Source organism: Sinocyclocheilus anshuiensis, unplaced genomic scaffold, assembly GCF_001515605.1.
Source record: "Sinocyclocheilus anshuiensis isolate Anshui unplaced genomic scaffold, SAMN03320099.WGS_v1.1 scaffold656, whole genome shotgun sequence".
NCBI lineage: Eukaryota > Metazoa > Chordata > Actinopteri > Cypriniformes > Cyprinidae > Sinocyclocheilus > Sinocyclocheilus anshuiensis.
This window is the reverse complement of record NW_015555829.1, coordinates 1040747-1111850: the sequence shown is the minus strand read 5'-3', so window position 1 is coordinate 1111850 and position 71104 is coordinate 1040747. Positions and strand designations below refer to the sequence as shown.

The 71104-nt window shown below is 35.7% G+C and overlaps 2 protein-coding genes across 3 annotated transcripts in view; one reads left to right on the top strand and one right to left on the bottom strand.

Annotated features, from left to right (window-relative positions):
* Positions 1–6213, top strand: part of gtdc1 (glycosyltransferase-like domain containing 1) — a 48715-nt gene extending 42502 nt beyond the window's left edge. Inside the window, exons 9-13 of one of the 2 annotated variants that reach the window (XR_001632591.1) lie at positions 2264–2334; positions 2640–2731; positions 3347–3983; positions 4533–4614; positions 6182–6213. Coding sequence is in view for 1 of the 2 variants with exons in the window: in XM_016469671.1 (XP_016325157.1) it covers positions 2264–2334; positions 2640–2731; positions 3347–3448 (265 nt within the window). In the remaining variant the exon portion in view is untranslated. Of the gene's footprint in view, positions 1–2263; positions 2335–2639; positions 2732–3346; positions 4069–4532; positions 4615–6181 lie in introns of those variants that run through there. The other variant, XM_016469671.1, reaches the window with a different exon arrangement.
* Positions 6214–12662: 6449 nt separating this feature from the next.
* On the bottom strand, positions 12663–45763 carry LOC107675340 (rho GTPase-activating protein 15-like). The gene is made up of 14 exons (XM_016469633.1): positions 45718–45763; positions 42289–42425; positions 41516–41575; positions 41117–41178; positions 40925–41012; positions 39987–40076; positions 32003–32101; positions 31586–31724; positions 29831–29953; positions 28416–28514; positions 28234–28311; positions 27767–27901; positions 19946–20051; positions 12663–13025 (listed from the first exon to the last, which is right to left on the bottom strand). Exons 2-14 carry the CDS (start codon positions 42421–42423, stop codon positions 12842–12844), a joined length of 1398 nt encoding a protein of 465 aa, XP_016325119.1. The 5' UTR covers positions 42424–42425; positions 45718–45763; the 3' UTR covers positions 12663–12841.
* Between the last annotated feature and the right edge of the window lie 25341 nt (positions 45764–71104).

Sequence of the window (71104 nt, the reverse complement as noted above, 5' to 3'; positions counted from 1 at the left end):
GAGTGTCAATGGTCCATTTGAGAGATAGGTGGCGGTAATGCACTTATAAGTCTGCGATCTGCCGTAAAGCAAGAAGAAGACGCCTCACACACCTGCTGTTAAGAACGCACTCAGGAGGACGCGCCGCCACTCAGGACAGTTCGGACATTGCGTGAATCAGAGGTAAAAAAAACGATATAAATACTGTTCAGTTTCTTGCACAGACCGATCGTTTTGTGTCTTTACACATCAATGTATCGTCATGAGCCGCAGGGTTTAATTTGGTTTTGTTTGTGTATGTTGTTTTTTACTCTCAAAGCCATAATACATTTGAAATCTCAAAGACATAATACATTTGAAAAGTAGAAAAAAAAATGAAGACGTGATAAAAAGTTTCCGAGACTTAATATGTCCTTCATATAACAAAAAAGAAAACAAGTTGAAATTTTAATAACATTTTAATAAAAATGACCCCCGAGACATAAAACTGCCCGAAGTTGAAGAAACATCCACTTTCTAAATCAATTTTGCTACAAAGGACTGATAACATGAGAAAGAGGCCGTAAGACCCCAAAACTCGAATCACCTGCTCAAATGCTTTCGCCGATCTGTCCTTGCTTCTCATTGGTCAGCTCCGCGCCACGCAAAGGGACTATTCTCCACCGTGTTCTGTCCTCGTTATTGTGGAAATTAGCCTAATCTGATTAATTGTCAGCAGACGCCCATCCGTGCCCTCCAGAAAAACAGTAAGGCAGCCAAGCAGAATGATCACCTAATTATATTTGAGATGAAAAGCCTGATAAGCATTTGCACGCTCACACATTAACTGCATTGACACGGAACTGACCTTAATCAGTTTCATATGACGGGCTGTCACAGACTCCAGCCGAGCGACTTTGATTTACTGTGTTCACAGTGAATTTGATCAGGGAAGGGGATGTTGACGTTGCAGAGTAGGTAATTCTACACTAAACCTTCACTGTCTGGTGTTTGCTCAAGGACGGTGACTGTTGTGCTTTTATTTTGCTTTTTCCTTTGTAGAGAAATTATAGCAAGGCGATTTGTTCTTTTTGTGTTTTTCCATCAAATGGTTTATAATTTGTTGGATTAAAGAAATGTGAATAAAAGTGCATGTTTTATTGCTTTGGTGTGAATAGAAAATGCATTGGACTGTTTTAGCATGTATCTGCTGGCTGGTGATGACTAGATTAATCAGAATACAGGGGTGTCAAGATCCGTTTTTAAAAGTTGAACTACTTTTAACTTAACACGCCATCTCAAATATAAAGATTTATTTTTTAAATAAAGCCATTTATCGCATGTTCATATAGACAACATTTAAACAAAGCTGCAGACAGATGCAAGAAAGCATGTGAACTGCCCCTTAATAGGTTAGGATTCAGCAAGTCAGACATGTTGCCCACCTTAAACCAAAACTCCCTGATCCATGATTCCTGCGCTAAAAAAAAAACGAAAGAGAATTATGTATTCTTTGTTTTCCTATGCCACAGTTCTGAAGGTTTAACGTTAGCATTCTGTGAGCGACCATTAAATATGTAAGAATACAAACCACTTTGAAACACAGCTTTGCGATTCTGAGACGTTTCAAAAATCCACAGGATTGTTCGAGGAGATTTGTCCCATTGCTCAATCAGAATTTTTAAATTTCAGCAGTGAATGGCAGAGGGCTAATCGGATATTAAAATATGCATGGTTTTAGCATGGGAAATGAGATGAGGATCTGATGGTGAAGGGAGAGATGGATAGACTCATTAAATATTAATACTCATTCTACAAAATATTTAAACAGCCGGTCATTTCCACTGCCAGCAATAGGGGTTCAAATTAGTTGAATCAGTTGGGAGCAAAGTTTGCCCTAGATTGAACTATTTGATGAACTGAAAGCATGAGTAAAACTATGCCATAGTTATGAGGTATGATTACAAGAGTTCATTAGGTATTTTAATTAGTAAAATGATTTGAAAGGCTTTGATCTGCTATGTATAAAGGTTCATATTGATCAAGGTGTAGTCCAAGGTGCCGCTTCATCTGGTGGGTGGTAAGTAAAGAGGAAAAATAACCTTCCCTCAGAGTTATGATGGCTTTCTTGAGTACTGGCAACTGTTTTTGTTTGTTGTCAGCTTCATTGCACCGAACTTCTATGGTGCCGTTTCAGAAATTGCTAATTGGGGAAATGCAGCCATTTCATCTCCATACATTTGGTCAATAGAGTTCTGATGCACTATGAAACTGAATCTTATATAACATAAATCTTCTCTTTCAGGTTAGAAGCGGTCCATTGTGGCTGTTACCCCCTCTGTCCGAGGGCTTTGGTATATCCTGAAATATTCCCTGGTAAAAAAAAAAAATTAATTCTTTCATTTTCATCAATTTCATATGCAAAAGAAGATTATTTTCACAGGCAAAGCTGCTATGTTCAACTTCTGTATTTAATGACTTATTCATCTTAAAGCACAATTGAAGAATTTGCCATAAACCATTCTGGCATTTTTATATAAATAAATAAATATAACCACAATTCAATAATGTACAGCATCACGCAGCATGGTGTCAGCTGAATTTTTAATGCTGAAAGTGCCTGCGATCTCTTCTGCTCTTTGATGTTTCTGACTTATCAAATATGTATTTTCCTCTTGTAGCAACATATCTGTATTCAACACCTGAACAGCTGTGTAAAAGACTACAAGACTTCTGCAAACGTCCACAGTTAGTCAGACAACATGTTACTCAGGTAAACAATGTTAATTTAGCTGGGAATCAAATCAAGCGCAAAGACTTCTACAGAGAATTCTAGTCATAAATTCTAGTGCTTTTTAGTCATAAAATTCAGTGACTGTACATGAATAAACATTCATCAAGGAAACTACATACAACTGGTGGGTCGCAAGTCTGTTCTAAGGGAAAAAAGCAATGCTACATGCAAAAATGCTGCTCTATAAGCATGCACAGTTAGCTAAATAGTCTTAGTTTTCAAATGAACTTGTTCTTGAGGTCAAAGGTCATGCATCCACTGTATTTTGATGCAAATTTGCCACATATACTGTAGAAGTTTTAATGCAAAAAAAAACAAAGAAGAGAAAGAAACACATTTACATACAAATACATTTAAATGTTTGATTTATAGTTGTTGTTGTTTCTTTTCACTGGTTTGGGTCCCACTTGATGTCGAAGGTAAAATTGGACAAAAATTATGAAATGATTAAGATCATTCTCATGCATACCCATGTGAGAGAAACTGCTTAACTAATCATAAAACAATAAAATTCCAATTCCGTCATAACATTTTCACTGTTCTCTGCTCTTTCCATTTCTTTCCCCTTTATTCTCTTGTCTCTCTTTTCCCTAGGTGAACCTCAGTGCTTTCTCCTGGGACACTCTGGGGGACAGTTTCAGATCTCTCCTGGGAGCCGAAAGTGACAGGAAGTTAACAGAGGAGCAAATGTCATGATGTGACCCCAAGAAATACATTATGATTTAAAATCCAGCCTCATTGTGAAAGAGAGTTTATGACCCGGAAAAACCTCTGCTATTATTTAAGAAAAACATGTATATGTGATTTTAATGTTCTCATGTGGCGGAAAAAAGCTATTTTATATTTGTGGTTAATGGAAAAAAGAACAAAGTAAAAATAAACAATCAAAAAACCTGAAACCGCTTTCGTGTTGTGCCTAGGCGGGCCCACCTCATATTTCGGTTCATATCCATTTTTATCCTTTGTGCCGGAGGACTCCAGCCTGGAATTCTGGAGTCTTCGGTTCCCACTCCGACAGAGCGGCAGCCAAGTTGTGGCTTGAAACGTTGTGGGCTCTCGCTCCACCTGAGGTTGCCAGGTTGTGACAAAGTCCACCGAGGCTCAGTAAAAGTTGATGCAAGGCTTCCCCAGGACTGTGGTTGAATCTAAATATGGTTCTTTTATTTTCCTTGCATCCTAGATCTGGCTGTACGTTGCAACCGGGAACCCACTGCGTAATTAAGGGGCCATGGTAACTAGCTATTTATATGTTTTTGCAAAATATAAAATCTGGGCAAACTAACAATGGCCTGTCAGATTTTCCGTAAAGATGTAAGTGTCTGCTTTCATAACACAGCAATGCCACAATCACAAGGCCAACTTCAGGCCTGCCAACATATGTGTTATTAAAAGTGGCCTGACTTTTATTGCAAGAGTTATTGAAGGATTCCTCCTATCAAGCATTCTCTCAATAAAGCTGCAGAATGCCGTTATTATTTCAGATGCATCGATTATTCAGGTGCGCCGGACGGAGGATTCGAATTAAAGGCTCAAATATAATAATGTCGCCGTCTTCTCACATGCATCCAAGATTAGTCTCATTACTCCTCATTAAGTAGCGGTGCTTCCTTTACAGCTCATAGAAAAATAGTCCTAATATCCTACCTCCATCTGTAATGTATTTCATATTTTAGGGGGTCAGTGAGATACTTTTGTGTGCCGTATGATATTTATTGCGAGTTATCAAAGCATTATCACTTATGATTTGCCTCTTTTTGTTCATCCTTGTGTTATTTATAAGGAGCAGATGGATGCGATTGACCTGTTTCCACCTCATCCGGCAATGTCAGATGAATTTGCCATCTACTCCGGGCCGACCCAAGGTCAGGACCTAATGACGCCATAAAGCCTATAACCTACCGTTTCAGCACAAAATGTCACCCCACATATAAAAAGTTATAGCAACCTCTATAAAACTCAGTGCACATTAAACCATTTCATTGGCCTGTTGCTGTTTTCTCACTGATGGTGTTCTAGGGATATGAAGCTAATTTCATGCTGGCCAAATTCAGTGGCAAAACAAATGGGATTAAGACTTGTGCGGTCTTCTTATTTTTTCATGTTTGGTGTCCCACTGGCGTAGCACAGAGCTTGGAAAGCGGCCATTCACATTACATGACTAAATTTGTAGATATTTTAATATTTGACAGGGGAATCACTAAAGTGAATTTGATCTGATATAGCTTCGGATATAAATACTCATCTGTTTAAGATCAGCTTTGGGGTTAAATATGATATTCAGACCTTTGAACGTTATCAGATAATGTTATAAATTATTAGATACTTGAATACTCTGTCATTTCTAAGTTCATTGCTGTAACCAGAACAGAATTTAGAGCAGCAACTCACTGCAAACAAAACGACACAGAATCATAACAGCCTCCTCTGAAACCAGCAAAAGGATTTAGGAAATGGAAAATGGAAAATGGAAATGGCACTTTAATGAGAACCCTCAAGTTCTGACTTGAGCAAAAATTAGTGGTCACAGTACAGTTTGAGCATGGCTGTCACCAAATTAGGAAGGATTTTTTATTTTTTTTTTATGTATTAATAATGTATGTATTGCAATTTTTTTTCTAATTATTGTTTAGTAATGGGAATAATCTAATTTCAACCTTCTAAGTCAGGAGCATATTTTTAATTTTTTGTTCAACCCCTACTTACTAGCACCTGTAATATCTGACGCTTTATTTTTGGGCTATTTCACTAGATTGAAGTTCTTATGCGTTAAATGTCATTTTTAACATCTAAAAGAATTAACACTTTATAATAAGTATACACTAATAAAGTGCTTACAAATTATTTGCAAAATGAAAATTAGTGTGCTCAAGGGAAATTTTTCATATCTTTCTTATTTGACATTCAATATCTCAAGAAAGAAATAAGGTAGAGGGAAAAAAACTTTTTTGGCGATGTTCCCCAACATGTTAGCTGTATCTGTTTCAAATTTTGTGGTGATAGCATAAATAACTTCAAAACTGTAACAAGGAGAGTCAAAAGGTAGGTATTGTTTAATAGAAAACTTAAACTTTTAGAAAATACATTTTCTTTACATTTGGACATTCTCATGCTGAGATATAGGTGATAAAATGTAAGAAAAATTAGTGTGCTCAAGGGACATTTTTCATATCTTTCTTATTTGACATTTAATATCTCAGGAAAGAAATAAGGTAGGAAAAAAACTTAAAAACGTGAGCTGTATGTGAATTAAATTTTGTGGTGATATCATGAAGTAATCAAAAGTTACAGTAAGCTATTTGGAATTGTAAAGTTCAGTGCACAATGCACATGCATTGTAAAGTTCAGACTCTAAGCTTTCAAATGACACCTATTTCATGTTGCTGAAGGCAGTGGTTCTGAAAAATATGATTTTTTTTTTTTCTTCGCTAGGTGGCACCTGCCGGTGATTTACTCCGGTTTAGAGGGACTACTCAGCACTCGTTAAGAGTTGATCAAAATGGTTGGATGCTTTAAAATGGTACCTATTTATATAAAAAAAGTTATAAAAAAGACAGAATAGACAGAAACATGATGGCTTTTACATTGTACTTGCCAAGTGTTCAATAAAGCTCTCCAACTGTTGTATTCAGTTCATGGGTTTAGTTATCATACACATGAAAGATGCAATGGATTATTTTGATTTTGGACTCATTTTAATCGTGAGAATCTGCTGTAACTGATGTGCTATTTTCGGATGTACTATCAGGATCGGAGCATGTTTCGTGAAATGACAAGTGTAAAAACCATGTGAAAGTTATAACATGCACCTTTGGGGTTTTATGTGTTATAAATCGATGAATATCTTTAGATCTAAATGATAGATTATGGTGAGTTTGGGCTAAAAATAATGATGTGCCATTTTCCACAATCTATGCATATTTCATGAGGTTATGAACAAAAACGCCACGTGAAAATTGCCATTTATTTGTTTTATTTAGCGGTTTTATGAGTCTTATAACAATATAAGGAATATCTTTAGATATAATGAATTACGTTGAGTTGGATTCTTTTTAATTGGGAGAATTTTCTGCAAATAATGACGTGAAATTTTCCACTATGCATGTTTCATGAAGTTGCGAGTGAAAACGCCGCATGAAAGCTACCTTTGATTTATTATTTTTTTTTTTTATTATTATTATTATTATTTATTTATTTTATTTATTTTTTATTTTTTGCTAAGCTACATGTTGCCTGGTCAATTTTATGTGTGTTATAAATTCATGAGGAATATATTTCATTATAAATGATGGGTTATATAGTGAGTTTGGGCTATTTTTAATCAGGAGAATCTGCTCAAAATTGTCCATGATCTGAGCATGTTTGTTTTATGAAGTTGCGAGCAATAAAGTGACATAAATGCCACATTCATATATTATTTTCAAATGGGTCTGGGGTGACTTGTACAAAAACTTGCTCAAGTTTAGTTAAAGCCCCAAACAATTATGCTTGTTTTATTCTACTTGATGAGACCTTTCAAATGACATATGACACATGACTATCTGAGCTGTATGATGTCTTTGACATATTTAGAGTACATGGCACAAAAAAAACATTTTGTAATTGATGATAACTTTTTTTTTTTAATCAGCAAATAACAACACTACTTTGGAGTTAATCAAATTGCTACATGCATTGTAAAGTTCAGACTCTAAGCTTTCAAATGATATCCATTTTTTGTTGATCAAGGCAGTGCTTTGAAAAATATTAGTATTTTTTTTTTCTATTTTGTGTTATTCCATTCGGTGATTGCTTAGTAATTTGATTATGATTTATTTTGTGGGGGAGGTGTCCCACCGGCAGGATACCTCGGGTTTAAAGGGTTAATTAGCTCATATGTAAAGAGTTAGATAATGCTTTAACAACTCACTTTAGATTAGGTCACGTAAAATGGTAAAATGTTATTAAGTGCTTTAAACCAACCTTTACTTTTACACAAAGTATATCCGTAAGCGTAATGGTTTTTACACTGTACAAACTGTAATACAACATTAATAGATTTCTGTTGTTTTGTTATATTCTGTCCCTTAACCCTACCCCTAAACCTACCCATCAAAGAGAGAGAGAGAGATTTCTGTGAGCGGTAGGTTTAGGGGCTAGAACATACAGTTTGTGAAGTATAAAAAAAAATTTTGCGTATGGAGAGAGAGAGAGAGAGAGAGAGAGAGAGTGTGTGTTCTGTGTCTGTGTCTGTGTCTGTGTGTGTGTGTGTGTGTGTGTGTGTGTGTGTGTGTGTGAGAGTGAGTGAGTGAGTATGTGTCCTTAATGTATCTGTAAACATTTTAAGGGACAGCGAATATGAATGCTATTAATGTTCAATATAGGTTGGTTTAAAGTACTTTATTAATGACATTTTTTCCATTTTCCTTGACCTAATCTAAAGTGACAACTATTCACTCCATATTACCGATCAACAATTCCTTTACTATGAGCTAATTAAAAAGCAATAATTGTGGTAATTATAGTGACAATGAATGAAGAACTCACTATTTGTATAGAGTCTATTAATGTATTAACCACAGTATATAAACTATGAATTAACTAATAGTTTGTTAATGATTTGTAAGTACTTTATTAGTGTATACTTATTATAAAGTGTTACTAAAGAATTTTTTGAATAATTTAGATTTTTTTATTCTAATTGTCAGAATAAATACTCCAGTAACAATAATAATAATGATATACTCTTATTTTTAAATAATTTACTTTCTAAAGTAAGGGAAATATTTTAAGGGTTTGTAAATGATTTGTTAGAAATGGACTGTACTTAAAAAAAAAAAAAGGCTTTTATTTTCTCTTTGCTGTGCTGCTTGATGGCAGTTTATTTATTTTAGTCTTTTTTTTTCACACCAGCTCATGTTGTGGCACGCTGTCCAATTATACCATTACCAAGGGGGGAGTGTGTACTACTGTTTGTGGTCGTACAGTACGGTTGTGTGATTATATCATTTGTTTATTTCTGAACACAGGATGAGAAGGAGGCCCTGGCTGAAATAACAGGTAGAATACTTCTCATCTTTTCACTCTGAGTTTGTATAACATTGCCCTGTTCCCTGATCTTAAAGGAAGACCAGAGGAAAAGGATAAGAGAAAGAGAGAGAGAGACGTAGGCTACTTGTCCTTGTGTGAATCAGTCATATGCTATCAATATGCTGCCATGTTCTGTAGGAGCCCAGGCTCTTTTTAATGGGGCCTGGTGGTTAGAACATGGCAGGCATCTCACAGGGACACTGTATTGCTATGCTTTCATTTACTTTTGGGCCCTTTCTTGCTTTTCTTTCTCTCTCTCTCTCTCTTTTTTTTTTTTTTTGCAGACTTACAAAGATGCTCGTTTCCATGAAGCTTGTCCAAGAGGGATGGGAAAACAAAGTGTGGGGGTGGGGTGTGTAGGAGTTTGTCAGGTTTCGGAAAAGCACAGTGGTCTCCAGTTATTACATGAAATCATTAGACATGGAACGTCTTGGCTTACGTAGAGAAAACATAAAGGCCGCAGTTTCAAACGGCTTTGTGCGCCCCTCGCCCACCAACCGCATGGCGTCAATGGAGCTCTTCACACTGGTCACAATGGTTAGCAGACCCAATAATTTGTTGCTATTTGTTCCCCAACATAATGATGGCACACACACACATATATATATATATATATATATATATATATATATACACTACTGTGCAAAAGTCTTAGGCCATTTGTATTTTCACCAACAAAAAAATGGTTAAGTCAGTTATTTCTATATTTTGCTGTAGTGTGTCAGTTTACATTTCTAAAAATTGCTTTTGCCATTAATTGGAATAATGCAGAGATTTTTGTATGCACAAGGAGTCTGACGACAGCCAGTGCGCCATGCAGAGATCTGATCTCACCATCATGCAATCCGTCTGGGATTACATGAGGAAACTGAAAAAACTGAAGCAGACTAAATCCAGAAGAACTGTGGCAACGTCTCCAAGATGCTTCAAGAATCTTACCTGCAAAGCTACCTGAAAAACTATGTGCAAGTGCACCGAGGACAAAAGCTGTTTTAAACGCAAAGGTTGGTCACACCAAATATTGATTTGATTTAGTTAATAGAAGTTAATTAATACATAACATAAATTTATGACATTATTTTTGAAAGCATCCTCACTTTACAGCATTTTTACACAAGTGCCTAAAATTTTTCACGGTTCTGTAGTGAGATTTTTGTTTGCACAAGGAGTCTGACAACAGCCAGTGCTCCACACAGAGATCTGATCTCATCATCATGCAGTCTGCCTGCAATGACATGAAGAAACAGAACAAACTGAGACAGACTAAATCCAGACGAACTGTGGCAATGTCTCTAAGATGCTTTAAGAAACCTACCTGCAAAGCTACCTGAAAAACTATGTGCAAGTGCACCGAGGACAAAAGCTGTTTTAAACGCAAAGGTTGGTCACATAAATAAGTTGAATTAATTGATAAATAAAATCTATTTATGACATTATTTTTGAAAGCATCCATACTTTACAGCATTTTTACACCTTTTCACAGTATTGTAGCTTTGCAGGTAGGTTTCTTGAACCGTCTTGTGTATATATATATATATATAAACACTACAAGTTAAAAGTTTGGTCAGTAAGATTTTTTTTTTTTTTTTTTTTGTATTTAGCAAGAAAGCATTATGCATAAATGTTTCTTGAGCAGCAAATCAGCATTCTGCAGGATCATGTGTCACTGAAGACTGGAGTAATGGTGGCAGAAAATTCAGCTTTGCCATCACAGGAATAAATTACATTTTAAAATAAATTAAAATAGAAAAGATTTAAAATTGCAATAAAAAATGTTCTGTTTTTACTGTATTTTTATCAAAAAAACAAAACAAAAACTAACCCGAAAGGTAGTGCATACATTTTTTTATTTATATTGGCAAGGTAAAAATCTGTACAGCAAACAATCTGAACAACAATACTGAAATAAATACTTTGGTATTTTTTTATTTATTTAATTTTATTTATTTATTGTATTTTTTTTTAGATTCAGTCACTTCACTCCACACTGAACACTCAAAATGCACCACACCTTTTCGCAAGCCAATTTGATGGGGGACGTTAATTTTGCACATATTAATGAGCAAAGCACCACCTGCAGTACGACGGCTCTCAAAGTGTGAGCTGTGTTGCACAAAGCCCAGTGTCATGTGACCATGGGCTCTAGCACAGAATAAATCTGGGCGTTCGCTTCATGTACACAGCAAATATCTGCCAATATTCTCCCCTGGGTTACTTACCACTTCAGTCCATCCACCCACACATTTTGATTTCTTATTATTTGAAGCATTTAATGCAAGAACGAACTTTACAGCATGGCCTCTCAACTCTGCTCGGGCATCTGATGTTCAGTGCCTACTTTTGACCAAGGAATAAAGCACTGAGGTCTACCTCTATCATGACACTTGTCCAATTCTGATGAGACATTTTGATTTTAGTCCCATACAAACAAACCATTTTTTGTTTGTTTGTTTTTTCATAACAAAACCACAGACAGGAATGTCTGTAATTGGGTATACTGTATATATGTATATATTTTAAATATATAAATTATATTAAATATATAAAATATCAAAATTAAAAGATAGAATTATTAAAAACAATAAATCAAACCTGCATTATATCCTTTTTTTATTTGTTATTCAAATGTCATTTAAAAGAGAATTTCATTCCCAATAAAGCTCTATCTGCATTAGAGGCATAATCATAGCTGTCTGCATTTCCTTATTTTTATTTCTGGATTTTCTTGTCTAGCATTGAGACAAGTGAGCCCGTCTGGCATGTGAAACTGTTTTAGGTGTCAAAACTGAATGACGAACTAAGCCACCACATTCAATACAAGATCCAAGCTCTCTGTAAACTTTTTGTGGTTGGAGAAAAAAAAAAACGAGTATGTGTGTATCTTTTCAAAGGTTTCTGCAATGAAGGTCTTGGTGGCCTGCTGAACTCGTTAAGGTCCCTGAGTGAAGCACAGCTGTGCCAGAGAGGTCACCAAAAGCTGCATCCCATTTCACTGCGTTATTTTCAGTCGAGATTTAGATAGATGCACAAGCCGCAAATCTGGTTTATGTCGCCCTCCTGTTCCTCCAGTACCCCTTCATCATTAGTGCTCGAGATGCCAAACTATGAGGGATCTGATGCAGGGAAAATGCTACAAGGAGGGATGGCTCTTCCCATAATTACAGACTCTCTCTTATCTCTGGGATGGAATTAAAAACACATTCCATGCAGACAGTCTCAGCACTGGAGCAAAATAAAAAGAGACTGCTGTTTGAGAATTGGAGAGGACTTTGGCAGTTTGATTAGAAACCGATGTGATCATGCTGTACGTTATCTGACAATGCAAAGTGCCCACAGAGTGACAGTTCATGAAGGAAGAAGAGCAGAAAACTCAATGCAGAATGATGCCAAGAAATAAGACATATAATTTGTTTTTTTTTTTGTTTTGTTTTTTTACTTTTTTCAAAAACAAAATCATTTACAAATTTTGCTTAAAATTAAAACGGCCAATACACAAGACAAGATCACAATACAATACAAAGTAAATACCTGTTGCAACAGACTGCATGTGCAAGATCCAGTTTGGTATCGGGTTTCTAAAAAAATAAATGTTTGACAAAAAAAATAAAAATTGCATACAGCATATTTATTTCAACATAAAAGTATCCACCACAAAATATCAGTGTACAAAACCCATTTACAAAAACTGCTTTATTTCCCTGTCACAAACTACCATGTATATCATTACAAATATACAGCTTTTCAATCTTGTCAATGATGTTTTGAGGTATGATACAATGTCAAATTTGCATTATACAAAAATAAAATTGTAAGTTTATATGTAAAATTATAAATGTGACTCTTAATTATTTTTTTATGTTAACCTTTTTTTTTTTCAAAGCAAAATATGAAAACATCAGGCACAAGAAATAATTTTACATGAGCTTAACATTCAGCCAGCACACACACATCTTTTTTTTTTTCCTTCTTCATTGCTCAGTCTTTTTTTTTCAGTCTCTTTTTCCAGAATACTCTGTCGTCACTTTACATGCCCTCCGGTCCAAAGATCTCCACGCATTCAATGAGAATGGACTCCACTATTTGATTCTGGTACACCATATTGACTTCCATGTTTCCGGATTCAAACTCAGGCCACATGAGAGTCGGTCCAAACACAATGCTGATGCCCTGAGTCGACATCAAGTTTTTCTGTGACTTCATCAAGACTCTGTACAACAGAAAAACACCAGATCATTGATGCAATACAATAGCAATGAAAATAGTAAAAAAAAAAAAAAAAACGTTTTGTGAGAATCCCTAATGGAAGAACTGACTACGGCGTACAAGTACAATCATTAAAGTGTGCACTTTTCCTGTCATAAAAACCTACTCAGATCGTCTGTGACGGACCATCGGCAGGGTGTTTTTGAGGACTTGTGCCTGGTCTTTGGAGGCATCTAAGCGCACTTTTAGTGGAATCTCTCTGAGCTGAGGTTTGGCTGTGGTAGAGAGACAATCAATACTGGGGTATTGGAGGACTCTTAGAAGGAGCCAGATTGGAGCCCTCTGGCTCTGTTATGGGTTGAGGCCTAGAAAGGGAGGGAGGGATTGTGGTGGAGGGCTTCCTTCCAAGTTGTCAACAGGATCCTGACTAAGAGGTGGGAAGCAGGCTTAACATTTAGAAACAGACTTTGTATGGTTTTACCGAGGCCCAGTTGTGAAAGGTACTGATTAGGAGTGTGTTGGATTTACTGCATTCACGTATATTGTACCGTAGTGTAATCCACGGCCTGTGCCATCTACGTTTATGGTCACATCTATCAAAATAATGGTCTACAATTATGCAACACTATTCAACAATCTATAATCCCTGTGTTGTTGTCAAAGTACTTCCACAGCAAGACACGTTCGGCTCCAAACGAGGTAATGATTGCGTTACATGTGACGTCCCTCCGCATGTGTGTTATTGGAATTTTGGGAAGCCATTTCAGCTGAGAAACACAACTTAAGAGGCAGGCCAAGTGTACTCAATAATTCCCCATTAATGTGTATAATTAACCTCGGCCATTTCGTTTCCCCTGTACATCACAGCTAGACGCTTGTCCTGCCATGAGCATTTTAACCTAATTAGCGCACTATGATGTAAGGATCCCGACTGCCATTGCTAATGGTCTGCTAATGATCTTAAGGAGAGAGACTTCATTTCCGAAGAGATTTTTCAAAACATTAAATATGAAGCTTTTTGTCTAACCTTTTAGTGTTTTTTGGTAATTATGCCACTGTGACACCACTATATACATGACCCCCACACCCCCCACCTTCACATTCATCTCTGCTATCAGTAATGCCAGATCGATTAAAATCATGATAGAAGCTTAATTACAGTCATTATCATTTTCTATTACAGTAGTAGCACATATTAGGAAGAAGTGCAATACAAAGACGCTCTCTGGCAGGCAAAAAAAGGGTTTTTTTTAGCCTGTAAAGACAGTCATCAACAGAGAACCATGTAAAAGAAATTACAGTGGCACATTTAAATGGTTTATATATAAATTACATAAAATTCACATTAAAAAAAAACAATAAAAAATATAAACTAAAAAAAATATATACATTTGCATAGATATTTTCATTGAATTTTTTTTTATAAAACTAAAAAAGTATGCATATAAATACAAAAATGCATATATAAAAACAAAATGCAAAAAACGTTTATTTTTAATTTTTAAATCAAATTCTTGTCCTAAAATAATATATATGATAGAGTCGGACTTGTAACCCGAAGGTTGTGGGTTCGAGTCTCAGGTATGGCAGGAATTGTCGGTGGGGAGAGTGAATAACCAGCTCTCTCTTCCACCCTCAATACCACGACTGAGGTGAGACCCTTGAGCAAGGCACTGAACCCCCAACTGCTCCCCGGGTGCCGCAGCAATATGGCTGCCCACTGCTCCGGGTGTGTGTTCACGGTGTGTGTGTGTGTTCACTACTGTGTGTGTGCGCACTTGGATGGGTTAAATGCAGAGCACAAATTCCGAGTATGGGTCACCATACTTGGCCACACATCACTTCACTTCAAAACTTTTTATTAAAATAATGTCATCTAAAGTGACAGTCCTGAGCGGCACTTGAAACATATTTCCCAATAAATAAATAACTAAATAAATAATACAGAAAAAAAATACAAAATGCTAATAGATAGATAGATAGATAGATAGATAGATAGATAGATGAAATTAAGTGCATATAAAAAATAAAAAGTAAAAAGCATGTATATGTGACCCTGGACCACAAAAACAGTCATAAGGGTCAATTTTTCGAAATTGAGATTTATACATCATCTGAAAGCTGAATACATAAGCTTTCCATTGATATATGGTTTGTTAGGATAGGGCAATATTTGGCCGATATACAATTATTTGAAAATCTGGAATCTGAGGGTGCAAAAAAATCTAAATATTGAGAAAATCGCCTTTGTCCAAATGAAGTTCTTAACAATGCATATTACTAATCAAAAATTAAGTTTTTAATATATTTACAGTAGGAAGTTTACAAAATATTTACATAGAACATGATCTTTACTTAATATCCTAATGATTTTTGGCATAAAAGAAAAATCAATAATTTTGACCCATACAATGTATTTTTGGCTATTGCTACAAATATACCCCAGCGACTTAAGACTGGTTTGTGGTCCAGGGTCACATATTTCGTTTTATATTTCTATCTTTTTATTTTTTTTAATCAAATGCTTGTCCCAACATAATGCATATTAAAATGTATATATGATAACATTGTATATATGTATATATACATTTTATATAAATATATTTCATTATCATTTTAAAATCTTGAGTTAAAATTATGTCCGTCATCTAAAATACTTATCCTCAGATTTGTAAGAGAATGTATTTTTTTGTGCACCTCGCCTAAGTTAACACTTTCAGTAAAGAAATGTGTTGATTTGGAAAAGGGAAGGATGCAATCTGGTCCTCAGTATCTGGGTATTTATGGCAAAATGTGCTCATTAAACCATCAGCTGACTTGGAGCCCAGTGAAGTTGCTCTGGTGTCTGGGTAAGGGCCAGGCTGTGGGCAGCTTGACCAGAGGTGACTGTGTTATGCTTGGTTGAATCTGACAAATCATTGATATCCCGTACATAAGCCGACATGTATGGCTCAAGATGCCAATGGTTATTAATTAGCATCTCGTTTGCAAGCGGGGCATGACAGGAAATGGAGGATAGCGCACAATGCCGCCATTCCCGCCTAGGAGGCCAGTGCTAATTGGGTCAGCCTAACTGGCTCCTGAAGAATCATGGGACGAATAATAAATTGAGGTGGGGTGGGGGTTACAGAATCGCTCCAAGCTTTAAACTGTGTCATTTTTGAGTTATAAGACGACGGCCTTGACTGAACCTATAAAAGAAAGGCTCGCTATTATCAGAGGAGCTTGAGTTTGACTTTGGTTTTCCACTTACGATATTTGTAGTTTGGGTATTCGGAATTTTTTTTTATTGTTTACAATTTTTATTATTATTATTATTTCCTGTCTGCACCATATAAGGTCATAAACTGCTGCACATACTGTTGTGGATATCAAATTTCGCACAATGGCAGTTTTCTTCCATCTAATTTGAGAAACACCAAACGTAGATGAGAAGAAATGTTTTTTTCTTGGCTTTCCTGATCAGAGGTTTCTCCAGGTTTCTTTTCCAGCACAAAGACAAACGGAACCTTGAATTACTAACAAAAAACAAAACCTGTGGCCTTTTAAATCACTTGTGGTAAACGGGAAATATGAGCAGTGGTGACAAAACCTCCCACAAAAAATGACATAAATAGCACTACTGAGCAAGTGTACTGTTGAGAAATCTGGTTGCCTTGACCACATCATCACAATGCAAGCACACAACTGGTTATTGAATCCAGGCTCCACGGTCCAAAAAAAAAAGAACATTGGTTCCATGCGGGCACAGAAAGAGCCCACAACAAAGAGCGTTTGACTTTCACCACTTTAGATGAGCCAAGTCAGCGCAAAATATAACCTACAAAGGCATGACAGTAGGAGTTCAGAGAGCTGCTTCAGTTAAGTATACCTGTTTTAGAGGAGAAGGACAGGAAGTGCACAAGCGAAAAGTGACATTTGAGCAGATATGGAGCTTACGCATATCAATACTTTGAGTGATGTCAAAGTCAACAAAACAAGGTAATTATGTATGCATTATTATGAATACTCTTTCATGCATTGCATCATAAGCTGAAAGGCATTTAACCTCATTATTCTATCTTCTTCTCACTCTGGACTGCAAAATGACTACATTAGTCTTAGAAAACAAATGTAACCCACTCTAACCTAATTCACTGTGACCGCACATTCCTTGCCTTTATTCATGGGAAAGTCATCCTGATATTTAGAAAGGGAAAGCAGTAGACAGAAACAAGTATGACTTAAGTGAGAATATAAAATAAACAGAACCACATCACTTGGCCAGGGTGTGGTAGCCACAAAGCAAAGCACTGCGCTTTGGATTCGAAGCTCTCTTCCCGTTTATCGCTCTAATAGCGAGAGAAAGGAGCAGCAGGAACATCGCTGTGGAGAAGGAACAGACTTGGTGGCACTACAGGGATTTTCAGTGTCACCACAAGTTCCACTGTAACAGCTTTTTGGTAAGCAGAATAAAAGCTGAATGGATTTTCTAATGTCACCATTCAGTGAATTTATGACAATGCTTTGCCCTCATGCCTGTGTGTAGATTTGACTACAGACTTGGAAATGGTGCCAGTGATTCCCAACTGTGGTGGTACTTAAGCAGGTTTGAGGGGCAGTTTGTGTAGATTCACAATGACAGTGAAATATATGTACACATATGTCATCTGTAAAAATATAAGAAGAAAATTGAATCAATCAAATACAAATCAATACAAATCTGAAATAATGAAATATAACAATAATAATAAACAGAAATATCAATGTTAAATGCTAAACAATATGAATAATAATAAGGTAATAAATAATATCATATAAATCGTCGGTAATGAAATTCAATGATAATAATAATCATCAATGTTAAACAATATTCAGAATAATTATTTAAAAATAAAATAAAAATAATAAAATAAACATTTAAATAAAATTTAATAAATAATAATAATTTAAATAACCTATTAATGGATGAAAGGGTACTTGGAGTTGTGGAGGTTAATAAGACAAAAAAAAGTTGGAAAGCACTGCTGTATTTCTTTGGCTGTGACAAATGTATTGGTAAATCTCATTTGAGTTGAATTACTGAAATAAATGAACTTTTCCATGACATTCTAATTTATTGAGATGCACCTGTATAATGTCGGACAGGAGGCAGCAGGTTTGTGTTGTAGCATGTTCACCCCAGATAAATTACAATCTTGTCAAGCTTTAGCATGGAATGCAGACCTAGTTTTCTTTAGCACATCAGACTCTCAGAATATTGTGTTCCTGTCTAGAAATCGACTCTTCAATGAGTGTCTCTCTCTCAATCACACATTAGTGTTTTCTGATCGGCAGACCTGGCATGGGCAACCCAACAGACTTTAGCACTAGTGCCAAAGGGCATGTTCCATTGGGGGAAGGGAGGAGGGGGTGCTCATCAATCTGAGATGAGTCCTGTGGCCCTCCTGTGCAGGGTGGTAAATGTGCAGAAGGGTAAAGTGGGATAGAACACCCCTCCTGGGAGATGGAGACTAGCCATATGGCCTTCTGGCTGTGCCAGTAACGCTATCATGGACAAGGACTTGAGCATTGACACACGGAAGCACACACACATTATGGTTCATATTGAGTCCTCTGTTCATGTTGCATCCTGTTTATTGTGGACTTTTGTGTAAAAGGTTTTCAGATTGAGCATTATTTGTCGGTCTCACTCTAAAAAACTACTTTGTAATATGTGACCATGGACCACAAAACCATATAATGAACCGTCATAATGGTCAATTTTTTAAAATTGAGATTTATACACCATCTCAAAGCTGAATAAATAAGCTTTCCTTTGATGTATGGTTTGTTATGAACATCTGGAATCTGAGGGTGCAAAAAAATCCAAAATACTGAGAAAAACGCCTTTAAAGTTGTCCAAATTAAGTCCTTAGCAATGCATATTACTAATCAAAAAATTAAGTTTTGATATATTTACAGTAGGAAATTTACAAAATATCTTCATGGAACATCATCTTTACTTAATGTCCTAATGATTTTTGGCATAAAAGAAAAATCAATAATTTTGACCCATTCAATGTATTTTTGGCTATTGCTACAAATATACCCCAGCGACTTAAGACTGGTTTTGTGCTCCAGGGTCACATATATGGAAATCTATGATCTTGTCATGCTAACATTAGTAAAAACATTAGTATAAATGAGAAGTAACCAGACTAGTTTTATACTGTCAAGGTCAGCTAGCAGTGCAGAGCAGTGTGATTGGTTTCTTGGTTCTCAATGGGATAGTTCTGTATACCTGTATAGTTTTTGTACCTACTCTTAAGTGTTTCCTTCAATGTAGCTCTAAAAAAAGAGATGAAATTGGATTTTCAAAAAAGCAAGATCTCTGAAAAATTAGAGAGAGAAAAACAATGTCTGAGCAGTTTCTGAAGAAAGATAAGCCATACGCAGCTAAATGCAAAGCTAGAAAGCCTAGTTAGGTTGATATCATTAGATGCTAGATAGCCATGTAAATGTCAGTTCTGTTCAATTTCACATCATACACAGGCGAAAATAAAAAAAAGTAAATGCCTAATGAGAGCTCATCTGATGAGACATGCAAAGAGACATGTTTTCAAACACAAGGTATTTTTCGTTGATCATTAGTGAACAGAGTGCAAGGTATCAGACCACAGAAGTTTGTGAAAAGTTTGCACCCACTCTGTTGCTGACAGATACCAATGAAGCTCAGGTAACTAAAATGGACACTGATAAAAAATACAAAGATCTAATGTCTGAATTGGAAAATGATCATTTTATTGTGTTCAATTTCCTAGTCATGACTTCCAACAAGAAAATGATCAATGTAGGCATTATCCTCCCACCGCCCACCTAAATGATGCAAGGGACCCCAAAATGTCCTGTGGGACCCAATATTTGGTGTTATGCCCCTGGTTATGTGTATGGATTGAGACTTACCTCCTCAGGTGGTGGAAGAGCAGTTTTATGGTGTTGTGGTTGGGTTTGGGGGCTTGATGGATCAGTTTCTTTAAGGCTTGAACCTTCTGTGTGGGCTCCCTAATTTCTGTTGGCAGGGAAGAGACGATGAAATGTTTTGATTTGGATATTGCTCCTTCATTTGAACCTCTAGGTTCAGAGAGAAGTTAATGTCTTTTCCATCACTTTTTCATTAACATAGCTCATCTAACATCAAAATCTTCCCTAATACTGGACCATTACCCCTTTCCCTATTAATTATAGAGACATGCTCGAGAAGACAACATTCAGAATGTGTCCCATTGCAAACTGCTGACTTACCAAAACACTGATATGTAATCGAGCAGATTACTCCATTTATCTGATATTTCCATCCAACTTTTGATATCCTTTAATTGTTAATTATGATAGTTTTAATTTCCTTTAAAACTTACGTACATCATAATCCCTTTTTAAGCTGCCAAAATTAGCAATCAGCATTTAGTCTGTGCTTATGCAGCTATAAACTTTATGCATTTATGCAAACACATTTAGTACAATTGCACGGTTATCGGACACCATTACACTTCTCAGCAAAATCGTTCTGATTTTGTGCGATCAGTTTATAAAGTATCTCACTATTAAATAGATGTAATTAAAGATGTTCTAGAAAAATAACCCAGTCCGTCTATAAAATCAATGCATAGACATCCCTATAATGCTAAACTTTTTCAGTCTGGTTTTCAATTTTCCTACATGAAAGCACATGCGAGTGGTGCTAATGGTCCGTAATAGTCCACGTCCATTAAAAGCTGTTATGCTGTAACACAAGCTGTAACCGGTGACCTCTTGACCCCGCTGCTCTTTACATCTCAGATGGCTGATGACCTCGGCAAACTCCTGAGAGGCATCAACCTGTGCGCTGACTGTTCTACATCAGTGTCACTACCTGACCTTTGACACTTTGAAGTTCCCTCAACCCATTATGATGGATATAGTAATGTAGCTGATTGTATTATTTCAAACACTGTTAGTGTAAAGAAGCTCGTATGGTAAAATAAATAAAAGTAATTTATTGTTTATATGGCTTTAATTTGGAAGATTGGGGGTATTTTAATAATTTAATCAATGCTTTTGATCAATATCATTATGGAACCTGAGCAGATGTTGAAATGGAGCTTTCACAGGGCCACCTGTGCACTCCAAACTCCCTCAGCTCAAATTTCAAAATTTGTTTAAAAGAGTATTAACAGACCTTCAAGATTATACAGCTAAATATGCACAACCATTCAAGAGTTTGAGGTCAGTAAGCTTTTTTTAAATGGTTTTGAAAGAAGTCTCTTATGCATACCAAGACTACATTTATTTGATAAAAATACACTAGAAACAGTACGAGAAATTTCATAATTATTAAATATTATTACAATTTAAAATAACTGCTTTCTATGTAATTTATCCCTGTGATGTCAAAGCTGAATTTTCTGTAGCCATTACTCCAGTGTTCAGTGTCACATGATCCTGCAGGAATCATTTTAATATGCTGATTTGGTGCTTCATTCTTTTTCTTATTTTTCCCTCAGATAATTTTTTCCCAGCCATGATAAGTGTTTTTCCAGCATTCTTTGATGAATAGAAAGTTCAGAAGAACAGTATTTATCTGACATAGAAATATTTTGTAACAATGTAACGACGTACAAATGTGTCCTTGCTGAAAAGAAGTGTGTATATATATATATATATATATATACATCAACTTGTACATTGTTACAAAATATTTATACTTGACATATATGCAAAGCATTCAGTACTGTACACTGTAGTGTAGTTTGGAGTCAGATTATATATCTGACTCCAGTGTACAGTACTGAAAGCTTTGCATATACATCAAGCAGACCAAACAATTGTATTTTGTGATACATTTCAATTAACAAATCTTTTTAATACTTTGTCATTTATATATAATGCTTACAAATTCTGCTTCAATTTGAATGTGCATACAGGCATCTCTAATATGCTGTTGACATTCAGACATTCAGAATTTCATATGGGAGTGAAAAATTAACTAACAACATAGTTGTTATGTTGTCCAATGACCTTTTATAGCATGCAGTTTATTAGAGGTACCCAAAAAGGTTCAATATGCACCATAAAATGATACCTAGTATAACTGTATTGATTAACTATAATAATGAAATAAATTTGCAATGCTGTAAATCAATTATGATTGTTTATTAATTAGGAGCAAAATCTCGTCTGTCTTCCTCCCTCTAAGAAAACATCACTGGTTATTCCTACTGTGGCTGGCTAACAGCTACACCATGCTATTCATGGGATGTGCCATGGAAGGGAGCTGGCAGTAGTTATGCCCCCAGTCTACGGTACTGCCCAGGATGCCCCCTGGGCACTAATGGAGCAGATGTCTCCATGTATACACCGCGCTGGCACAGGCTCTGCGAGCAGATGCCCCTGTCAGACGCCAGGTCTGTCAATTGAGCACAGACAGAGACCATGTTCTAGGACAGAGAGTGAATCTCTGACCCGCTCCTCTAGGTACCACTAGCAGAGGGACAGTGTTTTGTGCTTTTTAACGGAATTAAAAACATTAGGGCTTAAACTTGTGCAAACGATGCCCTAAACCACTCAAAATAGAATTTTAACATCAATTTTAATGTCAAGGCCACATAATTAGTGAAACAATATGAACTAGAATTCTTCACTACAGCTTTCATCAACATTTTGTCATTTACTTAATCAAGCAATATCTTTTTTTATGACTTTCTCTTCAAGCATTATCTCAGGGGAGGCCGTTAGCTTTCTTTTGGCTTTGACACTGTATGGCAGTCGGCCTGTAAAATATTTAATCTAGTCATTATTGCTGGCATTATTGCTGTCATTAATTACTTTGCCTTTGGTGGCTAGCATATTGGAGATGGTCCCTTGTCCTGTATTTTGGACAGATGGTGGGGACAGTGTCATTAATATAAAACTCGTTCAAAATGCCTATACCCTAAATCAGCATGAATTCACTATGGTAAACACTATTCCTACAGTACTCTGATCAAAGGGGATTGCTTTTAAAATAAAGGGAATGTTTTGACAAAGGCATTTAGTGGGCAAAAATCCATAATGCGTGCATTTTAAATGTATTTTTGTAACACTGAAACACACACATATATATCAAATATTTATTTGTTTGTTTATATTTTAGTAATGCAAAATTATACGAAAAAACACAAAAGGTGCATGGATTTTTTTAATTATATATTACAATATTTTTTACAAATATGTACTGCATTTTTTTCCATAAAATTTTGCATTATTACAATTCAGAACTAAACCCATAAATTCATACTGGTTAATTTATTAATTATGAAACTTTTTGGGAGACGAATCTGGTGTATTATTTTCAAAATTGTCTTGTTTTTTAATTTTATTTTTAGGTATCATTAGTAATTACTGGTAAATGTATTTTTCTGTGGTAAAATGACAAAACGGGATGTCAATTTCTGACATTTTACTTCAGATGAAACTTTTTTTTTTTTCAGATGAAACATGTACCTACGACTGAAAGAATCATTGTTTTGTGAAAAGAGCTGATGTACAGTAAAGAATAGATGCACTTTTGGTTACAAAAATCTGTGAATATAATCCAATTACAAACAATGAGACCATCGTTATTGCAGTACAGCTTTGCTTCTCAGGATAAGCCCATCTGCGAGCTTTGTCTGCGGGCTTCTTTAAGCCCCGTCAAGGCAAATATTAGCACACTGCAAATAGTCCTGCAGGTTATGATTAAGATTTTAAATGCATCCCAATTTAATACTTTGCTTTATGAATAACAAAGTCTTAGAGGATCGGTGCTGTAATTTATTAAACATGAAAAACTTCTTGATGAAATATAGAGACTGGGAAGAGATTTATGCATTTGAAAATATGTCTGCATGCTAGCTTTGCATGGCAATGAGGCCACGTTGCACAAATGAGGAAAGCTGCATAGAATGACTTGTGATTCACAGTCTGAAGTTTGAACTGTCAGCTGAAAGAGCATAACATCAGAATAGACAAACAATTATGTTATTACTGATCTACTGTCTGACTCAGCTCTGATTGGCATTATTTCAGCACATTGTACACTACCATTGGCACGTTTTTCACAAAAACACATAAAAAGTCAAGCTGGAAATCTTACAATCTAGCTTTTTAAAATGCGCAATCGGTCATCTTCAAATGTGATATAACGATACAGTCCATCAGAATGAACTTTTCAGATTACTACACAAACGCTGGATTGTGTGTGTGGGCCCGGAGAACAAAGCCTCCATTTGTCAACAAGTATGTCTTCGCTTTGTACAACAAGGCGAGCTTGTCTATTGGACAGGTGGCAGGACAATGTCGCTAAGATACCAGGCAATATGAATAATAGATTTAGTCCATCGTGAGCCAAGAGCTGGTGCCTGCCACATCCACAACAGGCACCGAGTGAAAGAATGGAAAATTAGACCAACTGTTCACCTGAGGACCCTGGGAAGCCCAAATGTTGATTTGCGGGAGTGAGTACATACATTTTGAATAAACATACAGATTGCAAGCGAGAAGACGAAATGTGCTCAGAGCATCTCACAAATTGTGAGCGAAGGGGCCGTTTAAATGTTGGTTGAAGTCTAAAGATTACATATTAATAATTTGCCAAAATTTCCAGTAAGCTTAAATTACTTCGAGTTCCACAAAGATTTCCAGAAGCAGTGTGCGATTGGGCAGCTGTCCTAATCGAATAGATTCTTGTCCAAAGTACTGTTCCAGAGACCTTTAGTTAATACCACCCATTTACAGGGCAGCCATGGTTAGAGGAGCTGTCCTCTTTTGACAGTGATGGACCAATATAGAAGACCTGAGCAACTCAAGTATCAGTTGGATTCGCTGAAATTGCTTGCCAGTGGTCTAGTGAGATCAATGAAACAGGATGTTGGGCAGTTTCAGTAAATTAAATGTAAGATGAGCTGCAAGGTTCATTAAACCATGCCAATATAACAGAAAGGGGAGGAGCATAGTAACCTACATACAATAAATCAGTACTTTGTGCCAACAAGTTACATTTCCCAAGTCTACAGCGCAAAGAACCTAGTTCTACAACACATTAAAGATGGCTTAAATTACTGCCCTGTGTATAATATAATATAATAATTGAGTTCCAAGATTATAGGTTAATCTCAGAAATAAAAACAAAAACAAATAAAATATTGAATATATTATTTAATATTGAAAAAGTTATTTTAATTAATTAATACACTTATTTTATTTTTGTAAAAATATCTTGGGAGCTTCATCAAATAATGAGTCAAGAAAGAGATTACAATAAGTCTATATAACTTTTGGTTTACTTATCATACTAAGATTGGAAGGTTAATTTAGTCCAATTTTTGTCATGTATAAATTAACTAATTCCTGAAATAACCTAAAAATATTATTTAAATTACTGAATCAGTCTGATTAAATTAGTTTACACCAATGAAAATATTTGTAAAAACGACTGTTTGCATACTGCATACAACAAAAAGAGTAGTACAGCGGTATGTTATACCAACATACCCTCCGTTTTTGTGAGATGTGTTGCAGGTTGAACTAATTATACCTCCTGCTATTAGGGGCCTTTTACAGTAATAATTAGTTTTCTAAACACTATCTGTAAGTGATCGTGCTCATCTACTGATTAACTGGATACAAACAGTTAGCTGTACTCTGGCCTACATGCAGTGCGAGTAAATATTTATTAGCAATTTACAACATCACCCCAGGCCTGTTCCCATTCTGTCTCACACATATCTCCTTCCAGTGGGGAAATACTGAGGTGCTGTGTTCATATTGATATCCCTGCACTTATTACAGTGAGCGCACTGGCCTTTTGGTCCATATCTCAAGACTGAGAATATAAATCATGCATTGATTTTTAACAAACTAGTTGCTGTGAGTAATTTTATTAATATTAAGATGAAAACAAGTATGGCATTTTTAGGTTGATTTTCTCTAAAAAGCATAGCTATAGTGATTTTGTTACACTATCAAAATATTGTCAGAGAAGTTCTGGAAACCTGTGTGAAAACCATCATGATTTCTGCAGTTCTGATTGGTGATGCTATCCTAAACCAGGAGTTTTTCAACTGGGGTCTGCTGACCCCCACGGGGCCACAAGGGGGCACTAGGAAGTCCACTAAAATTTTGAGAGAAAAAGATTTGTGAAAAATTGTGAAAAACTTACAAATTTGAATTGAATTGAAAGGGTTTCTATTTGCATGTCAACATGTATCATTTGACACTTGACACCACTGTCAACGTAATAAAAATTATTTTCCAAAATATATTTGTATTATTTGTTTTGGCATTAGTAAAATGACAAGGTTAAGGTCAATTATTTTTTTTATTATTTTTTTTTTCAAACAATGTTTTGTCTTTATAATGCTTACTTGCATTCTCCCAGTATAAATACACTCAAAAGTTTGGTGTCGGGAAGATTTTTAAAATATTTTTAAAATAACTCTCTTATGCTCACTAAGGCCGTAAGAGTAAGAACAAATATTAATGTGAAGCATTACTATGATTTAAAATAATAGTTTTCTTTTTAATCAAATTTAAAATGTAATTTATTCCTGTGATGGCAAAGCTGAATTTTCATCAGCCATTACTCCAGTCTTCAGTGTCACATGATCCTTAGAAATCATTCTAATATGCTGATTTGATGCTCAAGAAACATTTCTTATTATTATCAATGTTGAAACCATGAGACATTTTTTTAGGGTTATTTAATGAATAGAATGTTAAAAAAATTAATTGAAATAGAGATTTTATCAAGGTCTGTCATTTTGGTTCAATGTAATGCATCCTTAACAAAAGTTAATAAAAGTATATAAGAATAAATGTATTAATTTATTGTAACTTCACTGTAAGTCTGGGTTCTTTGAATTAAAAGGTTTGTAAACTTCTACTCCAAATTGATCTTCCGTCATTCCTGTTCACAATGTTTAGGTCCATAAAGCTGCAATTGTGCTTACAATGTCCTGCACTGCCTATTTGCTCTAAACTTGCTCTCTATTTACATGCCTGTATACGGCTTAGTACATAGTTTATGGCCACTATGTAGTTCACACGGCCACTAATCTGAAAGTGTTTGTTTTTAAACTAGCAGGGCTTCAGAAACCGAACAAGTCATAAAACAAAAGTGCAGGACAAATGTTGTTTTAAGCACAAAGGTACATACATATATTTCACAAGGTACATGCCTTTCAGAAGGTAGACTGCCCAAGAGAAACACACTGGCGTCAGTTGGACGCTCGAGATGAGGCCCAGAGTTTGCTCTGTGCTCCTGGAGGGAGGTTACACGTGACACTAAGGCCGATCTGGTGACAGTTTCTGTCTGGACCACAGGCCCTGACTTTGCCCTCTGGCCTGAGAAATTCCCCCATTCCCCAAACAGGGAGTTTGAATGATCTCACCACCTCCCTGTCAAAGAGCGACCCCTTTTGGCTGACAGATCTGCAAGAATGCGTCTAAGAGAGTCAATCCCAAATAGTGCAACTCAACCCAAGAGTGGCGAGCGGTTTAGCCATCAGCGCCTTAAATTACAGTTAGGAGGACTGGGTCAAACTAAGCTGTTAACCATGAATGGAAATAACTTGATGTTGCTGTGGAATACTTGAGCACATTTTGAGTATTCTGAAGTCTCACATCTCTGGGAAAGGTAATGAATCATTCCTTGTAAAAGAATTTTAAGGTTCTGATCCCAAATATTTGCAGCAATAACACTGATTTGCTCATATCGATTTCAGTACTTACTAATGGCTTCCACAAACAAGTCAAAAAAGCGAAAGGGAAACAGGGGCTCTGGCAGTTCACGGAAAAACATCTTTAGTGCTCCGGTGATGACATGGATGTCCTCCCATTGGCTGTCACCCAAGTTAAGCTCCTCCTCTGGGGAAAGAGAGACACAGTCAGAGAAGCCAACAGAGAGAATTAGAACAACAGTCGTTTGATGAGGAAATTAAAAAATGCTAATCATTATGTCAACGTTAATACGCCCCTTGAGAGCCAAACACATTGTCCTGCTTGCATTTCACTGCATATCAAACCACTTGGAAAATCCTTATCAAACAATTTGTGGCGCCTAATACAAACTAACCACTTTATACCTTTCAGCTAAGCCTTTAGAACCAAAATGATAATGTGTCATTTAAATAAACACTGATTCAGCTGCTGGCCTTAAACCAACCACTGATGATAGATGATTACTGAATTAAACTTACCTTGGTCAACTAGAAAGCGTAGTTTCTGGATAATGGCCAAATTGCCACTCACCCTGTATATCCCATCAGCCTCCACGCCTGTGAGGACGGGGTAAAGACATTTGTCTGTCAGTCAGTCAGCAAGGCATGTGATGAAACCACAATCATTTCTTTAAAAAAGAACCATCTTTTGTGAGCCATACCTCGTTTTTCTACTTCCTCTATGCACAACTTTACAAATGTGGGCACTGTGGTCCTTTCTCTCTCGCACAGGGTCAGCATGTGACATCCAAAAACTCGGTCTACGAAAAAAAACATGTCATTTAAAATATTATAATAAGTATATAAAGTTAAAATAGGAATTGCTAACACTTTTTATTACAGAGTCCAGGTCATAGGTTTTACATTTATTAATATAAAAAGTATCAATAATAATATCAATCATAATTAACAATTAATAATATCATTAATGCAATTATTATTACTAGCAATACTAATATAATAATTATTAACATTATTAACACTATAATAATAATAGTGCTCTAAATTTAATGAGTTAATTTAGCACAACAAATATGAAAACTAATGTATTTAACTTTACACAGCATATTAAAATATGATTAATAATACTAATATACAGTAATAATACTTATTAACAGTATTAATAGCAGCAATAGTAATAACAATAACAAGTATCATTAATATTATTAATAGTAGAGCTGTCAATTTAATATGGTTATTTAGTACAATTAATTATAAACAAATACATTTAACTTAATAAAGCATCTTACATTTTTGTATCTCATGGCATGAGACTGAAAAATTATGTTTATGTTAATTATATGAAAATTAACAATATACTGACTTTTTGACTTTTCTACCACAATAATTTCTTAAATTTGGGGGCTTTTTCTAACAAATATCTACAAGATATCTGTGATTAATTAATTAGCATATCATGCATTTTTTTAAATGATTGACACTTGTAGATAATAGCAATAAGTAATTACAAGCTGCTTCAAAAATAATTACAGACTAAGAAGTGCTCAGTAGGCCTGCTTATTTAAAGACACATAATTATAAGAACTATAATGTAACGTGTGACCCAGGAATTTCACAGCCGAAATACATAGTGAAATGTTTTGAGGCGGTCATATTTCAAAGACGGTCCACAAAAGATCAGAACGCTCCATAATGAGCGAACATGCAGAGCCAAAATAAACTAATGTCCTAAGATTGCACATTCATATGTCATCACGTAATATGTAACCTGTAATTATGTAGCATGTAATTATGACTATTAACTGGGCTACAACTGGGCAAAGTTTTAAAAAGAATAAGAGTAAAAAACATGAGATTTTTGAATCTGATAGTCGGCGATGAGCATTACATTGTATAAAAAATGACTGTAATTTTAACAATTGAACTGTCTTATATATTTATATACTATTTACAGTATGGTCATATATATATTTATTTATTTTTATTTTTATTTTTACAGATTTGTAAAGCTTTTAATGTATTTTTACAGGATTATTCTGGAAACCACAACTGCCTTTTTTTTTGTTATTAAAAACAGCATTTCTTTTCACAGTGTATTGTTTGGAGCATACTTCACCTTTAATAAGGCCTTTCTCCTGTAGCGTTTTCATGGAGGGCCGTCTAGAGATGAACTTCTTCAGTCTGTTCTTAACTCCATTCTTGTCGGCGCTGTCTGAGGCGCTGTAATTCAGCTTGAACACTGTGCGGGGGATCAGAGGAGACACAGGAACAATGCTGTCACTGAACACTCGCGTCTGAGGCTGTCTTTGTGCTCCTCATGCAAATAAGAGTGTCTCCTTTCTGTCTCCTTTCTCCACACTGCTCAAAAGCACACCAGAAACACTACTTCTGTTGAAATATTCTCCAGTGTACGTAAATATCTCATTTCACAGCATTTATTGATTGATTCCGGCCAATATTAGTGTCAATATTACAACATCTTCACAAGTCCAGTGATTAGTATGTGACGAGTGAGAGCTCGGAGCTACTGCCCAGCATTCAGTACAGTAGTAAATTAATTCTCTTTGATACTCATTCGGGGCAGAAAATGCTGCAATTACCAATGACAGAAGCGTTTGGAGAGTGTCAAGTAGCTTGTAATTTATAATAATGATTGACAGAGAGCAGAGTGTCTCCGTCTTATTCAACATCTCAACAGAGTTCAGAAAAGCTGTATATAATGTCTGAAATTCAGCTTCTGTTGGTCTCTGTCTCATATGGTAAATGATGTAATGAGATGTGCTAACGTGTGTCTGTATTTTACAGCTATGTTATTGCAGACACGGATGTTCTCGCTGTCTCACAGTAACCAAACTGCATGTGGTCAAGGTGCTGCTGGGCTTCCTGTTCCAAATGTGACCACAGCCGCCTGTCAGAAAAAAATTATCTACAAAGCGTCTTAACAGTGAATTGTACAAAAATATGTCCAGGTCACATTTCATTCCAAAAAACAACAGAAGTTATGTTTTAGCGTTTTTTATATATAGATTTTATGGTAACACTTTAGTTTAGGGACCAATTCTCACTATTAACTAGTTGCTTATTAGCATGCATATTACTAGCATATTGGCTGTTTATTAGTACTTATAAAGCACATATTCTGCCTAATCATATTCTACATCCCTTAATCCTTCCCCATACCTAAAATTAACAACTACCTTACTAACTACTAATAAGCAGTAATTAGGAGTTTATTGAGTCAAAAGTCATAGTTAATAGTTAGTTAATGGTGAGAATTGTACCTTAAAATAAAGTGTGACTGATTTTATTTATATAGTCAATTTTTGGACCTTTACAATATACATTATATAGTAACATGACAAAATATTGATTCATATCAAATTAAGTGCATTTTTACAGATTTTGAATAGCTTTTTTTGAATTGGGGAATTTCTAATATTCTCATTAGATTCTCATTTCTGAAATATAACAGAACTGCAAAACAATAAATATTTTTTTTTTATATTACAGTAATGAGAATCGTTTAACTGTCATGAAAATAATGCAAAAATAATAATAATAATAATAATAATGATCCTAAAATAGGTTTTATTTTACTTAACTAATCAAAATAAAATAGAATTACTTTTTTTCTTTTGATTTTGGGGTAAAGTGTGATCTAAAAAGGTTGATAGAGTCTGTGAACAGACCGTATCATCTGTACTGCTAAACTCATTAATGTGGATATTAAACAGTGGTGAAGCGAGGCTGCAGCCCCGACACACTCACTGTTTCTGAACTCTCTGTGTTGATTGCCAGTTATCACCTCTCTCTCCCTCTCTCTCTTTCACACACACACACACACACACACACACGCACACGTGTTACTCACTGATGGAGCGTCTGTTTTCAGATTTGGTCTCTTTTGGTTTAGGTTTGGTGGGTTCACAGGTTGGTCGGGACAAGCATTCTGTGCTGTTGGACCTGTGTAGGGACGCTCTACCACAGCTCTGGCCTCCAGCTCCACTCGACTAAACCACAACATCATATAAAAGATTCATCACTTAGATGCAGAAATAACATCCAAAAAAATATTGCTATTTGAAGTATTTATCCCAGTGTTAGATGTTTAGCTATTAAAGCATTGGTCTATTTAACTATTTATTTACCTATTTTAAATACAGTCATATTTTAAAAATAAATTGCCTTCATATATAGCATAAGTAAGACCATAATTTAATTCCCCATTGAGTACATGTTAATGTAAAAATGTATAAAAAGCTATTTTGTGTTTTAGCAATTAACTTACCAGACTGTCCACCGCTTTTTTGATGGCATCATACCATTTAGAGATGGTTGGAAAGTGATCTGCCTGCAGCAGAAACTCATGACCATTTGGGGTGGTTATCTGTTTGTAAAAGAGGGTTGAAATGAAAGTTTAAAAAGTGGCATTCAAACAAATACAGCTAGCAAGCTTTGTCTGAACAGTCCCCTGCCAATAACAGATAAACTGTACTACATCACGACTCTAGAACTGAATATAACAAAATAGTATGATCTTTTATTGCTTGCTTCTTCTTATACTTTGTCCCTATAACTGTAACCAAAGAAGTGTTTTATGAAGATATGAATTAATACTTTTATTCAGCAAGGACACATTAAATTGGTCAAAAGAGAAAGTAAAGATATTTATAATGTTACAAAATATTTTTTAAATCTTTTAATTGTTTTATTCATTATAGAACCCTGAAAAACCCATTATAGAAAAAATAATTTTAGAAAATTAAAAATATATATATTATAGAATCCTGACTGTCTCCACAAAAATAATAAGCAGCAACATTGTATTCAAAATTGATCATAATAAGAGATAAGAAATGTTTCTTGAGCACCAAATCAGTAAAAAAATACCATGGCAAAGTCAATAATAAACATTGTGTGAAGATGGTAGATCTCGGGATACAATTACTCAAACAAACAAAAATACAAAAAGATGGGAAGTGAGAAATCTCAGATGCACTAAGCCTTTTGACAAGCTATTAGTTTGATACCTGACTAAACATTAGACTTATTTCTTGAGACTGGCATAGCATCACATGGCACAGTCGCATAGAATAAGCGGTTTTCCCAGAAAAATGCAAGCAAACACCAACGCTAAGGTCAGAATTGTCAAATACACTTGTTATTTTAAAGAGAGCTGACACTGCATATTTCTAAAACCTAAAATCATTTTAGAGTGTTCAGTCTCTAAAAATATCAGGCCAGATCACAGAATACATTTCTCCTCCCCCCATACAGTCACTCCACATAGACGTCCAAAGTTTTTGCCCATTTAAAACAGACTTTTCTGACTTTGAGAGAGGGTGGCAGGGGGAATCAAGCAGTCTCTTTGGGGATGGAGTGAATATAGAGGCAATGGTTCGGGGCACAATTCTTGTCAGAGTGTGTTTGCAATCCCTCTATTCTTTAGAGTCGAACATCCGAGATAGCATGTTTGTTCTGAAGCTCCTTCTTTCCTGGAGGGTGCCTGCGGACATGACAGTAATAGTTTGTAGTGGGGTGGACTTGTTGGAGTCCTCATTGGCGGTTTGAACGGGTGAAACAGATCAACTTTAATGAAGGATATTTGTGCTGCAGGTCTTCCGAAACTTTCAAATGGCAGTTTCATATCTCTTTCTGGGTTTGCTGTTGTACAATGTGTGAAGCTTGTGCAATATCAGTCCCCTTTTATGCAGAGTCGACAGATATTTTATGCACGTGACGACATTCTTTTTTCTCATTATTTTCAGACATTGAACATCAAATGAACCGTATGACATATTGTCGTTCGACTTTGATTTAGAAGAAAGCGCAGTGATAATGTTTCACAACCCAGCACGCAATGTCTCAAATAATTCAAATAGTATTTAGAAGCCAAACCAGCCTTAATAAATTCAACACCAAAGCTCGATTAAGTTAAACTGAAACACATTTTATGTCTTTCAAAATAGCTCATCCTGCAAATCAAGCTGTTTCAAAACCAAACGTCACATTGGTCTTTGATTTCATGAAGATTATCTGAAAGCGTTGGCTGACTAGTCATGAGTTTTGTCCTCTCTGTTTCTGAAAAAAAAAATAATAATTGCTATATTCACCAATACCTCCCCAGAATCAAGCTCTCAATTTCTGCTATGTTTCATCTCTGCATGTGGTGATGTCCATGGAAATGAAGCCCATAGATGTAATGCCAATATTAGTAGTATGCACATATATTTCTATGGACAGTTAATGCTCTTATGGACAGCTTACACAACAAACCTTTGCACAATTTTTACTGTTGCTGTACTGGGATTAATTAGGTTCATCTAAAAGCATATTCTTTCTTCTCCTAACATCTCCTAACTCTCACTTATTTTGTATATACGTAAATAGCTACATATATGTTCTTCTTTTCATAGATGTTCTTCTGCAGTGTCCATCCACTTTCTGCATCACTGTGACTTTTTGCATTAAATATAAGATGAAGTGACTTAATAGGACCTTTACAGTATAACGTTTCTCTAACATATTATTACTGTCCTGTATTTAACATTGGTGATTGGTTAACCCTTAGTGTCCTCTTATTGCAGTGAAAATAGCCCTGGATAGCCTGTTACACAATCTCTCATCAATGTTGTTAGCGTTGTAAAAAAATGCATATTTAAAAAAAAAATGTTTTGAAAGAATATTATTGGTCAGGAAAATGGCAAAGTGGCAGAGGAGCTGATTGGAAAACTGGGTCTGGTGGAAAGTTTTGTGTTGCACGAGTGGAAATAAGAAAGTGTATAACATAAAAGCACTACGCTTTTAATCATGCTGTTTAATGAGGAGGAATTTGAATATCTGGGCTCTCACTTTGACTCTTCATTAATGTTTAATTATGCAGAGCGGTAGAAAGACCAGAATGCCATTTGTGACTTAACATTTGTGTTTTGCTGTTAAATTAAACATTAATTTGAAAGCTACATAAAGACACAACTCAACTTTGAAGCGCTTTAGATAGGAAGGTTAATTATCTCCAATTTTCCACAACTCCTGAGATGGGTCTGGGTGAGAGGGCTTCCCAGAGAAAACAAAAGCAAAATCAGAGGAAATGGAGGAAGATGCATTGCGTTCCCCTGATGCTTTCTCGTGCACAATGTTTAATTCAATGGCTCAGACTACATAGGCCAGATTAAAAATATTAATAATAACAATGACAGAAACAAAATCTTTGTCAAATGTTTCACAAGCGGGAAACACTGTTTCCGTAACCTACATTTACCAGATTGCAATTTTAAATGAGCCAGCTATTCTCGTAAAGAACTGAACCATTAGTCGATTTAATTAAAATTGTGAGTTGTAACATGCAAGTACAAAAACTTCCACAAATGAACAGCTGAATTGAAAGTCAAAGTTAGAAATAGCATAATAATGATACATAATACAAAAGCAACCAGAGCTAGTTGTCACTGGGACGATGTCACAAGGACTTTTAAATCAAAAGTACTGTTACACATTGTGCTTCCCCCAGCAGTGGTTTTGTAGGAACAAGCGTTTCTTAAATTGAAAATACAAAAAGTGAATTCCTTATTTTTCTGGGCAAGAACTATTTGTCCTGAGACATTGTAAATCGCATGCTCTTGCTAAGAGAGAGTCATTTTGCTGCTCTAATCTCCTTTGTAATCTGCTGTCTGAATCTCAAATCCTTCCAATCGACCCATGATTATTACCGAAAATAAAGTATATTATTTTGTTATGAATACTGAAATTAATGCTCAACACAATGTAAGCAGCTTTGAGGGCAAGCAAATACCTTTCCCTCAGCTCTCTTGCAAAGTGGTCTTAAGAAAAAGATTGCATGATCGCAAGTTTAGAAGTACAGTAATATATTTCATATCTAAGTGTCTATATTCTACTGGACTCTGAAAATACCAGGAGTGGCTTTTCATTGAAATAAATTTCAACTTAAAGGTGACATTAAGAGTATCTTGGAAACTTGGAAACATGTGATTTACCCTTGTCTCAGATAATATAAAAAAAAAAAAACGTACAACCTATGATAACTCAACTATTTCAAATAATTTCAAACAAACTTCTTGAACTGACTTCACTATCAAAATTAGCACAAATTTTATTGTGCCATTTCCAATTAATTTGGTCAAAATTATGCAAAAAGACCAAAAATATTATATAATATTTATTTATGATACATAAAATGCTAGATATGCAATTACTCTTAGTAAGGAGTAAGCTAAAGTTAAGTAAAAAATTTTTTTTTTTTTCATCACAGAAAGCTAATGACACTAAACATCATTTAAGATGTAGTGGAAATGTTTAGAAATACATACATAATGAGTGACAAGTGCTTTAAACGAGTAGATGTGACTTGAAAATTAATTGAAAAAGTCATTCATATCTCTTTACATTTCAGTCATCTGGAGACAAAGAAACAATGTCAACCTTAACTACTTTTTAAAGACTGATCCTTGCAAGTGCATTGTCCTAACATTGCTCACAAAGCGTTAAATACACTACGCCTTTAGCCTGCGATGTCATTTGGATCAAATACATTTTGATAGAAATGACAACAAAGTCCAGCGTTAAGTGTCCCACTGCTGTGACAGGCAGGTTAAGGCTGTTTACATGTACCACAATGAGTGACAATCTAAACAACATCCTGTAATTAGACAATACATCACTTCATTAGCTCAATTCTGTAAAGTGTCCTTTCAAGAGCACGATACTTAGTGGTCCTTCTAGGCAAGCCATTCGAAGCGTCAGATCTCTCCTGCTCACTGTAGGCCTGTCAGTCTGTCATAATCTGCAGTAAACATGCCCAAAAGGTGCCGCTTACATGAGACACGAGATCTGACAGTGCCTGGCCAAAGATCTTCACTTCCACGGACAGTTCAGGAGATGGCATATGGACATGAACCACATGTTATTTATCACAGAGCCTATAAACATTGCAATCACCTCAACTGACCTCATTCCAAACAGTGCAAATTGGTTCATAATTGCTGCTTATTCTCTGTCCACTTTTTGAGGAAGGATTTATTTGTTCATTTATTTTTGCCCTGTCTGACTGACCTCAGTCAAGGATTCCCCTTTTAACTCATTTTCAAAGTTACACTGCATGCTTTAAAACCATAATATTATCCACTTACAGTTTATTGTTGTAGTTTGTGATACACACAAAGGGAAAATGTAAAACTACAGGTGAAAGGACAGTGCAACGGTTTGAGTTTTAGCTCTGCTGTCTCTCCAGCTTGACACCACATGCCGGCATATGGTATTTCAATCAGCCTCAGATGTTTCCTCTTGATTCTCAAACACTCATGCCAGGCACCTATTGTCAATAATACGAGACAGTTGTAAGGTCTTAGTGCACTCGCTTTTGTGTAACAGGATTGCTGGATTTGATAGTCTTTTTCATGCAGGTGACGCAAACGTGGATAAAATGAGACTTGGACTTCCATTGTCTGATGTTTTTTTTAGTTTTTGTTTCCTGTTGTATTGAAAACTGATAGGCTGTGCAGGAAAGTTCTTTGGTTTTCAGGAAAAATGTTTTGGAAGATAATACTTTTCCATGGGTTGTTTAGTATAAGGAAAATAATCTGTATTTGCTTTTGTTTCTAACAGGTAAGATGTAATGCATTAATTTACCTCAAAATTAAAATTATGTCATCATTTACTCTCTCCCTTTTGTAGTTCAAAACCTGTATAACTTTCTTTTAGCTGCAGAAAACAAAAGAAGATATTTTTTACACTGTTTCAACTGTTTTTGTCCATACAATGAGTCAATGTGGTCGAAAAATAAACACAGACTTTAATCACATGGAAACAACATTGAACCACGTTAACTTTAATTGTATGGACAAAAAAAAAAAAATCCTTCCTTTGTTTTCCACAACAGAAAGAAAGTCAAACAGGTTTGGAACCAGTGCTGTAATGTAAAAAAAATAAATAAATAAATTGGGTAACTGAAATTAGACATAATATAAAAGATGAAAAATGTACACTTAAAAAAATTCAATGAAAGCTAAATAAAAACATATAAAAATAACTTATTTTGTTTGTGATAAGTCTGATACAAATGTGTATAAGTCCATACATGCTAGAATCGGTTGTTTCAGTGGACTTTCTTTTAAAGAAATGTGGTGTTCTCAGCAGCTCTAGAGTTTTCATCTCTAGAAAAACAGATTTAGTTTTGTGGGTGCTTTGAAAGTGATAAATGCATATGGCTCCCTGGGTTCATAACCCTTTTAAATGAACCAGAAAGGCTGTGTGAGTCAAACCACTGAACAACAGCGTGATGAGAATTTCTAGTGAAGGAGATTCTTAGTTCAAGAAAAGAATAAGTGCATCTTGATTTTTACTCACCACTTGACATAAATGTTATGTGCTTTGTCACATATTACAACAGAATGAAAGATTTCTGATATATTACCATTCAAAAGTTTGGGGTCAATAGGATTGTTTTTATTTTTCAGCATGGATACATTACATTGATCAAAAGTGACAGTATAGACATTTATAATGATTCAAAAGTTTTCTGTTTGAAAAAAAAAAAGCTAAATTATATATTTATCAGAGAATCCTGGAAAAAAATGCATCATTGTTTTCAATAATAATAAGAAGAAATGTTTCTTGAGCAGCAAATCGTATCATATTAGAATGATTTCTGAAGGATCATGTGACACTGAAGACTGGAGTAATGATGCTGAAAATTCAGCTTCATCATCACAGGAATAAACTACATTTTAAAATATAATAAAATAGAAAACAGCTATTTTAAATTGCAATAATATTTCACAAATTACTGGTTTTATTGTATATGTGATCAAGTAAATGAAACCTTGGTGAGCATTAGAGACTTATTTCAAAAGCATAAAAACACATAAAAAAAAAAAATGTACAGACCCCAAACTTTTGAACAGTAGTGCACGCCGTAAGCAAAAGTTATATACTAGCCCTTTGCGCACATGTGTACAATTTCCAAATTTATGGCCATTTTAAATATGTTAATTTGCAAAAATGCTAAATACAGCACCTCCGAAGTTGTGATTGCTTTTGAAACTGCTACGTTTCAACTGATAAATGCTGTAATCCTGGTATTAGTAGAGATATAAGGATCTGCACCAGCATTTAAGGTTAATATCAGCAGTGACAGAAGCACAAAAATTAATAAAAAGTCAACTCCAGATGCTTAAAACACTGATCAAAACCTCCAATGAAAGAACGTGAACTTCCTTAATCACAACTATCCCTCATCTGACACAAGTGTTTTGTCTTGGCCCAAGCCGAGCAGATCTTCGAGACCTCGGCTGAATGCCTCACAGATTGCAAATCTAACTCTCCACGCTGCTGAATTAACGAGCCTCCACACTAATTTCTAATCCCGGTTGAGGTTGATTGACAGCGGTTGCAGACTACGAAATGGCTTGGTACCGTCATTACAAGCACTTTTTCTGTGTGAGAGTTTGGGATTATTTAAGATTACTGTTTAATGCCTTTTTAATCTCTCCTGCAAAAAAAGAAAAAAAAAAGATTTCTGGGCAAAATACTGGACAGCAAGTACAGTGGCAGCGATAAGATATTATAAGTGTGCGATGAGATTGGAAATCGGCTTTTTATCTTCGCTTTGCCTCATTATGTGAGCTAACTCAGCTATCTATTTATTGATATGTGTTTGGAGCACCCAAAACACCAGCCGAAAGATTATCTCGCTTTACGTAAATCCTAATGAAAAGCCTTCATGGCAACAATGACTGGACAGAAATGCTTTTTGGGTGTTAAAGAACTTTGAATCCTAAAAGATCCATCCAGTCATTGTGTGCAGATAAAAGACTGAGTATTTTTTCTCTTGAAGGATTTTAAGAGGTATGACACCAGCTCCGACACTCCTTACGCAGCGGGCCTGGTGAAAGCCCTGGACGCTAAGCTCACTGAGCGACTGGGTTTCTCTGTAGCTCTTTCAATCCCTTGAAACTTCATAAATGTATCGAGCAACTTGGTTAAGCTATGATCTTACAAAGTCAGAGCTAAAAAAGGAAAGATATATTATTAGAGATGAAGCAGGATGCTTGCATTGTTATTAGAGGTGAGACCATGTGACTCAAGATTAAGACCGATAGCACTTCTGTCCAATCTTCACTATCAAGATTTAGACAATCTACATCATATACTGAGATTCCAGTGCAGTTATTAGTTTCTGCATAGTTTTTCCTGTTCTAATGGATGATAAACAGATGAAAGGATGAACTTTTGCTCAATCCGTCCCACTGTCCTACCTGAAACACGTTCTTTCGGCTGGATTTCTCTGTTGTCCACTCGATTACAGCCCCACACAGATCCACACCATCTGGTTTACCACCTGGCTTCTGTGGAGAAAGTACAATTACATGAACACGTTTGCCAAGATACTAAATAGAAACACTACGTTTCTCGTGTCTTACGTGACTCTGTGAAAACGAACACTATGTTTTGATACAAGACATATCACCTATTAAATCAAATATTATATAATAATAGATCACATTTGTCAGGAGATTTTCACATTTATATTTAAAATGCTTTGCATGTGAGGCAGAAATAATAAAAGAGCTCCACATCAGTAAAGGGGCATTTCATACAGTCCTACAGTTTTAATGAGGTGGCAAAAATACTTAACTTCATCCTGATAACCTCTGTGTTTATTGGCCTCAGAAATGGCAGAGAGCTCGGGGGCTTTAAGGCCACTTGACCATGAGTGATGTTGAAACTAATATGAGTTGACCCCATCGATGCCCTCGACATACCATTTACAAGCATGACAAGCCTGTGAAGGTAGCAAACCTCTTCTCAGCCGAACCTCATGTCTCTATCACGGCCACATGCTGCTCAAATCAGCAGAATAATAATATGGCTGGAGAGTCCCGTGCATGACGGGTAAATATGTCTTTTTTCAGCAGTTTTAAATAGTCAGGATCAAAGGCGAAGTTAAGAAGTGAGACAAATATGGAAATCATTATGCTTCCCCACACAGTAGCTAACAGTTATGCTGCTTAATGCACATCTGTAGCTATTCATTAAATTCTACTGTTTATTTTATATTTCAGTTTCATGATTTTTACACATTTATTTATTGTATTATAAAGGTAGGATTTATCAGTTGACCGATTTTTTGAACCTAAATACAGGTGCAGTTCCTCTGTTTGTGGGTGTGTGTAAATATGTGTTGCGGTCTTACCAAATTTGCCACGGCTTCTTGTTTGCTCTCTTTAAAGAACAATAGTTGATTGGAGCAAAGAACAGCCCAGGTTGAATTCCAGTTTTTCCTTTGAAAATAATTTTTTTAAAACTCAGTCTTGTAGACAGACAGACAAAGAGACAGACAGATTGATATTGATAGATTGAATGATTTTTAGAAAGATAGACAAACCGTAATTTCTTTCCTCCTTCAGCAATTTTGGCTTTGTTCAAATATTCTCCTTTTAAAATAGTCTGTAACATGGAATGAAACATACAGTATAGTGTTTAGTCTTCTGGAATTTAAAAACTACAGTAGCTCAAAAAAGGTTTGAAAATTGTCTGCTCCATTTTCATTTATTTTACTGGTTAATTTACTGGTTAAATAGAAAAAGGAGTTTTGCAGGCTTCCCATTTATTGTGTAATGAAATACTAAACTCTGTTTACACAGCTCAGATTTCCGTTCTTCAAAATAATGATTATATTATGAACTTTTGTGAGCGTAAATATGTCACTGCAGGCTCTTCTGGCTCTCACGTTTTAAAACCCAATTTGAATTGATGGTAATGGAGGAGGTACGACAGATCATACCTGCGGCCCATCAGATCCACCAACATTATGCTGAGACTGGTTCCTCTGGTGACGGTCGATCTAAACAAAGAGCATGTGTTGCTAAGTAGTATCTCTCGTCCAAATAATATTCTGTTGCCCGAATTATATTATGAACCATGTTAAGATCTTTTGTAATATAAATTCTGTAATATATAATATTTTATTTATTTAGTATGTGTTTTTGGAGAAACTGACATGCAACATTCTATCAAACTACAGATCATATCCTATCAGCTTATTTGGTTTCTCCTACAGCTTATGGTTTGCTTTCTACAGTAACTGCACAAAATTCCATTTTACACTCATGTTTGAAAGATTTACATATTTGTAATCTAATATTTAATTTAATTCCATGCATATTTCATATTCCATCATAATTCTGATTCAAATTTGGTGTAAGGTTTAAAAAAAAAAAAGGTATCATAAAAATACACAGACTATGACGCAAAATTATTACAAGAGTAACAAGTAAAACAGATGCAGTTTATGTTTTATGTCGTAGTTTTTTCAGTTGGTGAAAATGGCTACACCTTCACAGCCATAAAAGCAACCGACCCTGTGCAGCAGTGCTGGTCTGCCCTCTGCTGTTCTGCGTCTGTGTTTCTAAAAACAGCCATTGCAACAGGAACTGCAAATAAGGTGTTGCATGCAATGCAGTTACCCACACTCTTGCAGCATAAATGTCCAGCATGGACGGAGGGGCATAAAATCATTTAATTGGTCCTGGACTGTGTGATTGTGCTCATGCTCACAGGCTTCTGTAGTGTGCCAGGTTCTGGTAGGACCATAGACTTTGTCTGGCTGAGTCTTTCTCCAGTGCTGCTTTGAGAGCTCTTGATCCTCATCTGAACGGCTCCAGGAAGCACCATTGCTGGCTGCTTCTGCATCGCTGTGACATAGAAAAAAATAGCAATATAAAATCTGTCATTTGTCATTTTTTATTGGCTCAAAATATGAACTATGCGTGAGTCAGACACAAAAAAATAATCAAAGCATTGTTTTAGCCAATGGAAATTTCAATCAATGAATTGCATAAAATTACACTTAACAAATAAAAGAATGTGACAACTTGCTCCAACCTGACATTATGAAAAATATCCCTGTTCTGAGAATACACTTCATCCTTTTTTTTTTTAAATTGTCTTCATTTTATATTTGACTCTGAATGTATTCCAGTGTGATTTTGTGTTCACTTGTTTACACAGCAGCTTATTTTAACTTTGAGAACAGAATTCATAGAAGAAGAAAAAAAGATCTTAATTTAAGATCATTTTGAACTAGGTGTTTAAAACCAACATTGAAAACCAGAGCTAGAGAAAACACACATTTGTGCAATTAAACTTGTGTCTGAAAACCTTATAGTTACAGAGATATACCCATATAGAAATATTATAATTATTAGTGCTGTCAAACGATTAATCGCGATTAATCGCATCCAAAATAAAAGATTTTGTTTACATATAATATATGTATGTGTACTGTGTTTATTATGTATATATAAATACACACACATACAGTAAATATTTTGAAAATATTTACATGTATATATTTATATTCTTATATTTTATATTTATATAAATATATTTAACATATAAACATAACATATTTTGTATTTATATATACATAATAAATATACACAGTATACACATATATTGTGTAAACAAAAACTTTTATTTTGGATGTGATTAATCGCGATTAATCGTTTGACAGCACTAATTATAATATTATGACATATACTGTATTGTCCTATATATGTTACCCATAAGCCAATATATAATTTTTACATACATACATTCTCAGGGTAGACGAAGATATAAGTTTAGAACATATATAAAAATAAATAAATAAATAAATACAGGTCTATCATTTATATTTACTTATATAATATCAATATGTATTGATGGGTTTTAAGATTGATATACATGTTCATGCCATATATGTACAGAAATTATACATGGAAAATCATATAAGCTCCGTATTTATATGGGCTAGATATATTCATTAATATATGAAGTTGTTCCAGTTTCAATTTGGGTTAATTCATATATGTTTTTACTTCATATGACAATATTTTTCATATATGGAAATTGGGTTACATATATTACATTTGCGTATGGGCCTGGTGACAACTTCCCTGCGTGACAACTAGCCCCGGTCTTACCTAGCATTAGTTGGTTTTGTGGATGTGCCTCAATAAAACTGTTGTAAATGTACATTGTACACTGTTCACAAAACTCTGTTACTGGAGGCATCAAACTAGAATTGCAGGCAATTCTACTGCAGTTCAGTCACATTGATAAAATCATTAGTAATTGTTCAGTATATCAAAATGCTACTGGTCTTTTCAAGACATGGACTGAATTCACTTCCTGAATAATTTTCATCTTCTAAGCTACAATAACAATTTCATGTTTCAGCTTTTATAAAATGTTTACATATTGTGATGTATATAAGCAAATACTACATTTGTTTTTTTCTTTGACATATTTCAATATTGTGTTATTATTTATTTTGCTGTCTGTAAGCAGCTTTTAATGTCAAAGGTTTCTTGTGAATGTTTCAACATCAGAGTGATTGCACCATCAAGCAGAGAGTGGAGGAACTCATCCGTCTTGTTGTTTATCTGAGCTACCACATTTTAGGGTAGATGCATATATATATATATAGAAGTTACCTAGTGGTCCTGGGGGTCGATAAACAACTATAAAATGGATTTTAAGAGGGTGGGTAATAGTGGCTGAATGTGATTCAGTGGAGCTGTTGATACTCAGAGATGGTAAAGGATTACATTTCCAATCATTAGAGATAAGCAGACCAGTACCTCCACCTCTTCCAGTCAGACGGGGGGAGTGGGAAAATTAGAAATTATTGGAGAGTGCTGCAGGTGTAGCATTGTCCTCTGGTTTGATCCACATCTGGTTTATGAGGTTTAGTCTCAAATGACTTGTAATAGAAGAAATTAAATCTGCTTTGTTTACAGCAGACTGGCAATTCCAGAGACCAATAGAAAAAGAAAGTAGTGTATTAGTAGACATAGGCAAAGTGCGCAGGTTGTTAGGATTGCGCTGCCTACAGTGTGTGATGCATGGTTTGCGAGTGGTAGTGATAGTAGGGATCTGGGCCCGGTTGTGTATATATATAGCAAAATTCTAAAGTGCACTTCACACTAACAACCATTTCTGTCATTCATTCAGCAGGTTTTAGATGGTTTCATTTTTTTTTTCATTCAAGATGAACTATAATTAGTAAATGTCACGATCACAGTGTACAGATATCAAGATCATTGGCCATTTACAGAATGATGCAAAAATCCCATATTTTATTATATTAATCATATTCTAATAACTACTTTTTTTTCAATTATATGGTTATTTTTTCTTTTTATTTGATTATTATTATTTGTCCATCTGAGGCGACACAAAGACTTTGACTATGTGTATATTTATTTAAACATTTCTGTAGTTGGTAAAACCATGAAATCTGCTGCTGATATGATAGCATATGCTAGCATGACAGGAAATAAATAAATCTTCAACAAAAAAAAAGAAAAGAAAAAAACACCCAACGGAAACAGTGCCACTTCAGCCATGCATGACAAGTCGCTTTTTTCACAATGGTTTTAAGAGTGGGCAACAGTCTCCAATTTCCTCTCTATAAGAAAAGTGAATTTCAATAAAAGTTATAATTTAAGGAAATTGTTCATATTTTAATCATCCAACTTATCAGTTCTGACATTTTGCCAGGGAAGTTCAGCGAAAAGATTTAGTTCACATATAATCAAGACTTATCATCAGAAGTTTCAGAAACAAAACATCTTGAACTTCTGACCTGAAATATTGTCATATATCAAGGTCAATAATACTATTATATGATATAATGGCATAGGCATGCATTTAAATGTATATACATAAACATCTAGATATGCATGTAAAATATCTGACCCTCTACCTACCTAATTTTCTTTAAGCAGCATTTACCTGATATGCAGTAGAGAGATAATAAATAAAGGTCTATCTTAGAGAGTCATGTGCAGAGAAATCATAAGAAACCATCAGTAAGCCTTCAGTAACCAGCTGCCATCCAGAAAACATTTCTTTAGTTGTATCATCTCTGTTAATTTCATATATACTGTCATTACCCTCTGCTGCTGCCGTAAAAATGAATAAAGTGGACACTCGTACCTGGTTCCCGGTCGTTTGTTTCAGCAGTCACAGAGAGAGAAAGTGTTGTTTGTAGGAAGTGTAAAAGTCACATGGGGCACTCAAGCTCTACGTCTCTCAAGATGTGCAAGCATTAGTGCATGCATGGGGCTTCTGCTATCATACACTCATCACTTCCTGAGGCCTGTCACAACAGTTTCAAACAAGATGGCTGCTATGAGCTCACAAGAACAGATGAAAGGAGATCAGCACCATTTCAGCCTGAGACGTCTCCATAGAGATAGATATGATGATGAGACTGACTCCTATTTTGGAGAAGATTGGTTAAATTAGGCCTGGTTTTAGGGCCAAATAATTTGGTTTGAAAGTCGTGATTTCTATATGATTGACATAATGCATATTATTGTAAGTATATTGCTCTCCTTAAAAACTATAGTAAATTTAAAATGTAACAATGTTTTTTTTGTTCTTTATTTTATTCTTTTCTCTTTTATTACATCTAACCAGATCATTTGCAATCATTTCCGTTTCAGCTGTCTGAGGGTGCATATATATATATATATATATATATATACTGTATATGGTTCACCATAACCCTATTTGACTCAGTTCATGCATGTGGTTTGAAGCCCCTCTCCCCTCTTTACTAAACTAAAGAAAGGACCCAAATGATATCTAGGGTCCAAATAATAATAATAATAATAATAATTATTATTATTATTATTAAATAAAAAATAATAAAAGCACCTAAAAAACTTTAATAGGGATAATCTATTATTTAATTATCTATTTAATAATGGTAATATTTTGTATAATTTAACAGAAAAAATGGCTCTGTTATAAACTAATTTTTTAATAATAATTTATAAGTCAAATAAGTTGAATAATAAGTTAAGTAAAAGGGTTACAATCAAACTTAACCGGAGGAGTATTAAATGTAATAGTGAATGCAGAGCACAGTTAGGCCACTAGACGGAGACCTTCGTTTTTATAGAGAAAACAGATCATTTTGACGTGACGTGACGTGACATGTGGCCAAGTATGGTTACCCATACTCAGAATTAGTGCTCTGCATTTAACCCATCCAAAGTGCACACACACAGCAGTGAACACACACACACCGTGAACACACACCCGGAGCAGTGGGCAGCCATTTTTTGCCATTTTTATATGGCAATTTTTAAAGCCATTTTTATAATGTAAAATACATTATAATATAACAGAACCTTTTTAACAATAATTCATGATTTCTCTGAATTTCAGCACCCATAATATACAACTAATAAATAAATAAAAACAAGCCACGACCGCATCTGTGTGCATTACTTGAGGTCAGCCACTAGATGGAGACAAACACTCACTCACAAAATGTGGATCTCATGCGTGCCACTATCTACACCATAGCATGTACTTTTATTAGTTTGTTAGTTTTATTATTCATATTTTAGGTAACACTTTAGATTACAGCCCACAAATTACAGCTCGTAAGTAAACATAATTCACAGCATACCTTTTTTTTTGTAATTATAGTGTACCTATCCATTACTTCCGTAGCTAGGCCTATAGCTGGGAACAATATGCAAAGTTTGGGGAATAAAAGGGGAAACAACCTGGACAATTACAAATTATTTACAACGTAAGTATTTTGAAATTAAGGGGTACCTATTCTAATATTACGTGGTATGTATTACTTACTAAGCTAAACGACAATCTTATGTTTGGGAGCGATTTGGCAAGAAGATAGTTTTTGTAATAATACAGTGGTATTATATTATAGGCCTAGGTATTTTTTAACCACAGGGTACATATTCTATTTTTAAAGGATACATGATGGAGATTACTGAACAACAAAACTGGAAATCTAGGGAAATGAGTTCCTGCTATGATTTATAATTCACCATGTAGTGTACTTACCTCGATCTCAGCTGAGTCACACCTCCCCAACACCACTATCACCAGGTAACTACTTCTGATGTTCCGTTTGCATGACATTGTGCACCATTAAGGTGCAATGCAGCTTAAAACAAGCTTACCTCTTTCCAGCTGTTTGCAGAAAATAAAATACAACATGATACAACACTTCTGTTTCAGTGGATATACTGTATAGCCTACAGTGATGTTTTTATAGCAAATAAAAAAATAAGAGGATTTCATTTGGTCATCAGGCAAAATTAAAATAAAACTATTGCAACAATTTTCTCTGTAATTACTGTGCAAATATACACTTGTTCTGTGTTTAAGTCCAACTTGATCCCCCCTTGTTCCATGTAGTTACAGGGCTTAAGTAGCTACAACAAATTGTTCCAAAACGATTGTTGTTTAGCACAGTAGGCCATACATGCATACATACATAGCAGGTAATATCTCCATCATGTCAAGCTCATTTTTTCCCTAACCCAACATGGTGGGCTGTTTTATTTAATTCAATTATTGTTTGTTTAAATGAACCCAAAATGGGGTTTTAAATTAAAATCACACACAATATGACAACAGTAACAACACGGGCAACAGATAATGATAAAAGGTGGAAATTTATTACACCAGAAATTGAGAAAAATGAAAAACCATAGGCCTACATGAAAAGTTTAGAAAAAAGAAAACTCCACATTTATACAGCTTATACAGTTAAACCAAAATGCTTTTGAGAAGTTTAATATTGAATAACTTATGTTTAAGAACAAATTTGAGATTTTGTTTATGTTTTTCAACCACTGATGCATAAACTACCACTATGGCCAAACCATCATGCCAACAAACACACAAACTGAAAGCCTGTAATAAACACTGAAAGTTAAGAATTAACCAGTCTCAACTGAGCGTTTGGATTGAAACAATAACTCAGCGTTTTTTATATGTGTATTAAAAGGTATACAGTGTTTGTTATTGCTAAATTGCTTGCAAACGTAAAATTGTTGTTTAGCATAGTAGGCCATACATACCACGTAATATTAGAATATTAGTTTCAATATACTTATAGTATAATTTGTAATTTTCCAGGTTATTACCTCTTTATTCCCTAAATGTTGCAGATTGTTCCCTTATACCTACACGGAGGTATTGTATAGGTACATTGTTGTTACAAACAGATACGCTGTAAATTTGGTTTACTTAAACTCTAAATTGCGGGCTGTAATCTAAAGTGTCACCATATTATGTTTTATTATTTTGAGGTTTATAAATCAATCCACAATAAACTGAGCACTATTAAGATCACACTGAAAAGATCAGTTCAGTGCATGATCAGAGAATTGGAATATTTTTCCAAGTTCTGAAAAGCTACATGATAGCTGATTATATAATAGCCATTCTATCTTAAAGTATCAAGGAAAATATGACCCCTCATGATATAATTTCAGGGTGAAATATGATCCAAACAGGCTTTGTGAGATTCACTCATGCAAGTATTGCAGTAAGGTCTTTTGTGGAGCTTAAAGCAGCCTAAGCAGGTAATATGATACTATAGTGCAGTAGTATTGATCAGAGCAATGAATAAGCAACACAAGTGGAATATGCATTGCACATATCATATATGTGCAATGCACATATATGACTGTGCATTGCACATATAACTGTGGAACACACACTATTTATTCACTCATATACTTATTTATCTAACACACATACTCAGTCTACATTTCAATTTGCACATAATATACCTGTACATACAACTGTCTATTGTTATATACCTGTACATACAATTGTCGATTTGTATATTTTTATTCCTTATTTACTTGTTCTATTTTTTATTTATTTTAATTATTTACTATCTGTGTTTTTTTGTTCTGTCACTGTCATTCTGTTACACTGTGGAAGCTTCTGTCATGAAAACAAATTCCTCGTATGTGTAAACATACCTGGCAATAAAGCTCATTCTGATTCTGATAGCAAAATAAAATGCTACTTTATTTCAAAAAGGCTGACAGCCCATGCTTTAAGGAAAAAATGGTTGTTTACTACTAAGCCCACAGCAGATCTCAATTATTTTATTTTATTATTTTCAAAAAGATAGATTTGACAGAACTAGAAATATAAGAAAATATGTATCGTTTACAGATTACAGATCTCTCAGCAATTTTGTTAATAATAATGTGTAACTAATATTTTGTATATAAAAAATATATACATTGAATTCACCTGTGTGAACCACATTTTCGTTGATAATTGATTTTTTTTTACGTTTCTTTGATATGTAATTAATAATAAGTAATAATTTATGTTTTTTAACCCCTGACTTAAGTATGGACAATAAGGATGCTTGCCTAATTTCACTCATTCTGAAACTGGATTTTATTTCATCCTTTTGTCCCATTTTCTAAATCCCTGTAAAGAGCTGTATTAATCATATTGGCAAACTTTCCTTCTTCAATGAATGAAAGCGTGGACATGAGCTAATGTTTCAGTGTGCAGGAGGTGGGGGACAGTTAGACAGAAAGAGAATTAGAGGCAGGAATGTGCTGGAGTTCACAAACAATGTCAGATTGTATTACGGCCGCAGGGGTGTCACCCTGTGAGCGAGGTGCTGTGTGTGAGTGGGGTTAATCCAGTTTATGAAACACGCAGGGTGAATAGCCAGCCCGGTCACACTCAAACTCCACTGCTGTGTGATGTATGTTTGCTCTGTCACTTCATCTTTGAGAGAGCGAACGGCTAAATGAGATGGAGGAAGAGAAGGTTTTTTTCTTTCTCTTTAAAGGTGAGGACAGGTGAACAGGATCTTTAAGCCCCTCGATAAACAAGCAACTTTTGAGAAAAAAACTGTGAGCAAATAAAAAGAGAGAGGTTTCAGAGAACACCTGTCGTCATGAATATTTTGAAAAGTGTTTAGGTCTAAGGCCGAGACCCGGTGGTGTGGTTAGACGTCTTTCTGTGTCACCGCCGGGACATATGGCCAGTACACTCAGTTCCCATGTCTGAGTCTAGATTAAACCCTGAACCAGAGGTGTGTTAATCCCAAACAGCACCTCACATTGACAGAACTGGGGTTCTTTGATCAGACAAAGAGAAAGAGAGATTGAGTGGAGGAGGGGACAGAGAAGAGAAGAATGGGATAGAAAATAAAAGGCTCAGGTCTTAATAATTCATACAAGATGGTAAAATCATGAGAATTTATATGAGGTAATTGTACAAGCCTAAACCTATAGGCACAAAATCCAGCTGCGTAAGCAAATCTTAAACCGAAATCTTGTTTGAAAAACCATTCCTTTTGACCTTTTTTTTTTTTATTATTAACACTTTTATTCAGCAAGGATGCATTACATTGGTTAAAAGTGACAGGTAAGACTTTAACATTGTTACAAAAGATATCTATTTCAAATAAATGCTTTTCATTTGAACTTTCTCTTCATTAAAACATCCTGAGAAATGCTATCACCGTTTCCACAAAAATATTAAGCAGCAAAACGGTTTTTAACACAATAATAAAAAGAAGAAGAAGAAATGTTTCTTGAGCAGCAAATCAGCTGTCACGAATTCGGTCCATGGACTTCCGTTTATTCACCACCAGAGGTCACCCTTTCCATTACATTGACTCTCGCACAACACAAACTGTTGCATAGCACCCCGGACTACATATCCCATCATTCTTTGCACGATTTGCACACTGCACTGATTGCACACATGAATGATTTCTGAAGGATCATGTGACACTGAAGACTGGAGCAACGGCTGCAGAAAATTCAGATTTGCCACCACAGAAATAAATTACATTTTAAAATATATAAAAATAAAAAAAGTTACTTTAAACTGTAATAATCATTTACAATGAAAAAACATTTTTTTTACTCAGAATTTGCTTGTAAATACTGCAATTAATTTTCAGTTTTCAATGACCTTGAATAGTAGTGTATGTGAGTTAGTTTGTGTATGAAAAAAAAAAATGTACAGGCCAGTCTGTAAAATAAAATAAAAACTGCATCTATGAGATGTCACTAATATAGTGAATCATAAGTGGTGAGTGTTTGGCAGCAGATATGAATTGGGCTGTTGTTTCAATAGCAGGAAATGGAGCCCTCAGTGAGTACAAACACGTCTGTGAGGTCTGGCGTGAGAAACCCCTGTTCACAAAACACACACACTTTTACTGACGCCCATTAGCTCACATGCTAACATATACATACAGTAAACATGAATATATGATGAATAACAATCTGCTCTAAAAAAAACCTCTAAATTATTAAATGCAATCAAAAATCTACTTGTCTCTCAGTCAAGCCAGCTAGCTACAGGCCAGGTTACAAATCAAGACTGAGACAGTGTGATGCTGGTTTTCCACTTGAGGGCAGCAAAGTCTGGAACAGCACAGCTGACATATACAAGACCCTACACTCTTAAAAATAAAGGTGCTTCAAAAGGTTCTTCAAGCGATGCCATAGAAGAACCATTTTTGGTTCCACAAAGAACCATTCAGTCAAAGGTTCTTTAAATAACCATCTCTTTCTTACCTTTTTATAATCTGAAGAACCTTATTTCGCCACAAAGAACCTTTTGTGAAACAGAAAGGTTCTTCAGATGTTAAAGGTTCTTTATGGAACCATTTAGACAAAAAGGTTATTCTATGGCATTGTGAAGCACCTTTATTTTTTTAAGAGTGTACCACTCTTTCTTTCCAAAAACCAGACAGGTGGGTGAAATCGATTTATATTTGATGTGTCTGTGTGTGTGTTTTTATGTATATATGTGCAAATTTTATATGTACATGTCAGAAATCATAAATGTGTTTTTGTTAATTTCCTGCCTTGTCAGGTCCACTTTTACTCTCAGAGTCACCCTGTTGAGTCTCTCTCTAAGCTTTAACATGAAAGGAGAAAGTGGGACACACAAACACACATATGTGCTCAGATTGGAGTCCATTATAGTCAGCGCCCTCTCTAGTAAACGTCCAGTGTGACAGCAAGGTCACAGAAGGTCAAATCTCTTCAGTGCAGCTCATCTTGTCACAGAAGCAAACTTCTGCCTCTGACCCCCCGACAGCTTTGACCTCTGACCTCATCTTCTTAGGACTCTCCCCTTTAGCTCCTTTTTTCTTTCTTTATGAGCGAGCAAACAAAGCCGTTCTCTAATCATTGTCCGACCGACAGGACAGGAGGTAGAAAGATATTACCATCTACTTAAAAGGGCTTTATTCATTCATCATATGACCAAAAACATGGAGCTAAAGTGCGGACTGCATAGTTGCCTGTATTACCACGCAATGAAATAATATTGGAAACTTGTCAGATTTACACAAGGTCCGTTTTCAAATGTTAATAATGGATAATAATAATGGATAATAATTTTTGAAAAATGGGCAAAATTTCAACCTCTGGAAAAAAAATTATCACAATTTGCTACACATTTTAATCTTTTTGCAAATTATCATTGACTAAAATGTTCTTTTACTCAAGTAAAATAGTCATTATAATATATATTAAACACACTAAAATTAATGCATATGATATGCCACCATCGCACTCGCGTCTCGCTTCTTTTGCAACATCTCATGCATGACACAGCATTTCCCAAAAGTCAGTGATCAAGTTGAAAGAAGTTCAACTTAAAACTCTATACTTTTTTTTTTTTTTATTACTTGCTTCTGGTGTATTCACTTCCAGTTAGCTGTACAAAAACAGTCCATTATGCTGCTTGATATTGTAAATTATTTTATTTTAATATAATGTCTTAATCATAAACACACTGGTTTGTAGCACATTTAGTTTTATATGCACATTATTAACCTACAGTGGCTAATGAAGTCTCACAGATTCAAAGAAAATAGTTAATTCCACATTGCAAAATAAACAGGATACCTTGGATTTTGTTAGGGCTGTCGATTCAACACGTACATTTTTTGTGATTAATTATGGAAAAAATAACACATTAAAAGAGTTCCGTCATCTAATGCTGTTGTTGCTGATGAACATGATGCAAGGTGATAACTGATTGTATGATGGAGTCTATTAGAATGCAGTTATATGCCCCTAAAATTTAAGATAGGAGGGCACTATCTCTTTGTTTTTTTTTCTTTGTGTGTGATATATATATATATATATATATATATATATATATATAAATACACCATCTAATACTATCACTGTGCCATGATACCCCCACGGTGAACGTGATTTCACCAAGTACAACTTGTTCCTGGATCAACATAACTGTCCAAAGATATATACCTAACCCAATCCCTACCCGTAAACCTAACCCTACCCATAATTTATTCTTAAAATAAAAGAGAAATGATAGGTGAATATCAAGGGTGTAGAAGCATGTAACCCTGACTGTAAGCCTAAAACTGACATTTCTTGAAAACGTATCCCTGAATTCTGATTGGTTGATTTGAATGTTGTTCCAGGATCAACAAGGATGTTGATCCAGCAACATGTTGTACTTGGTGGAATCACGTTCACCATACCTCCACAGTGTTTCTGACTTTTTGTTTATAATTAATTGTATACACTGTTATCCTTCATTTGTCAAAAAGCTAATCCACGGAATCTGTCTAATTAATTAAGGCCGACCGGTCAGTCACACAAATTAACCAATGTTTTGTTTTTTGTTTTTCTCCAAAGCCAGAGCCACATTTAAACTCAGTGGGCCTCGTCTATGAAACATGAGCAGAATTTCTGTTTATATTAACTGAATTTAATATATTACATAAGAATGGTTTTACAAACAGTTTACACTAAAATACATTCTGCTCGTATTTCATGGATGAGGCACAACATCAATGTGATTTTAAGATTAAGATAAATAAACACACAGCCAGCAGCGCGTTTTATCACTAACCAAAACTATCATTAACTCTCTTCAAAAAAAGACATAAGAAGAAGGGGTGAAAAAAAAGCATAAAAGGGGGGATTAACTTCAAATTTGCAACAACTAAAAATACTGATCACTTTTATTTTCTGTCAAAAACATGATGCAGTTTTCCATGTAACGGGACAAGAGAGCAAAACTGCTTTCAGGTATGCGAGTAAAGGCACATGGGAATAGCTAAGATGGAAGAGTTTCATGCAGACATCCCTCTGAGTGAACCGGAAACAACCCCACTTTCCTGACACATCCAGGAAACATTGTATGGAAAAGAAAAGCTGGGAAACTGTGGCTGTCCAATGACCCATCATATATACCTTTTACTATGCCATTTTGAATTGTGAGAATCTCAGTGAGAGTCTGAGAAGCGACAGCAAACAATAGAGTGAAGATGGGGTTGTGGAATTGGGAAATGACGCCCACCAGACTCGGGTCTCGTGTTGCCCACACATAAGTGCCAGCATGCAATGCATGAGAGCATATACAACACCTGCCAGGCCACATGCTGATCTCAGGGCTTCCCTGAATGCAAATTGTGGTCCTTGTAGCAACAGGTTTAGTGACATATTCTGTTTACATCAAATATTTACTTCCTACCATTATTATATTATATTCCTGTTCCTACCATTTTGTACAAAATGTACAAAATACTATTAATCTAGTAGATTAATATTATTACTATATAATTAATATTATATATTACATAAACATATACATTTAAAATACATTTTAAATAAATCCTGGTTTCTGTGATTTTTCAATTTATAAATAAATAAATAAACCAAATTAAATTAAATAGATAAAATACACGCATAAAGAAAAGCATTATACATCCAAAGCTTTTTATTTATTAATGTATGTGAATATTTTGACTTGTAACTATGACAAAACTCTGTCTGTCTGTCTGTCTGTGTGTGTGTGTGTGTGTGTGTGTGTGTGTGTGTGTGTGTGTCAAGGTAGGGCAGCACCTGCCCAGGTGTGTGCGTTTTTGTAGGCATTAAACATGATTATCCCACCTGCATCCCATAAACCACCTGGGGCAGTGGACAGTCATCCAGTAGATTTGTGTCTCACTAAAATCTGCACAATGAGCGAATAAGAACTGTTCATGCTGACCAGCAAGTACACCATTAAATAACCTCCCTGTAGAGTTTAGTTATTAGGTCGGCCCTAGACAATAATTTAGGTCCGGTACAACAGGTCTCAGTAGTGATAATAAAGATTTATTGACATTGATAATAAAGATTTTTTGACAATAGACATTTTTTGTACTGCAAGATTGTGTGTGTGTAAAACAGAGAGTAAAGTACAAGCTGAACAGAGTGCATTAGGGCTCTAAAACAATGTAGGAGTTACTGAGATCACATGAGAGATGTCTGATGACCAGTTTCTTATAAACCAGTTTATCAGGCATCATAGATTAAAAAAAAAAAATGCTCATAAATATCTGGTAAACACCTCTCGCTTTTAAATTTAAAAGCTTTGATCTTAACCATCAATACTTTTAAGACACAGACAATCAATATTTTCCCTCAAAGTTCGGGTCCAGTCAACAAAGAGATGCATAAGCGTTCACACGGATACCATTAACTCTGTGCTTATTGATTACTGACTGTGTTAAATATTTCTCTTTGAGTCTCGTCTCATCCATATTTGAGGGGCGCAACCATCCATTGATCTACTTTCTCACATGCTCGTCTCGGCACTTCTCAATTCGTTATCATTATCTGACTGTTTGATGCAAGCGAAGAAGACAATGCTGTAGATCTGCAATGAACGACCTGGGAGAATTTCAAGCATTGGTTGCTGATACACTATCATGTGTTACGAGTACAGTGGGCAACTTCTGCATCTATAATGAGAGCTTTTAGGGTCATAAACACACACAGGTGGTGTGTGAACTAAGAAGAGCTGTCTCTCGCATGCCCGATTGTTATTGTGGGCCCTGCTGGTGCACCGTTGGGCTCCTGCATTAATGCCACAGCGACAGGAAGTTAGATATTGTGTGAAACTCTGCGTGCCTTTGAGTTACTGCAGAGAGAAGAAAACACAGGCGTTTTCTCACTCACTCAATGGGCTTTTAGCGGATTAAAGGACATTCTCTGCTTATCACAAACGGCAAAGCTATGAGAGCTGTGTGTTTAAGTGTGCAATTTATTATTGTGTGTCTGAATATCTGGAGAGAATGACTCTCTTCAATTTAAGGTCAGGCCAAGTCTGATTTTAGGTGTGTGTGTGTTGGAGACTTTCTCAAGAAGGTCAGCCATGAGAACCAAACTAATGCTGTAATGAACACAACAGGAACCGAGCAGATCCAGGCATGAGGTTTAGATGTTGCTGGTTGTTAATGTCACCTATTTTGTATAATATTTGCGTGCAATGTGTACTACCATAGTAATTGCCATTTAAAGGACAAGTCACCGCAAATTGAAATTTTTTCTCAAATTGATGGCACACCAAAGATTTTTGTTTTGTTTTTGTTTTTGAAAGAAGTCTCTTAAAAGTCTGCATTTATTTAATCAACAACACAGTAAAAACAGTAATACTGTGAAATGTTATTACAATTTAAAATCACTGTTTTCTATTTTAATATAATTAAAAATGCAATTTATTCCTGTGATGGCAAAGCTGAATTTTCAGCAGCCATTACTTTAGTCTTTACGGTCACATGATAATTATCATCAGTGTTGAAAATGGTTGTGTTGCTTAATACTTTTTGTGTAAACCATCATCCGTTTTGTTTTCAGGATTCTTTGATTAATAGAAAAGAACATTTACATTTACATTTAGTCATTTAGCAGACGCTTTTATCCAAAGCGACTTACAAATGAGCACACAAAGCACACAAAGAAAAACAAGTAGATAGAATAGAAAAAATAGAAAGCTAGTGTTTGTTTGTTTTTTTTTTATAAAAAATTAAAAAAGAAGATAAATATAGATAGATAAAGTAGAATTAAAATAGAATATAAAGTGTTAGAGTTAGAGGGTCAAATAAAAGTGGAACAGATGTGTTTTTAGTCGTTTCTTGAAGATGGTTAAGGACTGCTCGGATTGATTTGGGCAGGTCATTCCACCAGGAGGGAACAGTTAATGAAAAAGTCTGTGAAAATGATTTTGTGCCTCTTTGAGATGGCACAATAATATGCCGTTCACTTGCAGAACGCAAGCTTCTAGAGGGCACATAACTCTGAAGTAATGAATTTAGGTAAATGGGTGCAGAGCCAGTGGTGGTTTTGTAGGCAAACATTAATGCCTTGAATTTAATGCGAGCAGCTACTGGTAGCCAGTGCAAATTGATGAACAGAGGTGTGACATGCGTTAACATTTAATTGAAATACATATCTTTTGTAACATTATAAATCTATTTACTGCCCCTTTTGATCAATTTAATGCATCCTTGCTGAATAAAAGTATTAATATCTTTCCAAAAAAAAATTTAAACAGCAGTATACATTTTTTTGAGAATATATAATAACTTTATGTGAGAACAGAACAGAAATAAAATCTTGCATTCCTGTGTCACTGACTCCTGTAATGTGTTTTCATTATTAGGTTAACTATTCCTTTAAAATAAATAATCCTGGTATCAGTACAAGTTAACGTCTAATGACAGCATTTGTGGAGGCTTTAAAAGCTGAAATCTGAAGCTTCTAATATCCATGCATGTATTATGTGAAAGTTATCAGATTTATTGACTTTACCAAAGTTATTTGGAAATGCCTTATACGTTTAAAGTGTTACTGAGGAATTTAGTTTGTGTCTAAACATTAAATAGTTTGTCTAAATATGACAAAACACTATGACAAAATGCTGTTGATAAAGCGTAACATGTTTTGAACCCTGAGCATTCCTCAAACTGCCCAGAACTCCCTGTTTCTTACGGTGCTTTATTGCTTTTCACACCTGCATCCCTCTGGCAATAGAGTATGTGTTGGTGTGTGTGAGACTATTTGCCTTTTTCACCGATGCCTCAGTTAAAGTCTGCTGATATGTCCTAGTGTTTGTGTGCAATCCAATCCCTTTCAGAAACTGTCCATAAGTTATAACAACACATGATTTCACACTTCAGATTCCCTCTCCCCGTCTCTCATAAAAGAAAGGAGAGATGTTGTAGGGCTAACCCCATCATTAAACATCTCTGAGCCCGTCCTGACCCTAAACAAAGCCCTGGAATGTTGTCCCACCGGCAGGAATGCTCAGGAACGAGGGGGAGGAAAGGAAAAGAACAGGAGAATGAAAGTGTGAATCTCCTTTCTTCTGACCCTCCTGCCAAGAGAAGAAGGGCGTGAAAGAAAAGGAAAGAAGAAATAGAGGGCCAGAGCAATAGGCCGCTTGTCTGCGCGTGAGAAATGCATTGTAGCGGCACGGCTCCTGGCTAGCATTGCTAATGACCGGAACGAGACGAACCTCTCGACATAAAAGAACATACACATGGCCCACAGTTAATTTAGACCCATCAGGCAACCCTCGGGGAACCACAAACACATCAGGATATCTAAATATCTCAATCGAAACCATATTATGCTATTGTGTTATATTATTTGAAAAACCATGTCAAAGTTAACTAAATATCTGCTACAATAAAGCATAAACTCTGTATGACACATTTGACCGCCCTAGAATCTTTCCAGAGACATTACGAAAGCCAATTAGCATTCTTTTTTTTATTTTTATAAATAAATCACAAATGATTGAACGGCACCCCCTGGAGTCACATATTTCAGTAACATCAGTGGCACAGTTTGCTAAACCAGTGTTAAACTAACAAATGCAGTCTGCGGCTTCAGTCAATGAATGCTCTGTTAAAAATGCAATAAAAATGTTAAAAACTAATCTACTCCACACACTGCCTGTATATGTGAAATTCAGCTCGTCTCTCTCCATCTGCAATCCCATCATGCCACTATGGGTGAGTGTGTGCCTGAAATAATCATCTGGTTAGAGAATGTAGAAATGAATCAATGGACTACATGCACGGTTACTTCCTGGTTTAAGATAAGCCAGCTCCGTCAATTCGGGTTTCACAAACCAAAACAGAGGCCGACATTCCGGCCCGGAACGCACATTTTCAAAGGAGAATAACTGACTGTAGTATTGTTTTTCAGATAAACAACTATGTTAACTTAGCATGTTTCTTAAATATCTGCAAACATATTATGGTATTTTTATGCTTTAGTAGAGTCAAAAACTTGCATACAGCACCTTTAAGTTATACGAGATTCAACTTGATTTTTAAAGTCAGTTTAATATAATTTGTTGAAACGACTTGTACAGCCAATTTGATTATAGGCTATTATATATTATATACTTAAAATTCAAGGCAGCAACTGAATTTCTGTTGTTTTTTTTTTAGTTGAAGTAGTTGGACAATTTTTACAGTGAAGCTTTGGATTAAAAAATTATACTTCATTATGTTGCCCCATTTTCAATTCTAAAAAATATAGGCACGTATATAATTGGGAAATACAGAATATGAGTGAAAAATTGCAAGATATGCTGTACATATGAACTTTTGAAAAAAAGTATCAGTTTCCACAAAAATATTAATCAGTTTGTTGTTCAAGTTTCTTGAGCACCAAATTAAAATCATGTGACACTGAAGACTGGAGTATCTGCTAAATTCAGCTTTGACATCACAGGAACAGATTCTATTTTAAACAAAAGTTTTTAAAAAGTTACTTTAAATTTTAACAATATTTCACAATATTGCTGTTCTTACCGCATTTTTTATCAAATAAATGCACTCTTGGTAAGCATAAGGGACCTCTGAAATACTTAAACAATTCTTACTGACTTTTGAACGGTAGTATATTAGGTCACAGTAATGAGAAATACTGCAGTTGCAAGATATATAATGACATTGTGAAATACAGTATATAGCAGTTTTTGTTTTACTCTGAGGTGGAAACAGGCTAATTAAAAACTAATCAACTACTAGTTGCAGTACATAATGTTTGGCAATGACTTAATAATGATCGTGTTACCAACAATTGTTTTTAGCACAAATATATCTGGTAAACTTAAAACAACATTTGTGTGTGAGCTTCTTTATCTGTGAGGCCTGGGGGAAGGGTTGTGTTTCATGACAACAAAGTGAAGTATATCACTCCACCTGCCCTTACATCAGCCCTCAGGAAAACTGTGTGTGGATTGTGATCTGTGCCTAATCTGATTTCACTATTAAAACATTCTCTCATACTTGTGTCACGACCTCGAAAATATTTACAACCAGCACAATACGGTCCATCTGTCGCATGTGCATTTGATCTGATATCGCTCTATTAGAACTTGCAAGCTGAAGATTAAGAAATCTCTCTTTTGTCAGAAGATCTCAGGAATTGTTTCTGGGTGTGTAAAGTTTATACTCCGAAACAAATGTAGACATAAACAATTAATGTTTTGAGAGTTGACATATTCAGAATTCACATAAATATGTGTTACAACGTCAAAAGGAGTGCCAAAGACAAATCAAGAAGAAAAAGTTGTTGTTTTTTTTTTTAAAAAGGAGGCAATTGTTTCTATATTTTCTTTTGTAACTGACAGTTCAGAAAAACTATGATCCAAAGCAGCGCCATCACATTTGTTTCATTGTTTTAAATTGTTTAAACTCATACGCACATTGGCAAACTCATATTTGTATATGATTTAAACTATGGCTTCTATCTGACACATATGTAAGATGCCGAAGCAGTGTAACCACATATTCATAAGCCAAATCAAACACGTGGCATTATATTAATGACTGTTTTCTTTCAACACCTGCTCTGTGTATTTATCCACCGTATTTGTCTAATTTTCCTTCCTCCCACCAGCAAGGCTCATGTAGCTCTCTGTCATCCCTTGTTCACATGAGAGAGAGGAAAGCTAGAGCTTTCAATCACACGCTACACAGGAGAAAAATAACAAAATGAGAGTTGAATAACAAGAGTCAGGATATACCGTCTCTCCCAGACATACGCTCATTCATTACAGAGAAACAAAACACAGTTAGCATGCTTTCACGAGTGCTCAGTTTCTCACACTGATGCGGAGGGTGACTGAGACGTAACAAAGAACAAGAAAAGAACGGATGAACGAACATATGAGACAGAACAGCAAAGGCCAATTAGCTAACTCACATGTTAGCCTAGCATAGGACCAATTATAGTGTTTGAATAGTGAGGGAATTGAAAGAGACAAACTATATAGAAAAGTGGATGGGTGAGTAGAAGAAAGAAAGAGGGAACAAGGGAAAGTGAGCTGATTAAGAGGAGGTGGGGGACGGAGAAAAATGAGGCGAAAGACTAAAGGAAGAGAGAGGGGGTCAAGAAAATAGTGTGGTAAGAGTGCTGATCCTAGATTAGGTCATGTCATCCTTATTAGCTAGAGAAAAAGAGAAAAGAAAACAAGGATGAGTGGACAACAGAACACAAAAAGTGTAATCAGTTCTCAGGGTTTAATCCCAGAGAACAAGTGAGAGGTAACGTCATAATGGCGGTGGAATGAATGCCGCAGAGATTGGCAGTAATTTTCTGAAAGGGTCTGAACACTTTGCCAGGGTGTTTAAAGACGCGTGTCTGCACACTTACAAGCACGCTAGAGGTGAATGTTACCGTTAGCATTTTGCTGTTTTGACCTATTCTAAGATAACTAGTGCAGCAGATAACACACACACACAGCTGATAAAAACTTGGGATGGGATCAGTGACAATGAGGGTAGATTTGGGGGTGAGAGGGGAGGTCGAGGGGCAGTTTGGCAGGGGAGGGGTGTTATCTTTGTGTGTATGCGTGTGTGAGTTTGTTATCTGTGTAAGAAAAAGGCCTTTGTCCATGTCTTGCCCGTTCCTACAATGAGCTCACATATGGACAATTATATTGGAAAGACATCAAAGAGTTCAATATAGTATTCACAATACCATATTAGTATTTCATATGGGTGTTTCTTCAACTAAAGGTGCTTTCATGTCTGAGGGGTTGGTTTTTTATATGTGCGTATTTATGTAGATTTAAAACATTAAAATTATTAGATTTTTTTTTATGCCTTCAACATTATCCCAGACTTTCAATCTTAAAATATGAAAATCCATCATATATGTGGAGGCACTCTAAGGCAGAGTGGAGGCAGACAGGGTGGAAAAAAGAAGACAAAAATTGACTAAATTCCTCAAAAAAAAAAAAAAATCACTGTTATTAAACAAATTAAATTGTGAGAGTGTAAAAAATGTTTTAAGAGTTTATTTCCTAAAAGTCCAAGAGCCCATATAATAATGAGTCTTAGACAAATGCACATATACAAAATTTACTTTGACATACATTGAACTGGGGTAAGCCTGGGAAAGTGTGCTTGTGAGTAGGTGTGAGTGTGTGTAGTGGCTCTTTGTGTTTTTGTCCCAGGCTGTAGAAAGCTACAGAGGCAGATCTTCACTGATAACAGGAGCCAGCACAGGAAACAACACAATAGCAGGAGACTGAGACAGACCCTGTAAGCAAAGAACTTTAAGAGAAGGACATTATTACGTAAAAAATAAAGGTTTGTGAATATCAACTGGCTAAAAATAATAAAAACTACATGAATATAATATTTGTGTCTATTTGAAAACAAGAACCATTTTGGGGAAGTCAAGAAAATGAGACGACAATGTGCAAATATCCAATATTTCAAGTTCAAATTTTCCATTTTTAACCTAATTTTATTGGCACTTGCTGTTCAGAGAATCTGATGTTTCTGTTTTTGGTGATTCAATTATTGATATATGCATTTCTAATTTCATGTAGCAAATCTACTGTTTATGCAATGAATTTTGTATTGTCTTCATAAGCTGGACATAAAATAAATATTTTAAATGTGTCCCCATTCCTTTAGTCTCATGAGAGTCAAACACAGCAATTTGCACTCAGAAAAGCACAAACAGAGAATTGAAGTGCATGTGTAGAGAGAGAAAACGGCTCCTTTATTTGAACTTCTAAGCAGTTTCACCGCAAATTGAGGCGTGAAGACGATGGCACAATTAGCAGGCGCAGAAGGAGGGATGGGAATGAGCTCATGAAAAGCCGAGTGAAAGAAAGGCAAAAGGATACAACTTATTTGGCGCACTCTTAGTCTCTCGAATCCCACCACCAAACTCTACATGAGCACAGACCTCGCGAAACATTTCAATCCAATAAAAACTAATGAGATGGCATTTGAATCCCAAAGGCAGAGCAGAGGAGGACAGGGGGAAAAAGAGACGACAGAAAGAGGGGAAGGTCCTGGAGTGAGGGCCTGCCCACTACAGATCATGCTATTCTACCTCTCGCCCCCTTTTTCTCACCCGCTTTTCTCTTCCATTGAGCTCGGCGGACCTCGCCGTCTCTCAATTGAATCTTTTCTTTCCTTCGCTCTTTCTTTGCGCGCCTAATCCGCCGAGGAGCTGAGAAATACACTCATTAGCGAGAGGGAGAGAAAGAGAGAGGAGAACATATGGCTTTGACTTGCGATCATTCTAAAAATCTCTTGTCTTTCGCCGATTAATTAGTTTGTCTGTTTATCGGCCTTCTCAGAGAGAAGAGCATATCTGAGAGCATCACAGAGAGGAAACTGTATAAAAATTAAACACGCTTGAAGGAGAGCCACAACAATGAGCCCAGAGCACTTCAGAACAAAGTCTTCCCGAGGGAAAGAAAAGCGTTTGAGATTTTGTCTCAGAGAAGGAGAAGGGTGGGGGGGGGGAGTAATGTGCCACCTGTAAATGTTTCTTTGACCACTAACATTATCAGGTTTCACTTGAAGTCTCCGGCTGATCCGGCGGATTCTTTGAACGAGGGAGAAAAAGCATCTGCCTAAGGGTCTGTCCCCTTGATTTCCTCTGTTTTTTTTCTTTCTCTCTTTCTTTCCTTTCTTCTCCTTCACTTTAACTATTTTCAAACACGGTGAAGGGAGTCAGTGTTAACGCATTTGAACTCCAGTTCTGTCAAAGGTTAACACACACACCTGAAGGAAAAGCTTTTAGCACAGGTATAGGGAAGGCATTCCCATGAGGCCTTTCTGCAGCAGCTGCTGGTTAACGGTGTTGTGACATGTGAGGACAAAAGAAGAGTCTCAACTTTAACCTGAAGACAACAAAGAACAAAGGGATGGATTACAGACAGGACCAAGATAAATGTTTTACTTCTGAAAGAACTTTACAGCCGATGCTGGTATGTTGTCAATCAAGTGGAAGTCTGGAGCAGCGAGGAGTCATTTATGCCACAGATTTGCATTCATTATTTACTGTACCAGTCACATGTGACAGAGAGCATGTTGCTCATTATCTTCTCAAATAAATCTCAAATGTTTGAAATTAGTTTTGCTGACAAATACACATTTTGTTTATACAACAAAAGTTTTTTTTTATTGGTTAAATTGGATGGATTCATGAAGGAAAAGCACCCAATAAGTGTCCAGCACACATAATGTTTAAAAAGTATCCAAGGACGCAACTCATGTTGGTTAAAGCCCAATGAACAGAGCATGCAGCTGTAACGTAGGTAAAGGTGGCATTTTTGAAGAAGCTAAAATATTCAAATTTTATCAAATATATTTAAAATAAAGTATGAGTCTGAGCCGTAGCATAGTAGAAAGTAAACAAGTATGCAAGTAAGTAAGTAAGTGGGTACAGTTCAGACAACAGTTCAGAAACGCATCCTTTTTTTTCAGTCCATGCAAATGATGACTTTGGCCACTCATTTTTGAAAAAAAATAAATAAATAAATAAAAATTCATTCATTATGGTTGCAGCTTTGAATAAGTATCCCAAGAGCAGCGTTCCACACCAGTGGAAGTTCACTCTACCACGCAGGGGTTGATGGGTAAATTACTTCCTCCACTAATCCCTTTAGAGACAGAACAAGGATTTCACCTTTATTCTTCTTCTTCTTTCTTTTTGACTATTTCTACTTGCAATTCCAGTCTAGTCTGAGTGTAATTCCAGTTAATTTTCTTTCCTTCACATGCAAACACTAAATTTAATTTTGTAGATGCTTTCAAATTATTTTCCATTTCTGAGCATCCCACAATGGATTTAGCAATATTTACGGATACATATGAGACAAACACATTAGCTCAATCTCAGAAACTGAACCCCGTAGGACATGCACTGTGATTAAACCTCAAAAACTAATCTCATGCTGCTCAGAGCTCAATTTATTGCACTTAACCATCTCTACAAGCACCTTTCTTTCCACTCCCTGCTGCCCTGAGGCTGGAAGAGTCCTAACTGAGTGTTAAAATATTAACAGACTGTGGCTCATTAAAATGCTGTTGTGTGTTTCACTCATAGAGACCTTTTGTTCAGCAGGACACCAGCAACACCACCAGACCTCCAACCCCACTGCTGCTGCATCCTCTGCCCAGCGAGGGGCCTTCACCTCAGGCACGGACAGCAGCGTCCATCCCCCCAGGAGCCTGGACAGAGATGGGAATAAAGATGGACAGATGAGTCTATCCCTGTGTGCGTGTCCATAATGTATTCTGATACCTTCCCCCGTCTTCTCTCCTTTCCTTCCCTGATTTCACTCTCTTTCACTCCTGTAGTTGAGCCCCTGTGCTCTAAGTGTATCCCGTCTCTCCAGGAGTCGTTGATATGGGGATTAACTCCAAAGTGTCAATCAATTCTGTTTTTCTATCTCTCTTTCTTTCAGCACACAAGTATTTAATTGGCACAGAGAGAGCCAGCCAGTGTTTTGAGTTTGTTTCATCCCTGCACTCTGCTCCAGGTCATGGGTTTTAGAGATGGAGAGAGGGTGAAGAAAGAATGAAAAGTGAACTGGGGGAGAGGATTTGAAAGTACAATTTCCTTGTGCACTGTAATGTTAGATGTTAGAAATACATGTGGGAACTCCATTCTGCTTGGCCAACTCTTCTAAAACCTGTATGTGATGAATGATTGAAGTTTTAAGGCTGAACTAAACAATTTTATTTGGATGTTAAAAAACTTTCGGTAACACTTTATTTTGCTAGTCCACTTTAGACATTCTTACGGTGGCCGAGAGAGTTCAACAAATAAAAAAAACAAAACAAATGCAAATAGAAAAAAACACCTGCAAATTAAGAAAACATTCTTACTTGCAAAGTTACTTATAGTCAATAGAACGTATGTTGAGCAACAGTCAAAATAAAATGTAAGCAGATATTAAGCAGACAGTCTACTAATACTATAATGACTACTAGTTGACGTAGTTGCAAAGTTGTTTATAGGTAGTAGAATGTACGGTGGCCGAGAGAGCTCAACGCGTTGCAAATGAAAAAACACATGCAAATAGAAAAAACACCAGCAAATTAAGAAAACATCTTCATCAATTTGCCAACACACGCGCTGCAAATTCTCACAACACAACCACAGAAACGTGCTGCAAATTCTCACAACACAACCAAATACAGAAACGCGCTGAAACATGTTGTGAGAATTTGCAGCACGTGTGTTGTCAAATTGATGAAGATGTTTTCTTAATTTGCTGGTGTTTTTTCTATTTGCATGTGTTTTTTCATTTGCAAAGTGTTGAGCTCTCTCGGCCACCGTACATTCTACTACCTATAAACAACTTTGCAACTACATGTCAACTAGTAGTCATTATAGTATTAGTAGACTGTCTGCTTAAAGTCCCCTTGTAGTCAAATATTTTATCCCTTAAAACTTATCTTTATTGGTATATTTTGCATACTAGTGATAGGAATCGATCCCTTGACGTGATTGGTTATTGGTTTGTGACGTAGCAAACCAAGGGCTGTTTCAAACCATATTTCTGGGTCAGCCTTTGGGAAACTACAGTTTTGAGAAAATACACAGCAATGGTGTTGATTAATAGATTGGCACATGGTTTGTCTAAAGGCATATTAAAAACACCACATAGACAAATAAACAACATAAAAAACTTGATTTTCACTACAGGGGGACTTTAATATCTGCTTATATTTTATTTTGACTGTTGCTCAACAGACGTTCTACTGACTATAAGTAACTCTGCAAGTATGGCAAGTTATTCTACTAACCCTAACCTAACAGTCTACAAATGCTCTAATGAGAGTTAATTGACATGTAGTTGCAAAGTTACTTACAGTTGTAGAATGTCTAAAGTGGACTATCGAAATAAAGTGTAACCAAACTTTCTCCTATCCTAAATTAATATGTAGAGACAACTGTAAGCAAGCAATTTGTAGGCTGATTTTCCCAGAGAGTTTGAATATCATCTAGTAGCACCTCAGCTTTAAGAATATTTTCAGATGTAATTATCAAAATTTGAGGTCAGTAATATTTTTTAAAGAAATTGATACTTTTATTCCGCAAAGATGCATTAAATTATTTTGTGACATTAGTGACAGTAAAAACTTTTACATTGTTACAAAACAATTATATTTAAAATAAATGCTGTTCTTTTATTCATCAAAGAATCCTGAAAATAATGCAACATGGTTTCTACTGAAACATAATTAGCAGCACAACTGTTTTCAACATTGATAACAATAAGAAATGTTTCTTGAGCAGCAAATCAACATATTAGAATGATTTCTGGAGGATCATGTGACACTGAAGACTGGAGTAAATCATGAATTCATGTGAAAATAGAAAATATTTAATTTAAATTGTAACATTTTACAATATTACTATTTTTATTACTATTTTTTACTGTATTTTTGATGTAGCTTTGGTGAACATTCTTGGTGTAAATTATTTCATTAAAAACTCGTACCGACCCCAAACTTTTGAACAGTAGTGTATGTATATAAGCAATTGAATTTCTCTTAAAAGGGATGTTTTTGTCCAATTTAACTAAATTCGTGGGCGAAAAGTTAAACTCCCAGAGACCACACACAGACACAAGGAGTGGAGCATAAGCTCAGCTCTACCGATTCATTTAATCAATGACGAGTACTCTCCTCTATCTCTTCATCTGTCCTTCTATTCTTTTCCTCCTCCACTTCACACCTGGAAACCCATTCCCTCCCTCTCACCTGCTAACAGGAGTTATTTCATGTTCATTCATCTCTGTGACCTCCTGAGGAGATGTCGTAAACACACAGATGTGTGTGTCATCTGGCAGCAATGCGTTGTCTTTTCTGTGTCCACACACATTACCCAACAAATCCCTTGGACAAAAGCACTTCCGACCAGGACTCTAAGGCCATTTACACCCCTGATTCTGCCAATCCATTCAAAACAAGACTAAATACAGATGTAAACAAGATCCAACATATTGAGATTCCTTCACATCTGGAGGCAGTCAGTACCACTTTTGACCATATTGTGCTTGCAGTTTGATGTGGACTGCTTATTCTTCTGTCAACCACACAATAAATCATAACAAAATTTGCGAGTCACATGCAGCTTTAAAAGAAAATAACAGCTGATTCTGGTGTGGTTTAAACTAATCCAGAATGTGACAAAAGTAATTCAATATAATTAGCGAGACAAATGTTCATTATAAATACACTTCTTCAATACTTAAAATTATCTATAAGAAATCAGTAAATAAACATTATTTGTATGTGGTATGCATTATATAGTTGTTAGAGTATTATGCTGTTAGCTTAGCACCATGCTAACTACAAACTCTCTCAACTGTCCTGTTTAAAGTGCCATTTGTGTGGTTCATTAAGTTGTTGCCAATGTAGAATTAACAAATCGGTCACTTATGAGACTACATGAAGGTTATACAGCTGCCTACATAGGCAGCAAACAGCAAGTAAGCTCACTAGGATTTGGAGCACAGCTAAAGTCTTCCAGGATTCCCTGTTGGCCAAATCTGTTGTTGTTTAGATGCATTAATGTCTTAACGGCTTAGTGTTAAACAGCCATGTACACCATTTAAGACAATAAACATTAATAGAAGTCAATCTCCTCACACAACAAGACACTGCTAACACCTCAAGGCTGAGAATGCCTATCAATATAAAGTAAAACATCCAGACAGTCCTTAAACATGTTTCATAGCTGGGCCAAAGAAAACATTTACCCAACAAATGCCTTCAAACCTTAAACTGTGAGCAGCAAAACAGCTGCTAGTTCTCATGTAACCTGCTTTAGAGTGGATGATTCTGGTAGATTATGAAATCTGTGAACTTTTTTCACAGTAAAACAATAGTAAGCGGCATGGTGGAGTGGACACCAGCTCAAACTCTCACCAGCAAATACGGCTGACCTGAAGAAAGCACAACAGCACAGTGGGAACCAGACATGATTTCACCTCACAGCCAGGCAAATAAACACAATCTGGCAAGAAAAACAAGAAAGATAAAGCACAGAAACGAGTGAATGCCATGCACATAAATCACTTGTTCGTACCTATCAAACATTGTGTGTTTGTCTGAGAGTGAGTGTGTGTGTGTGTACCAATCTGGACACCATGTGTCTTTGTGTGTGTGTGTGTGTGTAAAGCGGTAGACAGCAGGACCGGACGTTTGCATAGCGATCTTTACGAACGTTATTTCAGGTCACTGGTTAAGATTAATGTCAAGTCAACATTGCCATCGCATTGGCATTAATTTGCAAGAACTTGGTAGTTTTGCAAACTGAGAAGCCCTCTGGGGTCATTCATGTTTTCCACCCAGTCCATTAACTATGACCTGTTATACCATATTACACATCCGATTTTTCTAAACCCAAGATTAGAGGATAAACTGAACCCATTGGGAACCGCATGTCAGAAAAGGTCAGTGAGCTCAGCGCGTGGTGTTTGTGCTTGTTTGTGAGAAAGGAAGAGACTGAGACAGAAAGAGTGTGATCAGGCATGAGAGAGTATGCCAAGTGTCACAATTAGAGGATCAAACTGAACTCTATCAGATGACCTCAGAGGTCAAGGGTTAATGTGGATGTTCAGTAGTGTGTACGTGTGTTTGAACAGGCACAAAGAGAGAGAAGAGGAGAGAGATATAAATTTGGTGTGGGCTAGTGGGCTGCCAACCTAGATGGCAAGATATAACACAAGACATTTAAGATATCTCAGATGTTCTCCCTATACAACTTGAAAAATGGTATGTATTGACATCTTTCCACAGAGAGGAGAGAGATATAAATTTGGTGTGGGCTAGTGGGCTGCCAACCTAGATGGCAAGATATAACACAAGATATTTAAGATATCTCAGATGTTCTCCCTATACAACTTGAAAAATGGTATGTATTGACATCTTTCCACATTTGAAACAAGATACCTTCTAATGCTCACTCATGTTTATATTGTGCTATAACTAGTAAAGAGGAAGAGAATTGTTCATTTGCTGCTTGAAATGAGGTGCTAGTGATCTGTCACGACATATTAAAGAGCCACAAAACAGTATTTATTGTATGAATATCTTTAAAAAAAAAAAAGTAAAAATTTGAAAGTGGAGACTTTGCTTCATACCAAAAGTAACCTGTCTGTCTTGTCTGTGGGCACGTTGTCAGTGTCCTCTTTGCTCCACAATGTATTTTCCACTTTGTGAGAACATGATGTGTGGCGTGAGAGATCACCATGGCTTGTCTGACGTAGCGACAGTAACTAAGGAGGACGGGGTCATTGCGAAGTGTCAATTGTGGCATTCTGAAGTCTCTTTATTGTAAAATTAATATTTCATATCCTTTCATCTAGCCATCTATTATGTATGTATGTCTTTATTTATGGCCAACTATCAATACTTTGTCGGGTG

What these genes read in the sequence shown, in the direction of transcription:
- LOC107675340 (XM_016469633.1), bottom strand. Translation starts at nt 42,423, where the DNA reads ATGCAGAAGCAGCCAGCAATGGTGCTTCCTGGAGCCGTTCAGATGAGG. An exon ending in GTGGATCTGATGGGCCGCAG is followed by an intron (nt 41,179 to 41,515) that starts GTATGATCTGTC and finishes TCCATGTTACAG; the next exon opens with ACTATTTTAAAAGGAGAATA. An exon ending in GGAGAAAGGCCTTATTAAAG is followed by an intron (nt 28,515 to 29,830) that starts GTGAAGTATGCT and finishes TTTTTTTCGTAG; the next exon opens with ACCGAGTTTTTGGATGTCAC.